Raw genomic sequence first — 72,089 nt, 5'->3', positions numbered from 1 at the left:
ACGAAGAAGTTATGAGAGATTAAAGATAATAAGTTTTTAAATGAATTTCTGAAAAAGAGTTAATAAAGGAATTTTGAGATGGAATTTGACTTGTCATCAACTTAATTAAGAGATATAAAGTGATAGAATTGGATGTGGAATATCTTGAAAATTTGGTATGATTATTGATTTCTATATAGATAATATGATTTTGAGGTTTAAGATGTGATAAATGAGTATAAATTGGTTTAAGTATATGTACTTTTAATAGCATAAAAGGGGAGGAAACATGAAGTATTGAAGTTAAAATGAGTGAATTTTCGTGCTTAAAATATGATTTCTGGGCAAGGTGTATTGGTACACATTCAATATGTACCGATACACTATTAAATGAAGAAACTTTGAATGCAATAAGTGTATCGATACATAGGCAGTGTACCGATACACCAGTGAAGAGATGTATCGATACCCTATACTGTGTATCGATATACTTCAAAGGGAAAATGGAAATAGATCTTCCTTTAGTTTAAGAAATGAAAACTAGAGTATGTTATTGGGAATACTGATATGTATAATGTATGGTTATGTAGACAGCGAACATGAGCAAGTTTCGGAACGATCACCGAATTAGGATTCGACTCAAAGAAAGAAATATTAGAGGTGGAATTGAGAATTAAGTGAGGCCAAGGTGAGTGCATACTATAGATATAGTGCAATGGAATAAGACTTATGATAAGTCTATTTCCTATGTTGGTTTTCAAAGTTCTATGATTATGAACATGCAAACATGATGATATTATAAATACATGCATAAATTATATATGTTTATATGATGTATGAGATTGATGATCATATGCACATGAGATATGTGACTGAAAAGAAGAAATATGTGATCATAAGAGAAATGAAATAAATATATGAATATATGAAGAATAATGACAGTGCCCATGTTATGTGATATGAGAGCTATAGGTATAGTTGGCATGCCAAGAGTCGAGGGTTACCTATGTTCTTCGGGACATATGGACTGATTACTTAGGTTTTATGGACCTATGGACTGGTCCTTCGGACATTGATTGAGTTGTGGTGACAGCATAATTGTGCATAACCTCAATGTACTAACATACCTTAAGTTCTCAGTAATGTACATGGGCTTATAACGGGTATCAAAAGTGTGTTATTATTATTCTTTACACTGAAGTACATGTGACATGATTGAATTAATAGATTGTATGTTCATATTTATAAGAAATGCATCATTATTATATTTTATACCTCACTAAGTTTACGACTTAGCGTGTAAGTGATTTACACGTAGATACTGAAAAGCAGGAGGATCAATGCTAAGTTTAACAGAACAACATATCTCCACTCGAAGATCGGATCAGAAGTATAAATATATAGTATGTATTTTGTTGTAATAAACAGGTTGGCATGTAAACAAAGTCATTAAGTATGTATGCTCTGATCAAGTTTTGTAATGTTTCAAATGTATTTATGTAAATGGTAACTTTATAGTGATGAAAGTTTAATAATTTTTATGAGTTTTATACATGTTGGGCGGAAATTACTGTAGCATGTATATGTACATTGTAGCAATGTATCTGTACACTGTAGCAGTATCGATACACATTTTATATTCGACGTTTTTGTGCATCGGTACTGCTCATCACTATTCACACAGTATCGGTTCTATTTACACAGTATCAGTATTATTCATACAATATAATACTATTCATAAAAATATTTCTTTGCCTTAAATTTATTATAATGAAACATAATTCAATAGTATATTATCATATTTTCTTATATAAGTCCAAATGTTTTGATATTTTGTAAGAATATTGTTTTAAAAGTCAATGTGACATCTCGGACTCGTATCCGGGTCGGGTACGGGCTGGGGGTGTTACACTGCTGGATTCATATACCTTATGTCTTCGTGTAAATTTATTCTCCGTACAGACATAAGAGAATATATCCTTTCGAGTTTAACTTGGTCCATATGAGCTTGTAATGGGCTTAGGACTGAGGGTCTGATAATCCCAAGGGGGCACTAGCAAGAAGAACTCAGGTACTTTTTTTAGAACCTAAACCGATATGTTGCAAGGAATTAGAGCCCACCCCAAAACTCCATTTCAAAACCTAGGATGCTTGAGTTATTTCATGCTTTATTTTCTGTTCAATGCATGTGAATTAGAAATATATGTGGTTAGGATTTGTTCATAAAATTAGCATGCAGATAGAAATCACGTACGTATAGGAACAAAACATGTGGGGTAAATGTATTCATGCACCTTCAAGATAAGGACATTGTATGGAAAACCCCTTAGCTAACTCATAGTGACCTCCTTTATCTATGTGGAGACTTAAGAATCATAATGTTACTTGGGCTCCGCTTTTAACACTTCGACAGTATGTGGCACGTCAGTTTGTCCCAGTTACACATGAGATATATTGATAAGAGTTTATACCATAAGGACAACTACAAGAAGAATGTCAAACATGTAGCTGAGTCATGAAAGAAGATATTTTGTACAGATGTCGTAGCTCTTAAAGACATTCTTACTCCAGATTATATAGAATTGAGGAAGCTAAGGAAGAATGACACCATCCCCATACCAGATCATGAAGATACTCGGACCATGGAAGATCATCTTAAACATGTTCCTTCTGAATTAAAGATAGCAAAGAAGGAATTTAAAACTAAAAAGGATAAGTTAAAACAAAGACTAAGGGAACTTGAAGCTGAAAAATTCCAATGGAAGTTGGATGTCGATACTCAAAAGGATCGAGCAAGCAGGTTAAAAAAGGAACAGAAGAAAGTATGCTTTGAGTTAGAAGATTTGAGAAAAGAGTATCAAGACCAAGTTCAGAGCAATTCTAGCTTAGAAAGGTCTTCCGAGTACTGAAAGGTGAAGCTAACAGCTTGAAAAGAAAGTTCGAGGAACAACATGAAAGAGAGATCCTGAAAAAGCAGTTAAAGACTTCCCAAATACGTTTGTTAGAAAGCCAACACCAGAACAAACGATTGAAAACCAAGGTAACTGATTTGGAAAGATCCCTTCAAAAGCAACAAGAACAGGATGGTAGAAATATAGCTGTGTTGGAGGTCATTATAGATAAATTCAAGAAGCAGACAAGTGAGCTCTAGATAGTTCCTTTTGATGGAGGACTTTAGTGGCATTTTCATCGGGAGCATGCTCAACAAAGGGTGAAAGATAAAGATGTAGTCATTCTAGACTTTTTAGAGCAGGTACAAAAAGTAACTCGTCACCTGTATGGCTTGCCAAGAGAAGCCGGAGTGATTCGACAATGTATTCAGCCAGTGACAGATGAAGCAAGAAGACTTGTCATCCTATTAGAAATTGTTCGGGTCTAGAGGACCTAGCTAGAATGTGTCTTTGAGTTGTTTTGGTCTCTTAGAGATAAAACTTTTGTCCCAATAAAGATTATTTATAATAACATATATGTTTTTGGATCATTGCCTCGAAAACTTCATGCATAATGCATTCCTGCATATTTTACATTTTGCATTTTGCATTTTTCTTTTCATTCTTTTACATTCACATTAACTAATAGAAAATGTCTCATAAAAAAAAGGAAAAAACGCTGGACGTACCACCTCAAGCATTAAACACACCTCATCCTCATAGTACTCATTCAAAGAAAAATAAGATGGAAGCTAAGATCACTCAACTTTAAGAAAACATGCTAAGGTTACAAAAAGAGCTTGAAGAAAAAATAAGTCAAAATCAACAAAATACCTTGGATTCCATCACTAGGAACCAAGAGTCATTAGTTGATTAGATTGTTGCAAGGCTGTCTGGCCTGAATCAAATGAATGCTCCAAGGGTAAGGGAATCTGAAGGGGTGACTGTACCACCTACCCCATAGCTGATTATCTCACATGAGATCTTACCGGGACTTCAAGGAGACTCATCTACTGCAAAAGCACAAGCTTCATCTGCTGCAAAAGCATAAGCTTCATCGACTGCAAAAGCACAAGCTTCATCGACTGCAAAAGCACAAGCTTCAATAACTAACCTCAAAATAATCCGGATGATTATTGTATTCTGATTTTGATGAAGAGGATAAAACAAAGAAGATGGAGGAGAAAATTAAGCTGTTGGAAGATCAAATAAAGACAATTAAGGGATAAGATAATTATTACGGAGTTGATGCTCTGGAATTAGGCTTAGTCCCAGATTTAATTCTTCCTCCTATGTTTAAAGTCCTAGATTTTGAGAAATACGATCAGAACAGTTGCCATTCAGCTCACATTACCATGTTCTATCAAAAGATGATAGGATTCGTGGAAAATGATCAACTCCTAATTCACTGCTTCCAGGAGAGTCTGTCAGGTTCAGCCATCCGGTGGTATAATCAGAAAATGGAAAGATCTCGTCAAGTCTTTCTTAGAACAATATAAGCATGTAAACGACATGAAACCAGATTGTGTCATGCTGCAAAGTATGGAGAATAAACATAATGAAAGCTTTAGACAGTATGCACATCGATGGAGGGATTTAGTTGTGCATGTCCATCCTCATTTGGATGAAAAAGAAACAAGGAAGCTCTTCATACATACTTTGAAGGCTCCTTTCTTCGGGCATCTGGTTGCAATTACATCTGGGAATTTCTCTGATCTGGTTACGGTCAGAGAGATGATCGAGACGACCATTAAAAAAGGAAATATAGATGGAGGTGAATCAAGCAGGAGATATCCCATGAAGAAGAAATGAGTGATCAATAATATCAACACCTTTAGTACCAACAAAAGTGTTACAATATCCATGTTAAAACCAACTGCAGCTATACCATCATGTACTTCTAGACAAGATACGAGGGAACCAAGGAGGGAAAATGAGTATTTCAAACCGATTCCCATAACATATAAGGAACTCTACCAGTAGCTTTTTAACACACATGTGGTGTCACCATACCTAGTAGAACTACTAAAGTCCCCATACCCCAAGTGGTATGATGAAAACGTACATTGTGAGTATCATGGTGGTATCCCGGGACATGCTATTGAACTGCCTCACCTTTAAGAGGATCGTTCAAAGGCTGCGCAACAAGAACTGGATTCATTTTAATAACTCATAATCACCTAACGTTGCACAAAACTCTCTTCCTAACCACCAAGAAAGTGGTGTTAATGCAATCATCGACGAGAGGGGCAAGAGAGTAAAAAAATGTTTTTGAAGTAAAGTCTCCTCTGGCCTGGGTATGGAGGCAGATGGTAAGGGTAGGATTTCTTTCACTACATTGTAGCACACCGGAATACGAAGGTGGTAACCATTGTTGTTATCACAATGAAGAAGGACATAAGGTGCAAAAATGTTCTGAATTTAAAGCCTTAATCCAGCTAATGATGGGCATGAAAGAGCTGTAATTTTATGAGGAAGATAAAGACACTCCAAAAGTTGATACTTGTGCTACTGGAGATTTATATGACAAAGGATTTGATGCGGTCGTCCTTTGATAATCACTCCAAAGAAAAGGTGGTAATAACGACACCAAGATCTTTTCCCTATAAAGACAGCAAACAAGTGCCTTGGAAATATGAATGCTAATTAAGCTCTTTGAAGGAAGATGTCAATGAAGTGGGGCATATTATTGGGAAATACCACTCCCAAAAGTCTAACTTACCCCATAGACCACTTGAACTGTTCAAAGAAGATGTACTAGTAATAAATGAGCCAATAAAAGAAGAAGAGGTTGTGGAGTTCTTAAAATTTCTAAAACACAGTGAGTACAACATCGTGAACAATTACATAGCCTGCCAGCACATATTTCAATGTTGGCACTGCAACTAAGTCCGAGGCACACAGAGATGCACTTATGAAGGTCCTAAATTAGACATTTGTGCTAAAATACATACCAATCAATAAGATGGATTGACTCGTTAACAACATCCAAGCTGATAATCTCATCTCATTTTCTGATGATGAGATTCCGTCCGGAGGAAGAGGTCGGTCTAAAACATTACACATCACCACTCATTGCAAAGGGCATGTTTTACCAAGCGTATTAATTGACAATGACTTAGCCCTTAACGTAATGCCTTTGGTTACTCTGAAAAGGCTACCAATGGATACCTCCCACATGAGAACGTGCCAGAGCGTTGTTCGAGCATTTGATGAGACAAATAGAGAAGTGCTCGGCAAAATAGAGGTACCATTGACCATTGGCCTCACCACTTATAACATAGAGTTCTTGGTGATGGACATTATGCCTTCTTACAACTTCCTTTTAGGAAGGCCATGGATCTATCAAGTTGGCGCAGTACCATCAATACTGCATCAAAAAGTCAAGTTTGATATCGATGGAACTCTCATAATCATTAATACTGAAGAGGATATAGTGGCGAGCGTGACCACTGATGTCTCTTACATAGATGTGAATGAGAAGGCTTTCGAGTGTTCGTTATGCTCTTTAGAGTTTGTTAATGCCACATTTGTGGCAGAAGGGGGTAAGATTTCTAAACCCATGCTCTCAGAATGCACCAAGATGGAAATCAAACAGACTTTGGGGAGAGGTGCAAAGATAGGGAAGGGGTTTGGGAAATCTCTACAAGGAAGAATTAGCCTCATTTTTCCTGTTACCAAGATAGATCAGTTTGGGCTTGGATTTCAGCCTAGTCATAAAAAAATGAAATTAAAAAATTGTTAGTATTTGAAGAGACTCAATTGAACAACCGAAAATATGCAAATGGGGTTAATTGAAAATAATTTAATTAGGGAGTAAAGAGGCAAAATATAGAAAAATTTGGCACAAGGATTTAAAGTGGTTCGACTTATCAACCAAGTCTACATCCACTACCTTAGCTCCTCACTAAGGATTTTCTAACCAATTCACTAATTTGTTCTTTCTTTTTCAAGGATAAAGAGATAATCTTTACAACTCTCTATCTTTTGAATTAACTAAGATATAAAAAAACCCCTTTACAAAAGGTGAAAAAAAGTAAACAAATAAACCTCTCAAAGGTAGGTGTTTATAATGAATTAAGCTCACTAAAACACAAATATTTACAAGAGGGATAAAATAAGATTGGAAAAATATTCTCTTGTGTTTGATTGCTTGGATAGGTGTTCTAACCCTTCTTCAAGTGTCCTCAACTTGTATTTATATGTTGGAATGTTGTTGTTGTTGTTGTCATTTCTAGCCGTTGGGAGTGTTTTGGAGCCGTTGGGGATCAATTTTCGTACAAAATAAAGCTGCCCAAATAGAGGGTATCGATACTCCTAAAGGGAGTATTGGTACTACCTTTGTTATATTTAAATCAACTAGCCATTACTAGCCGTTGGGGTCTGATTGTATCGATACTATGACTATGGTATCTATACTATTATACAGAGTAGTATCGGTACCCCTTTTGGGTATCGGTACCATTTTTGCATTCTGAATTTGAGCATTGCTTGTAGTATCAATACTACCTAGTGAGTATCGATAATTCCCTTACCTTTGGTATTGGTACCATATGAACAATATCGATACTATTCATTAGGTATCGATACTGTAAGAACAATATCAATACTACTTGTCCATAAAAACGTTTTGTGCTCAATTCCAAGTTTTTAAATGGACTTTGAATTATTTTTGAAAACTTTGAAAAACTTTGAATAAATTCAATTCAAGTCGAAAAATATTTTACCTTAATTGTTATATCAAAATATAATTCAACAGTCTCCCCCTTTTTGATATAACAAAACATTTGAAAAATTGTTTTTGGCAAAACTCCCCTCTTTTTGTTAGATAAAAAAGAATTCAACTTTAAAATTCTAAAATAACATTGGAGAGTAAATAATAAACTTGTCATTAAAAACATTTGAAAAATCAAAGCTCTCCCTCAAAAAGGGCATTCCAAACAAAAATTGACTTTAAAAGCTTGACACTTAAACAAAATTGAATTTCAACAAAGAATAACAAACATGTTAGTAGCACATGAAATTCAATATATCCAAGTATAAATATACTTTATGCAATACCAATTATTGAAATTAAGTACATGTGGATAAAGTTTTCAAAAATGTTATGCATTTAAAGAATTTGATATCAATTGTTAGAGAGATATCTTTAACATTTAAAACACATGCATAAACATTTAAATTTAGGTCAAAAATTAAAAAAAATTAATTTTTTTTGAAAATTTGATATCAGTTGTTAGAGAGATATCATTTGCATTTAAAACCAATTTTGACCAAAATTCATTATGATGAACTAAAAATTATGAAAAATCATTAAAAATTTAAAATGTTAATCATAAAACTTTTTCAACATACATGATATTAAAAAAACATAGCCATTTAAGATCAAAACACATGCATGCTTAAAACTAAATGAGCAACCAAATAATTAAAATCAAAAGCATTAAGCTTAGAGGTTACCCATTCATTTTCAAGTGTGGCTAGAGCATTTGAGTATCTTCATCTTCATCACCATTGCTCCCACACACATACAAGAGACATTTAAGTAGATTTCGGTATCCAAATTGCTTTAGATCCTTGAACATTAGTTCAATGCCCCTTGTTCCCTTGGAAAACCATACTTGTCTAATTTTAAAAGATTTTCTTTTCTTTATGGGACAAGTATGTTCCAAATGTCCATAAAAATGGCAATGTGAGCATTTTACAATTTTCAAACATAATGAGTTGTTTTTAGAAATTAATTCTTTTTCTTTTGTTAAGCTCTTAAGCTTAACTTTCATATCATTTTTTTTCTAAATCATTGATTTTAACTTTTGAAAGCTCTAAATAATTTTTCAAAATTTAATTTTGATTTTCAAAATCAAATCTTGCTTTCAAAACCAAATCGTTTTCAACTTTGAGTTTTGAAATTAATTTCTTATATTTGGAATTCATGATCTCAAATTCCAAATACAACTCATTATAAGCATCTTGTAACTTATCAAAAGAATATGAATTTAAATCATTTGAGTTAGAAGATACCATTGAATCTCCTTTGATGGCCATGAGGCATAGGTTGGCTACTTCATCTTCATCATCGGAGTCATCTTCAGCACTCCAAGTCGCCACAAATGCCTTTTTCTTGCTTGATCCCTTCTTATTTAGGAGAGGGCATTCATACTTGACATGCCCCGTTCTTTTACAATTGAAGCACACTGAGGAACCCTTCTTCTTGGTTGATTCATGCTTCACTTTTTGGACGACATGAATCTCTTGAACTTTTTGAAGATCTTGTCCATCTCTTCTTCATCATCATCATTTTCATCCACCTCTTCACTTGAATCTTCATAGCTCTCATTGGTGGACTTGAAGGCAATGTCTACCTCATTCTTCTTCTTGTTTTGATTCTCTTCATCTTCTTCCTCTTCCTTCACCATCAACTCATGAGTAGAAGAAAACCAATTAGCTCATCAAGAGTGAGAGACTTTCGGTCTCTAGCTTCGATAGTCGTTGTCTTCTTCGATTGCCAAGACTTTGGAAGAGAGTAGATCATTTTCCTCAAAAGCTTCTCATTGGAGATTACTTCTAGAAATCCCTTGAGACCATTGACAATCACTGAAAATCTATCCGTCATAGCTTTGATGTATTCATCGGGTTTCATCTTGAAATTCTCGTAACTATGGTTAAGAAGACTTATCTTGGTTTCCCTCACTTCATCGATTCCTTCATGAGTGACTTGGAGCTTATCCCATATCTCTTTGGCATTGGAACAAGAGAAGACTCTTCCATATTCATCCAAGCCTAATACACAAAAGAGAATGTACATAGCCTTAGCATTGAGTTGAAACTTCTTTTTCTCTCCATCACTCCAATCATCCATCTCGCCGGTTGGAATGGTGTAGCCTTTTATGATAGAGTTCCAAGCTTCTAGATCGTTGGCTTTAATGAAGAGCATCATATTCTTCAAATGGGCATAATTTTCTCCATTGAAATAAGGTGGCTTGTTGATCGGTTGTGAATATTCAATGTAGTAGGAACCAGAGGTTGAAGCCATTTCTTTTTCGGTTGTGTTAGGAATCGGTAAAGCTTCTTCGAGGATCGTCTCAAGGTGGTTAAACCTTCTAATGAGTCAAGCTCTAATACCAATTGTTAGGATTTGAAGAGGCTCAATTGAATAACTAAAATGTGCAAAGGGGGTTAATTGACAATAATTTAATTAGGGAGTAAAGAGAGCAAAAGATAGAAAATTTGACACAAGGATTTAAAGTAGTTCGACTTATCAACCAAGTCTACATCCACTACCTTAGCTCATCACTAAGGATTTTCTAACAAATTCACTAATTTGTTCTTTCTTTTTCAAGGATAAAGAGATAACCTTTACAACTCCCTATCTTTTGAATTGACTAATATAAAACCAAAACCCCTTTAAAAATGGTGGAAAGAATTAAACAAATAAACCTCTCAAAGGTAGGTGTTTACAACAAATTAAGCTCATTAAAGCATAAATATTTACAAGAGAAATAAAATAAGATTGGAAAACTCTTCTCTTGTGTTTGATTGCTTGGATAGGTGTTCTAGCCCTTATTCAAGTGTCCTCAACTTGTATTTATATGTTGGAATGTTGTTGTTGTTGTTGTTTCTAGCCGTTGTGAGTGTTTTGGAGCCGTTGGGGATCAATTTTCGTACAAAATAAAGTTGCCTAGAATAGAGGGTATTGGTACTCCTAAAGAGAGTATCGGTACTACCTTTGTTATATTTAAATCAACTAGCTGTTACTAGCCGTTGGGGCCTGATGGTATCGATACTATGCCTATGGTATCAATACTACTATACATAGTAGTATCAGTACCCCTTTTGGTATCGATAACATTTTTGCATTCTAGAATTTGAGCATTGCTGGTAGTATTGATACTACCTAGTGAGTATCGATACTTCCCTTTCCTTTGGTATTGATACTATATGAACAATATAGATACTATTCATTAGGTATCGATACTGTAAGAACAATATCGGTACTACTTGTCCAGAAAAACGTTTTGTGCTCAATTCCAAGTTTTTAAATGGACTTTGAATTATTTTTGAAAACATTGAAAATTTTGAATAAATTTAATTGAAGTCCAAAAACATTTTGCCTTAATTGTTATATCAAAATATAGTTCAACAGAAATGCCATGAAAGAAGAAGGGCAAGATTGGCTAGGGAAGAAATTCAATGGAAGCCGATGTCTTTTCCTCCTCTTCACAACACATTCAGGTTTGGTGGTTATGCTTTTGAGGGAAAAAAATGATGACCTTACCTGATTTAGAAGAAGCTCCGAAAGACTTGAACATCAATGCTATAACAACGGATGACACTGAGGTCGTTAATAGATCTGTAATTCGTCTATTACTCGGGGTTCGTGCTTAACAACTGGATGACTAAAGAACTACTTATGGTTTTCAAATCTCTTCCAGAGTAATACTCAAACTTTCCCTATTTTCCTATACCAGGGCAATATGTGATCTTTTGTAAGGGTTAATGAATTTTTTTTATTTATATTTCAATAAAAGATGCAATTTTCCTTTCCGACAAACATTTCTTTTTTCTTTATCTTATTTCCTTTGTTTTGTATATAATTTATTTCCTTTCTTCATTCTATGTGGGATATTTTTCTCTCGCATATACATATTTCTCTTCTCCTTGCCCTTTCAGGTTTTTGGATCTTCATGATGTGGATAATAAAAATTTTGAGCAGTTCAAGTGTCTTGGGGATTTTAATGAATATGACTACGAAGAAGAGTGTGACTTACCTTATGAGTTATTAAGAATGGTGGAGAGTTAAGACAAACAAATATTTCCCCATGAGGAGAAAATCGAAGATCTGAATTTGGGCACTAAAAAAGAAAGGAAAGAATTTAAAATTGGCACAACTCTTTTGTCTGAAGCAAGACAAAGCTTGATAGACTTACTTTAGGAGTAAAAAGATGTGTTATTATGGTCGTTCCAAGACATGCCTGGGTTGTACATAGATATGGTGGTTCACAAACTTCCAATCAAGCTAGAATGCAAACCCATACAATAGGAGCTAAGAGGATGAGACTAGAAATGCTCCTTAAAATAAAAGAAAAAGTCAAGAAGCAGTTTGATGTTGGTTTTCTTCAAGTGGGCAAATATCCGGAGTGGGTGGCTAACATAGTGCCGGTACCAAAGAATGATTGAAAGGTGTTCATGTGCGTCGACTACCGAGACCTCAATAAACCAAGTCCTAAAGATAACTTCCTTTTGCTGCACATAGACACTTTGGTGGATAAGACAGTCGTAAATTCTTTCTCTTCATTCATGGACGGGTTCTCAAGATACAACCAGATTAAGATGCATCCAGATGACATGGAGAAGACCACATTCATCACATATGTGGGATATTTTGTTACAAGGTAATGCCCTTAGATTAAAGAATGCAGGGGAAATATACCAAAGAGTTATGATGACCTTGTTTCACGACATGATGCATAAAGAAATCAAAGTTTATGTCGATGACATGATTGTCAAAGCATAAACTGAAGATGAACACATTGAGAATCTGAGGAAACTTTTCCAAAGACTTAGAAAATTCTAATTAAATCTGAGTCCAAACAAGTGCACATTCGGAGTAACATCTGGGAAGCTGTTGGGCTTCATTATTAGCAGAAATGACATTAAGGTTGATCCAGATAAAGTCAAAGCTATCCATAATCTAACTCCCCTACGAACATAGAAATAATTTCGAGGTTTTATGGGTAGATTAAATTACATTGTTCGCTTCATAGCCATGTTACAAACAAATGTGATCCAATTTTTTGCCATCTTCGAAAGAATAACTCTAGAACATGGGATGAGGATTACCATATCGTTTTTGAGAAAATAAAAGAGTATTTGTCTTGCACTCCTATTTTAATGTCTCCCATCCCAAGCAAACAGTTGTTCCTTTATCTCTCCATATTTGAGAATTCGATGGGATGTGTCCTGGGACAACATGATGAATCTGGGAGAAAAGAAATAACCATTTACTACTTAAGTAAGAAGTTCACCGATTGCGAAGCCAGATATCCACCCATTGAAAAAGTTTGTTGTGCTCTAGTTTGGGCCACACGAAGAATCAGACAATACATGCTATACCATACCACTTGGTTAATTTCCAAGTTGGATCTTCTTAAATTCGTTATGGGCATGTCTGCTCTTTAGAAGGTTAGCCCGATTGAAAATTCTATTATCTAAATTTGACATTGAATACGTGAGCCAAAAGGATAAAGGGAAGTGTCATATTTGACTTTTTAGCAAGTAGAACATCTAAAAACTATGAACCATTATACTTCAATTTTCCATATGAAGACTTGATGATCATATCTTTAGAAGAAGCAAGTATTTCCACATTGAGTAACTCTTGGAAAATGCATTTTGATGGTGCATCAAATACGTTGGGGCACAACATTAGGGCTATTTTGGTCTCACCCAAAGGAAATCACTATTCGTTCACTAGCAGATTTAACTTTGATTGCATTAACAACATGAAAAAGTATAAAGCTTGTGTTTTAGGGATTTGAGATGCTATTAGACAAAATATAAATATTTTGCGGGTGTATGGAGATTCTGCCTTAGTGATCTATTGCCTCCGAGGAGAATGAGAGACAAAAGATACCAAACTGGTGGAATACAGAAAGCTCATTATGGATCTACTTATAGAGTTTGAGGTCATTTTCCATTACGTGCCAATAGAAGATAATCAAATGGCAGACTTTTAGCTACCTTAGTAGCAACATTTAAGGCTATTGGGGAATCTGACATGATTCCAATCGATACGCAGTCATATAAGTACCCGACTCATTGCTATTAAATCGAATACGTAAAAGATAAAACACCATTGTACCATGATATTCTACAATACATCAAAAACCAAAGTTTTCCGAAGCAAGCCACTGAGATTGACAAAAGAACAATCAAAATAATGAAAGTCGAATACATTCTTGATGGAGACGTCTTATACAAGAAAGCCATGATCAAATCTTGTTAAGATGTGTAGATGTGGAAGAGACAAAGATGATCTTAGAATAGGTACATGACGGAGTGTGTGGAACTCATGCAAATGGGCATATGATGGCAAGACAATTCATGAGATGTGGATACTTTTGGTCCACATTGGAAAGCGATTGTATCAACTATGCGTGACGATGTCATAAGTGCCAAGTCTATGGGGATAAAATAAATGTACTGCCTCGTCCGCTTCATGTGATGATATCTCCGTGGCCTTTTTCTATTTGGGGCATGGACATCATTAGGCAAATCCATCCAAAAGCTTCAAACGATCATCGGTTCATTCTTGTGGAAATTGATTACTTTACCAAATGGGTGGAGGCTGCATCATATGCCAGTTTCATTCAGTCCGCTATTTGTAAATTCTTTAAAAATGAGATCATATGTCGGTATGGTTTACTAAAAATGATCATTACCGATAATGTAACCAATTTAAACAACAAAATTATGGATGTCATATGTGAATAATTCAACATAAAGCATCATAACCCTACTGTTATTGACCAAGATGAATGGAACGGTAGAGGCAATAAACAAAAATATCAAGAAATAATAAAGAAAATGGCTAAGACATACAAAGACTGGCACGAAAAGTGACCTTTCTCTTATTTTCCTACCGAACTCCGGTGCAGACTTCGACTGGGATAACCCCATTTTCATTAGTATATGGGATGGAGATGGTGTTACCCATTGAGGTGGAAATTCAATCACTCCATGTTTTGTCAGAAGTTAAACTGGATGATGCAGAATGGGCACAAACTCGATATGATCAACTGAACCTAATAGAAGAAAAAAAGGTTGAAAGCCATTCACCATGGTCAACTCTACCAAAAATGAATGATCTTAGTGCACAACAAGAAGGTTTGCCCAATAGTATTACATGAAGGATATCTCGTACTGATAAAGATACGGCCAATCCAAAAAGACTTTAGATGAAAATGGATTACGAATTGGGAAGGGCCTTATATCATAAAAAAGGCTTTCTCCGAGGAGCTCTAATCTTGACTGAAATAGACGGACCAGAATTGCCCTATCCCGTTAACTCTGATGCAGTCAAGAAATATTTCGCTTAAGGTGAAAACCGAAAGGGCGCTCTAAGTCGAAGTAAAAAAATGTTTAGAGTGAAAACCTGAAAGGGGTCTCTAAATTGAAAATTAAATTTGTTTTGAAAAATAAAAGGTGGGTCTAAGACGAAAACTTGCAAAGGGCGTCTTGAAACTGAAGGAGGATCCAAGTTGAAAACTCGAAAGGACGGCTTGGGTAATGATCTGAGATGCGTGCATGGGGAGGCAACAAAGCATAATGCCATCCAAGTCTTCGGAGACTTAATAATTTGGGAGGAACTTCGCACTCTTCCAAACATGGTCACAATCTTTGAAGTCCCCTAGACAAAGGTTGTACTCAAAAGTCATCTAACGACATGCCAGTTTAAAAGCGTCCATATTATCGAAATCTAGGGCACCTATTTGTATCTCTAAATAACTTCCATTTTTCATGATGTTTGCCATGTATTTTATTTTCCACATAAATAAATATGGCAAATTTTCGGAGAGAAATCAACTCCTTAACATCTTACATTAAATTTAAATAAAATGACTTATTTGCTTTGAATAAAATCATTGTATTACTGTAAAAAGATTTCATGAAAGGTACAAGTGTTTGGAAGCTAGTAAAGGTTCTTGAACCATGCTCGAAAGAATGGCACGAATACTAGTTCACTGAAAAATAAAAAGGCATTGATCAAAAAGAAAGATTAGAAGCAAAGCCTCTTTCTAAAATTTTCCCAAAGAGGACATCAGATCAAAACTCGTTGAGGATCAGAGAATCTGAAATCAAGAATCAGAAATTCAAGATTGGCAGGGACCAAGAGATGTCAGAAATCAAGACTGATAGCAAGAGATTGAGATTTATCTCTAAAAATCCTAAAATAACATACTTTACATATACATTTTAGGCATACTGCATTCGTAGCATCACACACATGCATAATTTTTGCAGATTTTTATCAGAGTCAATTTCAACTTCACAATGAAGGATATTGAACTCGAAGAACACTCAAGATTAAGGACAATACGGTCTATCCAAGTTGGATTTCAACTTCATGACGAAAGATATCTGGCTCATAAAATATATTTAATTTGGACTCAACTTCATGACGAAGGAGTCAACCACGATTTCAACTTCACGACAAAGGATATCGTGGCCAATAGATTGACTTAACTTAATAGCAAAGGAGTCATATGCAACAAAGAGGAACTATATATCAATTAAGTTCATATAGTCAAATTGCGACTTCACGAAGAAGGCTATTGGGCTAGAAGGAGATGGTGAGGACTTACCGCCTACTCCAGGTGTCGAGCTAGATTGCAACTTTGCAGCGAAGGATATCATGCTCGAATGAATCAACTTCATGACGAATGGGTCAACCATGATTTCAACTTCATGATGAAGGATATCGTGTTCAAAGACATCTCAATATTGAATCAACTTTACGACAAAGAATTCACCCGTAATACAACTCAACAACATGAATCCATCTTCTATTTTTAAGTTGAATTTCAACTCCACGATGGAGGATATTCGGTAAAAAGAGTCGACTACAATACTAAGATAGATTTTAAACTCAAGGATCAACAACCCTCACAAGAACAAGTTTGCTTTCAAGTCCATTAATAATGAACGAAAATTTATGTCTTTTTGTCTTTGACCTATTTTCGTTACACAATAATGAGCAAAGAGGGCAGCTGTTGACACTCATTCTTGTCCAGGACTTCAAAGGGCTTTAGTATATATGATAATATATATTTATATAGTATAGTTTTCGAAAATATTTTTAAAAATGGTTTTGGAAAACATATAATATATAGTTTTTTAAACGATTTTTGAAAATATATATAATATATATAATTTTTGAAAACATATTATATAGTTTTTGAAAATATAATATATGTTACATAATTTTTAAATAAATATATAGTACTTATTATATTATATATTATTTACAATGTTATTTATTACTATTACTTATTTACTTAATTATTATTTTTTTAGGTCCAAATCGAAATCAAGTCCAACAAGGGGGTAAGGAAGCCCAACTGGGTAGCTTGACCCAGTAAGCCCGATAAGGCCCAACCGAAGCAGGCCTGATCTAGCCTAGGACCCGAGCATTTGCCTAACCCAACAGAGGCCATATTTCCATGTTTTAGCACCAACACCGCATGACCAGGGTCGTTGGATCTGGCCCTTTGATCCAACGACCATGAAGCATTAGGTTAACGTCTCAAACGACGCATAAAGGACACGTTCCAAGCGTGGTTACCAATCGGCCAAAATCCTCGGTCGAAAAATCATAAAAAACGGAACAACAACCCACACAAACTAATTCGGCCAGATTTCTAGCAAAAATCTCGTCATTTTCGGGACCACAACGGTCGAATCATAGGCTATACAAACCTCCGGCGAAGCAGCGAACAATACAAGGAAAATCAAAAGAAAAATTGAGCAACCAAGCAAATATATCAACAAAAGCCATCAACAAAAAAACAACATTCGGTAAACATACGTAAACCCCCAAAGGCAAAAAAACTTTTGAAATCAAAAGTAAAGAAAAACAAAGTTTAAAGCTTTGTTTCGTGGGAGAACGCTGAGGATGCGGAGGAACTTCATCGGAAAGTAAAAGGTCATCGTGAAAGCGAAGAGTATAGCCGAAAAGGTAAAAACTTGAACGCCTTTTTGTAGATCTACGTCGATTTGGTACTTGTTTGTGTAATCGGGCTTTAGATTGGTGTTAGGGAGGTCGAGAGGAGCATTTCAGTATAGTTTGGTTTTTTCCAGCCACCGGGGGTAGTGGCCGAAGTGGCGGCCGGGCGGCGGATGGGTCACCAGAGGGTGATCGACTTATAGCCGGATTGGGGGAGGTTGAGAGCATTTAGAGAGGGGTTTTGAAATTTGAGTGAAATGAAAAATGATTTTTTTGGTTTAATCGGCTTTATATAGGGGGACCTTTGTGTAAATACCAAATTTTAAAATCATTTCCGCAGTCCATGGTATTCTGATGCGCAATTCATTTTGGTCACCTATTGTAAATTGGCTCGGGAATTTTAAAGTAATTCAATTTAGTCTCTGTTTTTATTTTTATATTTATGCAATTTAACCCTCTAGCCTTTTATTTTTCTTCTTGTAACTTTTAATTAATTTCAATTTAGCCCCTATTTTAATAATTTCTTATTTAATCTTTTTTTAAATTTTTATTTATTTAATTTTTATTTATTTGTTTTTACAATCTGACATTTGTTTGATTTTTTAGGATAATTTTAATTGATCAAAGGTAAGTAATTCGGGTCAAATTTTAAATTTTAATTTAACTTTTAATTTTAGCAATTAAGACAACCGAAAAATTAAATTGGTATCAAAAGGGCAGTACAAGGGTGCTAATCCTTCCTTGACTGTAATCGACTCCCGGATCAGATTAATTCTTGGTAAATCGTAGATTAGGTAAAGTGGTAAATTAAGGTATCCGATCAACCTAATTTTAAATGATCAGTGGAGGCTCTAACACATTAAATTTAAGTCGAAGACCGATTTCAGGACCACCCAAATGACGTTTACCACAAAATCAGACTCATTTTTGACATTTTAATGATCTAGGGTGTGAATATAGAAATTAGATTTTTAATAATAAGTATTGAAAAAATTGAATAGCAAGAATAAGAAAAAATAAATAATTTTGCCTGTAAATTGTTTTCTTTATTATGTTTAATAAACTATCTAATAAATACATCAAATTTTAAATAGAAAACATCCACGGGAATTTTATTAAACATTCATATTCGATTTTAACATTTTCCATCTTGTCAAAAAATAATAAAAGAATAATGAAGTTAAAAATAAAAAACAAACGAACACGAACACGAACATAACCTTGTTTTTTTTAAGGTGTTCGTGTTCGTTTATTAATTTTTAAAGGTGTTCATGTTCGTTTATTTATTGTGCGAACATGTTCATTTAGCATTCACGAATATGTTCATTTAGCGTTCGTTTAGTATTCGTTTAGCGTTCGTTTAGCATTCATTTAGTGTTTGTTTATTGTTCGTTTATCGTTCATTTATATATTCAATTTTTAGTTTTACAATTTCATTTTCAAGCTAAAGAAAAATGATAAAATTACAACACTAGTGCTTAAACTCCTTAAAATTCACAAATTAAATTTCAACTTTTATCATTTGTTCAATTTAGTCTCTACATTCACCAATATTTAAAATGTAAAAAGAATAAAAGGAAAAGGAGAATTGGGTAAACGATGTTGTTCATAAACATAAATGAACGAGTCGATAAACAAACTTATAAACGAACTTGTTCGTGAACATAAATAAACCGAACACATCTCTGTTCGTGTCGTTCGTTTATTAAATGAACATAAAAAAATTGTTCATACTAATTTATTTAGCTTAACGAACATTATACGAACGATTCATGAATAGTTCACCGAACGCTCTGTCAACTTACACCCTTATATATATATTATAGGGAGCGGTTTAAGTATAAAACTTATATATTATAGAAAAATCAAAATAACGTGCATATATCAAACTTGTGGTCCATTATATCGTTGATCAGTTGGTCCTATCATCTTTGCAATAATATAAAGACTTCCCTCAAATGTTTTTAAAATAAAAATACTTATACGTTCAAAAAATAATTATTTAAATAAAACAAAAAACATATACTGTTGTACACGTATGGAAGAACTAGCCAAGTCAACCGTTACATAGAGAAATCTTAATCAATTTTAGAGATAATCTCACTCATCAAATTCTGAATTGATGATTTTATTTCGGAATAAATTTATAAAGTTTTAGAAAATAAAAAAATTCTAAAATTTAAAATTTTAAAAATAAAAATAAATTATTGATAAAAGATATAAAAGTATCTAATAAAATATATAATAATTTGAAATATTAAAAAAAATTGACTGCTCTCACCTACTCTTCTCCATCTATTCACACGTCTCACTTACTCCACACGAATTAATGGCTATTTAATCACTATTTTCAAATTAATTGTGGTCTTCTCATTCTCTAAGCATGAATAATGGAAGTGAGTAAAGATTTTTCTAATCAAATATTTAGAATTTATAATTATTTTTATTGAATTTTATTATTTAACTATTCTTTTTTGAAAGATGGTACTTTGTATTAGAATTAACAAAGTAAACCACCTCAAGGACCTCATTAAAAAACCTCCATAATCCTAAATGGAGGAAAAAGAGTGTACCTTGTGGTGGTAAAGATAAAAACACACATAAAACACTTACATCATTGAGACGGTACCCCCGCCCTCTCACTAGTCCCATTCTTGCACATAATAAGACCACCACACACAAACCGACAAGGTGAATAAAGGACACACTGAGAAACAAACACATACATCAAGACCCGAGGAAATAACTTAAACAACATAACGAGACAACAAAAACCATAACTTGGCCAGAAGTAACGCACTAAGAAAAGCAAGCTCACTAAACGACCCTAATCCCAAAAACAATAGCCTTGAAGCTCGAAATAGAACTTGCAATCACCCGACAACCACCTTATTTTCCACAGAAGGAACAACACGCGAGGGACTACATATCAGAGCACCATATCCGATGAGGTACCACATTTATGCCCCACTTTGTCCACTTGATTTGTCTTCATTGATAAAGAACTTCACCCATGCATAATTGTTGCGGAAAAGTGTCTTGCCGCCATTGTTTACTCCAAAAAGGCCTAACTCTGTCATCGCGTCAAATAAAAAGAACATGCTGGTCTTGCTAAACATCCAAAGGAAAACACACCCAAAATGCAGAAAATGCCAAGAAACTCAGACTAGAACAACAACAAAAATCCAGGGAACGAAAGCTTCTCAAGGCTACCGGCTAACCCAACTGGACTGGTAAAGAAGAAAAAAAATTCCCATCAAGAACAGAACTTTCAGAATCTGAATTTCCACACGGAAAGATGGATCACCCGACAAAAAATGTCCACTAACATCGAACGCCGCTCATAGGCGGCCCATTGTACGACATTATGGGCACTTTTAATAAACAATACCAGACAACCACCACATTTCCACAACAGAACTGCATGCAGATTCCAGCTTTTCAGGACACCAACTTCACTTTTCTGTCAAAGTGGAACAATGAATCTTTCTTCAAAATAGTTACCTCGAAACCAGCATATGCAGCTGATCACTCCTTCAACCAGGGAACAACTTATCACCGACTACTGCTGTAATCGCCACTCCACCACCGACCGGATGCCATCAATGAACACACTAAGCGTTACACAAGCCCAGGAACGAACAGAGGACAACATCAAAAAGCTACACCAAGGAACATAACACTAGAAAAACAAACACGAAACAACTACAGTAACAACACACAATCGATCCGGCCGATCTCCAAGGCAGAAGAACAACACCACTCACCTACGTACGTGTCACTAAACAACCACACCCACCAAACAGTAAACGAAGAATGGAAGTAATCCACCAAAAGGCAGCTTGTCAACCAAAAAAATTGAGCCACAGCAAATCAGACTAACAAAAATAACCTACTAAAATCCTTACACTAAACTGCTATATAAAAACTACTCCAGCTCCTCTTAAAACCCCAACAAAACCTCAAGACCAAAACTTAACACCTCCACAACCCCTGACAGCCTCGCAACAAACTTCATACACTCAGGAGACGCTAAAATCTTAAGAACATAACTTTCAGAACCAACGTCAATAACGGAACCAAACCTAGATCTACTCGACACATCTTCTATGAAAAAACACACTCAGAACCTCGCCAAAGCGACCCACAAACTATCCTAAACTTTACCCAATAAAAGATTATAGATGGCATATCCACAAACAATAAACAGATTCCGACGAAAGACCAACAACACTTTCCACCTACTGTATTTCTCAAACGAGCAATAGACTGGTTCGATAAGGTTTATGCACAAACAACTTGAATGCAGAATTCACAATCTCAATCAGACTCCAAAAGCTGACTAGAAACCCATGCAACAAACCAAAACTTTGCAAAACTAAATCGTAATAAAACCAACACTCAAGCACGAACCAGCAATCACTTAGAACTGGAATAAAAAACAGAAGAGAAATCAACGATCTCACCGTGCTAGAAGAGAGACCCAATCAATCGAGTAGCAAAATAGGGGATGAAATCCAACGAACCCTAATCCCCAAAAAAGCCAGGGCAGAGCCGACCAATTCCTTTTTCAAAGAACAAAAAATTGTGTTGGGCTTTGGAGATCTTGAGAGAAGCAGTCGTAAGAGAACCCTATCATTCGTTTTTAACGTTCCTATCAAAACCTAAGACAAAACTTTTTCCTCTTTTTTTTGAATTAAAAGAAAGCCTAAGACAGTAGTCTAAGCATGTCTAGTGGCATCGTCTTTTTATGCATCGACTGCTTCTAATCGAAGAAGATCAACAAGCTCATCAGGGGGAGAGTCAAAACGAATCAAACTGAAGTGATTCCAGGAGGCAAGCTTTTCCATCTTATCTGTAATCTTGTTCTTATTCCTGCTTATCCATTGGACCTTTGTTATCCAGCATCCATACCTTCTTTGCTTTAGGATTACGCGCACTAAAGGAATGTGACTGTCAATGGCAGCACTATCTTCGACCAGCTTGACTGCTCTATTACAGTCTGATTGTATCAATAATCTGAGAACCCCAAGGCTCCTTATAATGAGTAAACCTTCATAGATGCTCCAGAGTTCTACGTGGAGGGCCGATGTTATCCCTATATTCTTTGTAAAACCTATAATCAAGTCACCAATGGAGTTGCGAAACACACCACCAATCGAACCTTGCCCATCAAGTGTCGCAACTGCACCATCAGTGTTTAAACACGTCCATCCTCGGGGTGGCGAAGACCATGTTGAAGTAGCCCCCTGTTGTCTCGGGCGTGCAGTAGGATTTCTGATATTGGTTTCATAGCATTTGGCCCAGCTATAACTACTATGAATGATCGAGTCAGTTTTATAAGTGACACCTTCAAAAACATAATCGTTCATTTATTTCCAAATTAGCCAAATGAGGGCAGTAAAAAGAGAGGACCAAGAGGGATCACCATCATATAAGGTACGATGCATGAGGATGTTTTGCGTAATCCATGAATGAAGGTTAGTCCCGAAAAAGCTTGAGCAGGCAGATTGGGGCACAACGCGCAACCACATGCGTCGGCTTGGTGGGCAGCCACGTAGCACATGAATTACAGTTTCAGTTGTTGCACCACAAGTCAGACAGGAATAGTTATTTGTGAGCAGTCGTCTTCCTCGCTCATAATTCGTCATGATTTTTTCTTTATAGGCGAGCCATATAAACATGCGAACTCGTTGAGGAGCAGTGATGGACCAAATTACCTTCCAAATAGAGCTTTTTTCATTCCAGTTATCTTCCATGAGAAAAGTATAAGCTGACTTAATTGTAAAGTTAAGTTCAGGAGTCCATCTCCAGATCAGTGCATCGGGTTTATCGTTTCTATCTGGGGGTCGGACATTGATGACGTGAGGTATGGTATCTGGAATAAGAACTTGAGATAGAGCTGCAATGTCCCAATGGCCATGAACATAAACGAAGTTGTGAATTTTCTGGGTTAAATCAGCATGTATATCATCTCGGGCATAGTCTCGTAAAGGCCCCAAGCTCGGCACCCAATTATCATTCCAGAAAGTTATAGAGTTCCCATTACCCACTGAACAAACCAAACATGAGAGTAATTGTCTCCATACTTTCGATATTCCTCTCCATAATGGGGAGCAGTTGTGTTTTTCAATTGATATAGGGTGAGCTTCCTAGATTTTATATTTTTGTCTGAGTAATTGGACCCAGTAAGAGTTTGTCTTCACCATAAGGGAATAGCCAAGCTTCATCATGAAAGCTTTGTTTTGCTCAAGAGGCCGAATAAACCCCAAACCTCCTCGATCAATTGGATTACAAACGGTAGTCCAGTTAACTAGAGAGATCTTCCTGCCAGATGGTTCCGACCCCCAAATAAAACATCTTGCCAAATTTTTTATCTCATTACAGACTCGTTTAGGGAATGGCATGACTTGCATAAAATAATTCAGAATGGCTGAAAGGACTGATTTTGTCAGAGTAATACGCCCTGCAAGCGATAGGGATCGAGCAGCCCATCCATTTAGTTTACTTCTGAACTTGTCAAAGATGAAATCAAAATCAGCAATTTTCATACGTCTGTGGAGGACCGGAACTCCAAGATACTTCCCCGTAGATTCAACTTCTTGGAAACCAAGACATGATAGAATAGAAGATTTCGTGGATATGGTGGTATTAGGCGAGAAGTATATATGCGTCTTTCGTTTACTAACTTTGTGACCCGAGAAATACCCAAATTCCTTGAGGGTTTTCTCAATGATTTCCTCATGGTGAAGGTCAGCCTTTGCATATAACATAAGATCATCAGCAAATAATAAATAACTGGTGGAGAGACCCTGCCGGGAAAAGGAATAACCCTTCCAATCACCTTCTTCAACACATTTACGGATGCTATGGCCAAGACGTTCTATTGCAAGAACAAAGAGGTATGGGGAAAGTGGGTCACCTTGTTGGATACCCCGTTCTGGTTGGAACGCAGAAGAGTTCTCACCATTCCATTAGATTTGCATAGAGGTCGAAGTGATACAATGCATTATGAGTCGGATAGTGCATGGTGGGAAGCCAGCTTCAGTGAGCGAGTCTTGAATGAACTCCCATCGGAGGCGATCGAAAGCTTTTTCAAGATCTACCTTAATTGCCATCCAACCTTGCTTTGTCTTGAGTTGGCGCATGGAATGGATTACCTCCTGATTTATAATGATGTTTTCGGTGATAGAGCGGCCAGCGACGAAGCTTGTTTGATTCAGCATGATCAGAATAGGCATCACTTGTTTTATGCGACGAACAATAATTTTTGTGATGAGTTTGTACATAAATGTGCATAAGTTGATAGGATGGAAGTCCGCAAAAGTTTTAGGTCCTTCTTTTTTTGGGATTAGAACAAGCACAGTTTTGTTTAGGTTCGCTTCAATGTCACCTCCTACAAAAACATTTTTCACCATGCTGCAGACAGATTGACCCACCACGTGCCACTGTTGTTGGAAAAATTCTGCATGGAGGCCATCATGCCCCGGTGCTTTTAGGGGAGCCATATCCTTAAGAGCTTCATAGATTTCCTTATCATCGGGTTCAATGGACATGGAATCCTTTAAATAAGACGGAATATCCGGGAAGTAACCTGAAATAGGAGAATTCCCTACCACGTCCTCATCGCATGCATAGATATTCTTGAAAAAAATTAACCGCTTCTTCATTAAGTTTATTTGTGTCAAAGCACCAATCATTTGGAGGAAGTTTAAGGGCCAAGATTCAGTTTTTCTGCTTTCACTGCAATACACTTCTATGGAAGTATTTTGTGTTTCGATCACCTTGGGTAGCCCAATTTATTCTTGAGCGTTGTTTCCATAGAATTTCCTCTTGGTCTAAGAGCTGCTCTAACTCGGTGAGGAGTTCGGTTTCAAGATTGATAAGGAAAGCCGAATGACGTCTATTGAGGCTTTTGTGTATTCCTCGAAGTCTTGCCATAACTATCTTCTTTTTTGTGCCAATATAACCAAACACCGTTTTATTCCATGTATCAGCTGCATTAGTAAAAAAGAAAATAGTGTCTGAAAGAGACTTAGAGTTTACCCAGTTATCCTTCACCATTCGGTTGAAATCATCATGTTGTAACCAGCCAGAGAAATATCTGAATTGAGGCTGGCGAAGGTTAGTTGTAGAGCTGCCAACACAGATGAGAATTGGTCTGTGGTCAGACCGCATGCAATAAAGATGATGTATGGCTGTTTCAGGATACAATTCGTCCCATTTGCTATTATATAAAGCTCTGTCAAGACGAGCGTAAGAGAGACCCTGGTTCCACGTGAATTCAGGACCTTGGAATCCCATGTCACGGATGCCGAAATCATAAACAAAATCCTGAAATGTTTACAAGGCCGAGTAGAAATTGCACTATTCATCTGATCCGAAGCAGTGAGTGTTGAATTAAAATCTCCAATCATGATCCAAGGGGAGATAGTATTTCCAGCGAGGGATCGAAGGTGAGGCCATAGTTGTTTTTGCTTTGTAGCATTCGGACTGGCATAAATAATGGTTGCCAAAGTCGAGAACTTACCACAGGTGGTAGCTATACGGCAGTGGATAAACTGCAGATGATTGGGGAGTATTTTGACATGGATGTTTCCGCGCCAGCATAACCATATGCCTCCTGAAAACCCTACAGCTTCAATGCGGTGAGAGTGATCAAAACCAGTGGCGGAGATGAAAGCATCAGCTCTACCTCCACTTATCCAAGGTTCAAGGATTGCTACTAAATTCGGTTTAAAGTCTCGTAAATATTGTCGAAAAGCCGTGAGAAAACGCGGGTGACCACATCCCTGTACATTCCAACATATTATTTTAACATCCATAAATAAAGATAAGTATAGAAACCAAATCATTCCAGCATGGGAACCGTTTGGCTGTCATTGCAATTATTCAGCATGGCATCATCTCGTTGAGTAGGACTAGTAGCATCGGCTTCTGTTCTTTTAGAAAATGCTTCACTCGATTGAATTTGGCTTATATCGGGTGGTTCTCCTGGTATGGATTTGTGTTGGGTGGTTCCGCGTAGGGCTTGCAAGTTCATGTCATCAATAATGTTTGGATTTGTGTTTTCTGCTAGAACGATGGCTGAATGTTTCGACCTGTCCAGTATTGTAACACGTGGTTCAACATTGATTTGGCGGGATAGGTTGCTAGATTGACCCTGACTTCCTTTCGAAGATCTAGCAGTGATCTTGGGGATCATTAGTGGTTTACGGGCAAGAGCGGTCAACTTGTTTTTAGTAATATGTTGTCTGTTGGAGTTGATTTTGCTGGATTATGCGTGATTAGCTGAAGAAAGAGCATTAGTCACATTGGAAACATGAGAGACATTCGGGCCATGAGAAGCATGATGAGCACGAGGAGTCTGAGCAACATTTGGCGTGTGAGTAACTTTGCTGGTATATGTAGCTTGGTTATCAAATGCAACAGCAGTAACATCATCGACTGATTCATAAAGAGGATTAAAACGCGAGCCATTATTCTTAGATGTTGTCCTTTATCCGCTGGAGGTTTTTTTTACTGTTTTTCCGTTGCCTTCGCTCAACAACCATCCATGGTCCAAATGGTTCAGAGTTTTGGTTGGTAATCGATAAATGTGGTTCGCTTATTTGCTCCTTTTGGTAATTTGAGTCCAGCTTGTCGACAATAATTTTATCTGGGCAGATATCCTTTACATGTCCATACCGACCACATGAGAAGCATATTGTAGGCAGTGATTCGTATTCAACAATCTGAACACGCCCATTGATTAAAAGCTTCGAGGTTAGCGGTTTTTTCAGGTCCACACTTACCGCCATTCTTGCGAATCGTCCTCGACGATCAGTTTCCGTTTTATAATCAATTTTAACAACCTTCCCAATGCATTCACCAATATTAGTAATAAGGCTGCGTTTATAGAGGGTTGCCGATAATCCCGGAAGACGAATCCATGCCACAATTCTGCTAGGAAACAATTGTGAGGAGGTGAAATCCGGCGACCATGGTTCAACGGTTAGGTAATGTCCAAAAATTGTCCATGGGCCATCGGAAAGGGCAGCCAATAAATCTGAGCGTGTTCGTAGCGAAACGAGGAAGTAGTCGTTTTCTATGTCCATGAGACGAAAAGGCTAAGACGGCTTCCATAGATCATAAAGTTTATTTCGAAGAGTTGTGTAGCCAATACGCCTCCCCAGTAGCTTTACCACAACGGTCTGATCAAAGCTTTTATTGGCAATGGCTTGGATCCGATCAGAGAAATCGATGGAGATTAAACCATTAACGACACCACGGACTACATCATCCTCAAAGACTTCGACATCTTCCTCGTGCAGGATTTCATCATCGATCAATGGTTCTTTAGGATTATCTTTAAGGAGAGTGTCGCGGTAAGAGATTGGAGCGGGTGGGATCACTGGATTCGTATCGCTGACCACTTCGACATCCATGTTGCTTGGAGCGCCGCCGCCTGTGTCTGGTGGTTCCTCATCAAGTCGGCGTGCTTTCTTTGTGGAACGGTTGTCTTGCGCTAGGTTTTCTTTCATTAGCCGTCGCCTTGGTTGTAAGCTAATATATTTTTCCTCTCTTTTAATAAAAAGAAAGAGGCTTGATAAAAAAATTCCAAACTGTACCTTTTTTCATGGGTATAATGCCAAAATTAGTTCCTAACATTTTTTAAAATGATCATTTTTTCTCTCTTTTAATAAAAAGAAAGAGGCTTGATAATTTTTTTCCCAAACTATACCTTTTTTTTTTGAAGCATTTTGGCCTCCAACTTTTCATTTTAGAGTAAAATTGTCCCTAACATTTGACAGAATAATCACTTTGTCAACGTTTGATTTTAGGTAAGACTCCTATTTTGGAGTGCTAATTAATTGTGTCTTAACTAATGATTTTCATCTATAAAGGGAGCTTTTTGTCCCAAAGTGAAACAAGGGGGCTAAAATGCTAAAAAAAAGCTAAAATGCTAAAAAAAGCTAAAATGACCATTTTGGTTAACATTGGGGCTGTTTTTGGCATTATGCATTTCCATTTAGATGCCTAAACTTTTTTTCGGTCAATCTAGGTGCCTAATGTTACCATTTTAAATGCCCCAATCATAACGACCATTAAAAAACTCTGTTAAATTACACGTGTTGTATTTATATAATTTTGAAAGTTTTATTTTAAATAAAAAGCTTAAAATTATTTTTTTTAAAACCTTAATTTTTTTAAACCTTAAAAACCCCAAAAACTTTAATTTCAATCATATATCCACGTCGACCGCTGCATTTTATTATTATCGTCGTTGACTAAACCTCCATCGACGATGCAGTCACCCAAAGAACCCCAACCAACTATTTAAATCCAATCCTTAAATCTATAAACACTAATTTTTTAAATCCCTCAATTATTATATTATATGCTTATTACTTACCAATTTTTGGTGAACGATGGTTTTAATGGCTTTTGAGGGGTTCAAGTATGTGGGGTTTCAGGGAGGGAGAGGGGCGAAGGGTAGGAGGTGAATGGACGAAGGGTTGGGGAGTTTTTTTTCTAAAAAATAAAATAATAATAATAATTTTATTTTTAATAATAAATTTTTTAAAATATAAATACGACACATGTTACTAATAATATTTATAACGTTAAACATTTATTTTGATAAAAAATAATTTATAATTTAATTTTTTTATGTTAAACCAAAGAAAAACCACTTAATATTAAAAAAAGAAAATGGAAAAAGAAAGACCACTTGCGACTTTTTCATTAAGAGGTCGACCTAATCATCTATGACTTTTCATTTTTTTTTTCTCTCAAAACATTGTAATTTTTTTATTTAAATTTTATTAAATAAAAACTTTATGTTAAATAAAATAATAATAATTAGGCATATTTGTTGGTCCACGCCGGGGACGGCAGACATGGACATTATATATTTGCTGTGTTGGATTGGTTTCAACGGAATTATTTAGGAATGACAGAACGATCCGAATTTGACGGGAAAACTTGAAATCCGACTAAGTTCGGGTTGGGTCGGGTTTGAATAATATCAGGTCGGGTATCGGGATAAAATTCGGAGAATTTTTTGGGTTCGGGGTAAGGTATCTCCGTCTCGCCCCGATTATATATATATAATGTTTTATATTAATTATATAATACAAATCCTAAACCCTAAACATTTAAACCCTAAACCCTAGTTTTTATAATTATTAAAGTAAAATTTAGTTGATTTATTGATAAATTTCTCAATGTAGGGAGCTACCAAAGAAAGTGACAAAAGTGGCACGATGATTTTGGATGATTTTATTTGACTTAATATTACGTATGCATCTTCGTTGTATGATTTGAATATTGGAACATGTTTGTATTTAATTATGTATGTGTTTTATTTTGGAGTTTAGACAATTATTTAGAATTGGGTTTGAATTTGTGTATGTAGTTTGAATTGTAAATCATATAGACTAATTTTCTAGTTTTTGCGATCATTTTTTCTATTTTTTATGAAAACTATCGATTTTTCTCGAGATCGGGTATAACATTTCGGGTCGGGTTCGGGGACGGGGAAAACAAATCCTCGACAGTACGCCTCGATAAAAAACCCGACGAAGAACGAGGCGGGGACGGAGACGGGGGAGCAAAACCCGCCCCGTTGCGATTCCTAGAATTATTGTTTTGTTATATAATTATATAATTTGAAACTTTTAAGTTTTATATATTTTTAGTTTGTTAGATTAATAGAATAACATTAATTTCGGATCATTATATCAATAGAATTTAATAGGTAAAATTAAAACATTTAAATGGAGGACAATCCATTTTTTCTTTTACTTTTAAAATTCTCATCATCTCTGTTAATTTCAATCATTGATTTCTATTAATCTAATAATCCTATATTAATGCAAAACAAAATAATTTTACAATGTGTCACTATATTCCATCTTTATATATAATTAAATAGTAGTACTAATTATTTACACACTCATAATTTAGCGTTAGAGGTTTACTTGGGCATTTGCCAATGTTGGATTTCTCTTTAATTTAATGGAAAGTTGACGTGGCCAGCTAAGAGTTGAAAACAATCATTGCATATTTGGTAATGGAATCAAAATTTGAGATATTAATAATTAAATGTCGACAAAGTATTCATTCCAGATGAGATATCAAATTGATTTAAGGGATTAAGTTGAACTAAAAATAAAATATTTTAAAAATTGGTTTAAAACCTATAACAAAAATATGTTAGAACCATGCATGCTTACATATGCAAAAGATTCACCCACCAATAAAACACCACATAAATTACAAAAGCAAAATAATTAATAATTGAGGCATGGGATATGGCCTATCAACCAAGATAATGTTCTTTTCCATGGACATTTCAATTTCAAAAGCACTTTTTCTACAACTTTCAGCAAATTTCCAACCAATACACTTCAAAAGTAAAATAACACCTTTTATTTTTTTTTATATAAAATACATAAATGTTATCTCGAGTCAATTAATTATTAAAAGTTACAAAATATTTGAATATATGTTATTGCTTTGTTGAGTCTTCTAACTATACAAAGTTACAAAATAATCACCTGACTATTAATATATTTCAAACTCGTCATTTTTCCGTTAAAAATTGACGGTCGTTTGAGTTGGATGTTAACATGATGATTGAGATATTATAAAAATTTAATCCCAGAATTTCAAACGACTATATAATTCAAACTGTTCTAAGATAAGATTGTATCATATCTCATTCAGTAGGTTAACGTCTAGTTTAAATGACCCTCTAATTTTCAACGAAAAAGGAAGAGTTTAGAATATATGAATAGTCGGGTGATCATTTTGTAACTTTTAATAGTCGAGGGACTTAACAGAACAACATAATATAGTCAGGATATTATTTTTTAACTTTTAATAGTTGAGTGACTCATAAAGTAACATCCTATAAACGAAGATCATTTGTATGTTTTTATAATTGAAATTCATAGTCAGTGTAAGAGATATTCATGTGACACCAAATGATGGGACCTCACCCAAGTAGCCAATAATAAGTTCAAATTTAACTTAACCCCTTCAAGAATCTCTAAAATTTTAATTTATAAAAAATAAATTTAAATATTTGCATTTCATTTTTCGTCTAACAGTTATGATCTAAAAATAATAGTCAACTATGACTATGTTATTACTACAGATCATAAATGAGTATTATTTGATATTTATCCAAAAAGTATTGTTTGGTACATTAATGATAAAGTTCTTTATAAATATTTTTAATATATTTTTATGTATCATGAGTATGATTTATTTAAAATAAATAATTCAGGATATATCGGTTTATCAAGATCGTTTGTGAAAAATACGTTGCTATCCATATATGAAGTAATTATACTATAAAAATGACAAATATATTTAATTTTCCAAGGAGAAGAAGATTCTCCGTGCTTAACTATGAAGATTGATTTAAGGGGTAATCAGTTTGGTATCGTTTAAATATGTTTTGAATTTGAAATCTTGTGTGCGTAGAAAATTCTCGGTGAGATACTCACTCACCAAAATCAAGTGTGTAACACGGGTCGATTCGGATTAGTAAGGGTAAAGCCCTAGGGAACTGAGAGGGCAACCAAAAAAATAATACAAGTGTCTAGGTTTAAAAATTATTTTTTTAGTAGTGTGAGACAATATAGTATTTGTTCAGAATTTTCTTAATCTATTAACAACACACATTCTACAAATATAATTACTCTAACCCAAAATTTCTAAAAATAACGACTATCCTTTTACCATCATCAAAACAGCCGATGTTGAACCCTTTGTTTGACATTACAAAAATCTTATTTCGTCCTTAACTCATTGTTTGAAGTAGGTATATCAATCAATGAAGGCATATAAAAAGGATCTTATATAAGTTAAAAAGTAATAAGAAAGGTTTTTTTTTAAAAAAATTAAGAGCTGAAATTCTTATTTTATCCCATTCAAAAAATATTCTATATTTTATTTTTCGTTCTTTCATTAAACACTAACTTGTTTTCCATTTTAATTTTAATATTATTAGATGAGTACAAGTTTATATTGTGCAAACAAATTACTTGTGAGAATTCCTCATTGTTTGCTAATTATATTTTATTTTTGTATAAAAAATATACTTAAAATTTGAGTATAAATCTTGAAAGATATTGTAAAATCAATAAACACATACGGTTGTTTGAAATCGGAAACTTTATGGAATTCTTTATTTTTGCCAACTGATCACAACCTAATGTGAGCTGTGAAGAATTAGTCCCAAAGTTATAATTTACACAAGGTATGGAACCCACAAGACAACTAAACACTCGGCCTTCAGACAAAAAGGAAACTGTTAAAAAGGTTTGTCAGAGAAACAAGAGTCTTTTAAATGATCTTTAATCAAACGACATGTTTTAGGAAATTTCTACAGTTCTGTGTATTAGCCATGTGAGTGACAAATCAGTAGGCCAATTACATGTATGGCCAACTCAGCATGATTATTAGCATATACCAACTGGTATTTGTCTGCTTATCTGCCTGCTTTGAGCAACATCTCTGGCATCTTTGATCAACATACACTTCCATCAAAAGCTGTGAAAGTTTTCAAAAGAATCATAGTTTGGTTTAGTACTCTCAGATTCGGGTTCCGATTCAGATTCGAGTACCTTTTTGTTCTCCATGAAAAGATGGCAACTGAAGCAGAAATCATCCCGGAGCCTATTTCTGTACTGGTGAAAAATTCTTTCCTTTATTTCATATTGTTTTGCTTTGTGTTTCTGTTTCTGCATGGTTAGCAAATACCATATGGTGTTTTTCTACAAGGATTCTGCAATTTCAGACCAGTAAAACCAGACAGGTGACTTTAGTTAGCACTTTGCAACAGTTTTGATGTCCTTGAAACACTTCAAACATGATGGTCTTTGAGTTTAAATTGACATAAAAGCCTAAAACAAAAGGTGATCTGGTCTTTACTCACTTTTTTTTTTTGATCCGTAAGGAATAATAAATAACCGGATTCGTGAGACTTGTCTATTGTGCTTGACTGAAACTTCTGTCACTTTAATGGATTCGAGATCTAGTTTTTAACTTTCCGAAACTAAACGTACGTTAATACTGATAACTTTAAGATTCTTAGACAAAATCAGTAGAAAATTCAGATTAATACTTTGATGATTACCTTGATCAGCATTACATAATTGTTAAGTTGATTGCATATTGAACTTGAATATGGTAGATTTGGATATTAAGAATCTGATTCTGATATGACTATCCGACAGCTGAATTACCTTAAACTCGTCATTCTTTGGTAAATTTTATTACAGGAAGTAAAACAGTGAGCTGCATAAGCACTTGATTTATGGCATAGATGTCTCTGTGTTGCAGAAATAAAGATTTGTTCATACTGGAAAGGAAAAAAAGTGTAGAAATGGAAACAAAAATACGAAATTTAATTTTGTTACCAAAGAAGCCTATTTTACCAGGAAATAAAATGATGGTTTTTCCAATGATATGAAATTGAAAACAAAAATTTATAAACTTTATTATCTATGCAGAAAACAGAAGAGGAGATTAGCAAACCAAGTTTGGATTTGAAGAAATCTGAAGCTGGCCTCGCCCTGCCTGCCGGAACCTATGAAAGTTTGGATAAATCCGAAAATATCGAGTTAGCCACTAATAATGTGGTTGAAACCTTGAATACTGTCTCTCAAGCAAATCCAGAGAAACCTGGGAATATTGAAGTAGAAATGAGCCAAAATGCTGAGATTGAGTCCAATAAACAAGAGGAAAACTTAGAGCTCAAGAAACAAGCTTTGATCCGTAATCCAGATCTGATAATGGACAGCTCGAACGAGGCTAATGAAATTGTTACCAAAGCTGATCCTTCCAACATTATTCAAGTGGAACTTGAAGAAAAAAGCATTGAAGAAAAGAAAGACACAGAACCAGAGAAGGTGCCTGCTGCCGTGGAAAAGGGAGAGGGCACTGAAGCAACTGATCCGGCTGAAACATCGGTAAGTGAAAAGGACCAAATCATTCCCGATAGCAACGGAGACACCTTAACCTCAAAAGTAGCAGAAACTACTGAGATCAGGGACCATGAAACAATCTCGGAAGTCAGTGAAGTTTCCGGGAAAGAGCTGCAAAATGACAATCCATACAAGGAGGCTGCTCAAGTGGGTGAGAAACCTGAAGAGGTAAGCCAAGCTACAATGGAATCAAGTGAAAGTTCCATTTTTGAAGATTATTCGAATTCGGAATCGGAAAACCTTACTGTGATCTATTCATGTTTATGCTTTATCCCGGTCAGTCAGGTTGAAAATTTGTTCTGTCATGCAGACGAGTAAAGAACCAGAAATTGAGGAACATCCTGAAGTTGACATCTCGAGCTCATCGGTTAGTGATGAAACCGTGAAGGAAAGCGTAAAGGAATATGAAAGCATCCCATTGAAGTCAACAGAAAAGGTCATCTAATAAAAGAACGCCGATTTGGATCGGAAAAATGTGTTCCTTTTTACCATTCTTTTTTCCTGACTTACAGGTTCAATGTTTTGCAGGCTGACTCTTCAACTGCGCTTGAGGACTCAACAAGGGATACCAAAGAGAAAACATTAGTAGAAGGAAGCATCAATACTGCTGAACCAGAATCTGCACCGGTTGTGCCAGAAACAGAAGAGAAAAAGAAGGAAACAGATAATGCTGTTCCCACTGAAGAAAACAATCTAGCAATGACCGGACATCAAGTGGCCGGCGTAGATGGTTTGGACATTGATGTGGAACCGGCAGATTCCCAAACTCGTCTCCCACATGCAACAGATGAGACACTAATGGAAAAGGAGGATAATCCAACTTTAGATGTTCCAAACATAGAGGCCAAAGAGACAGGACCGGAACACTTGCCCAAGGAATCATACCTGCATAGAGAACAAGAGAATGGAAAATGCAAACTTGTAGCAGAAACATTGAAAGATGAACAATCATCGGATTTAGGATTTCTGAAAGAGAAGATCGAAGACGGAAAACAATTGGATGAAGCCATGGGTTTGGAAGACACCTCGGGTATATGCGAAGATGTCGAAAAGGTTATCCAAGCAGAAGATGATTTAGCTAAGAACTTGGCAGAACAAGAAACTGAAGTGCCAAAAGGAGCTACTGAGCAGATTTCCGAGGTCAAAAACATGAATGTAAATGAAGAAAAAAGTAAGGAAACCATCCCTGAACTGAGAAAGAGCCAAGCTGATGAAACAATCCCCGATGTTCAAAACCAAGAAAGTGAACAGAATATAAATGAGGAACCGGAAGACAAACTGGAGGATGAACAAAAAGCAAACGAGGTGAGCAAGGATGTCATCTTGTCCAAAGAGGTAAATAACATGTTTTTATCCCAAAGATGTTGATAAATTTTGTTTCAAATTTTGTAACATTTTCTTTTTATTGATAGGTGGAAGATTACACTTCAGTCTCAAACGAATGTATGAAGGAAAGAGACTCTAAGGAACAGGTACAAGCGAAAAACTTGGAGGTTAAAGAACATTCAACCATGGAGCGAGAAGCATCACTCATCGTAGAATCGGCAGAAAGGAAACAGGTACAAGAGTCTGGAAACCATGAAAGTGTCCCCATTGAAGTTGGGGAATTGGAAGAAAAAGTTAAGGACATTGTCCATGAATCAAAGCAGCATTCTCAAGAAAAGAGTGATGAAACCGTGACAAAAGTTGGAGCTGAGACAAGTTTAGGCAACACTGAGATGAATGAGGAGCTTGTGAATTATAGCTTGGTCGAGATGAGCAAAGAAAGTATTGAAAGTGATGCTAATCAAGAGAATAAACAAGTTGAGAATCCACAACAAGAGTTGGAGAAAACAGAACAAGCATTGGAACCCAAAGTGAATGAAGCTGAACAAACCAAAGCTGTGCCTGAAACATCATCCGAATACCCATCTGAAAGCATTCCAACTTCTGCTGCAACTTTGCCTTCCAAGGATGAAGAAATCGAAACCGCACACTTGAATGAGAAGATGGGAGAAGAGATACATAAGGATGCTGAAATAGTTAAACATGAAAGAACAATAGAAGAAGTATGCTTGCAAAAGGAAGGAGAAAGCGAGCCTATGGCTATATCGGTAGAAAAAACCATTGTTGACGAGGGTCTTCAAAACAAGGAACCAGAAGATCAAATTCAGACAAGTTCGACATCACCTTCTAAGGATGACTTATCTGATGCCAAGCAAACAGCAGTGATATGCTTGGAAAAAGAAGAGGATGAAGATGATAAGAAAGATGAAACATGTGTTGGTCTGGCCATCGAAGTGGAGGAACCAAAGGATCAAGCTTCAGCTTCAGCATTAACTGAAGATATTGTGGATCAAGCTCAAGATTCATTAGCTGAGGAATCAAGGGAGATTGAAACCTCTGCATTGCCTTCTGAGAAAAATGAAACAATGGAATCTGAACCGCAAAAAGATGAGAGTCCACCAAAGATCCAAGAACAAACAACAGAGGTCGAAGAATCCTCAAATACTGAAGTTGAGACAAGTGAAAAGGCTTTTGACAATGAATCGATCAAAGAGAAACTTGTCAAAGCAAGTTCTGGAGAAAATAAGAGTGACAATAAAAATGAAACCATAGTGAATGAAGTTTCAAAGGAAGAGGTAAGCAATCAAATGCAGTTCTAGCTTGAAATCTTGATGGTTTGATGTATTTCCTTTTTCCTTTTTGATTTGGGTTTTCTGCAAAATGGCAGCTCTTGGAGGTCAAGGAAGTTACTGAAACATCTAATTTGATTTCCGAACTGGAAGAGCCGGCGAAAGATGGCTATGGAGAAAATGCTCCCAAGGATAAACTGACTGAGGACAAGGCATTGGAAACAACTCAAACAGAAGAGGTCAGAAACTCAACTTTGTTCATCTTATTCGTTTCTTGATTCTCTATATGTCTATATTGAAGCTTTTGATCTGTAATAGGACATTGTGGAAACTCAAAAGATCAATGAAAATGAGATAATCGAAAAGCAGATTGTTTGTGAAGATAAAACTGCTGAAAATCCAAGAGCAGCTTCATCGGTAATGGCAACAGAAGAGGTTAGATTACATATAATTCTCCTTCCAAATTTTTTCCTTAAATGATGTTTCCAATATCTAGCATTCACACTTGAGTCCGAGTAATTTAAACTGAAATATGTAATCAAACTCAGTAGCTCTATGTTTCATCTTTTATCAGGAATCAAGCTTAGAATTATCGCAGTCAGGTCCAGACGGCGCCAAGGGTTCAGATAATCAGATTTCCAGTGAATTAGAACCTATTGAAAACACAGAGATAACAATTTCAATAGTTAAAGAACATGCTCCAATAGATTTGCAGGACAAAGTTGCAGAATCCTCAGAGAAAGCTGAAGTTGAAGATGCCAAAGAGGTTTATCCAAAGGAAGCATATGTTGGCCATGATGTAGACAAACTAACAGACTCTTCCGGCGAAAAGATAACCGAGGAGTTAACGTCGGTGGAGGATTTGACTAAGGTATCTCATGCATATCTGGACATGGGTTTTGGGAGATGATCCTACACTCATACCCGAATCTGATTTACATAGACTAATTCAAAAGTTAATAGTTCACTTGCATTCTTTATTTTCTCTTATTTTGCTATAATCATGTATTTATGAACTCTGCAACTGTTAATGGTGGAAAATAAACATGACAGATTAAGGAGCTAAAAGATGAACATACAGCAGATAAGACGAATGAAACCTTGAAAATCCCAGCATCTGAAAATGAAAAGGTCAGTATGGAGGCACTCATCTTTGTTCCTCTTGTTCTTCTCTTGCTTCAATCTTAATGATATTCAATCTTAATCTTAAAAACAACTCACTGTGCAAACTCTGAAGGATGGTGCAAATAACAATGTTGAGAAAGAGACTGTAGCAGAAGATCACACTTTCAAGGATCAAAAACAAGCTCAAGTTAATGTGAAAGAAGCCACAACTGTAAGTGAAAAAATACATTAAAAACTTCAAAATGAATATATCAGTGTCAGGTACAAATACCTTTGTTTGATGCTCGTAACCAAATCCAAATAATGCGGGATATAAAAATAGTTTCAGGTCCAGTAATGGGGTTAAATATCATAAGCTAAAATGTAACAGCAAAAACGAATCAAAAAATTTTGAGTCAAGCTTAGACATATGAGAGACTAATGTAAATTTTAACAAACAGGTTCCAGAAGAATCCATGGAGAAACCTGAAGCAAGAGAGATGCAACCTGGAGAAGCTAAAGAGATTTCTCATGGAGAAGAGAAAACAGATACTTCAGTTGCAGAAATAAACGTGGAACATGCATCAGCTAGTTCGGGCAATTTATCATTGTCTGATCTACTCCAAAGATCTGCTGAAGAGAAAATAGAGGTGGCTGAAAGTGTGATTGAAGAGAGGGAACTAACAGTAAGAAAGGAAGAAGCACATGTGGAAGTTGCAGAAACCATTCCAGCTAAAGAACCAAAAATAGATGGAGTACCTGGAGGAGACGAACTTAACAAGAACGACTCAGGCTCAGATGGCCCGGTGATAGTAGAAGCTCCAAGAGATGCTGAAACTAAACCACATAAGAAATCTCAAAACATACTATCAGGTGTTGGATCCAAAGTCAAGAATTCAATTTCCAAGGTAAAGAAAGCAATTACTGGTAAATCTTCTCATTCAAAAGAACCAAAAGCAATATCACCAAAGGGAAACGACAAATGAAGATGTTCCTCATTCTATGTTGGTACAGAATATCATATTTTTAGATGTTTTTTAAAGGGATGTTTTTTTCCAATAAAATATTTCATGATTTGTTAAGCTTGGTATGTCTTTGTGCAGAATGGGACAGCGGTTTTTGATTTTTGTATAAACATACTTGAACAAATACATGATTGTGAACTGGATTTTACAATATTGCAATCTTCTGAGCTTTGCTATGGTCACATATATAAAGATTTGTTTGTTTGTCATTTAGGTTTTAACAAGATCATCTTTCAAGATTCTTGCTTGCACTTCCCATTGAAATTTGCATTGAAACAGAACCAAATTAGAATACAGCTGTGGAATTAAACCATACTTAAACCCTGATAAAGCAAAGATCTTTTTACTTTCTTGCTTATAATTTCCACTGAAATTTGCAGAAAACAAGAAATTGTGATCAAGAACATACCATCTTTAACCAAAAACGAGATTCAGTACTCAAATTTTCACGGCATAATTCAGAATTATAATTGAATACAACTTCCATTGGAGTGGCATGTGAGGGCTTTATTCATCTCAAGTTCACCATTTCAATCATTATCAATCAAACAGCTAAATATTAGCTCAGAAGTTAATAGGAAATTCAAAGAAAAGAATCAACGTAATAAGCCATTAAATTTTTTTTTACCCCATATCAGATTCATTCAAAAGAAAGTACACATTAAAATTTGATCAATTTCAGTTACACTTAAACATTAATTAATATTGTTCCGGCAAAGAACACAATTAAAAACTACCCCAAAAAAATCCACGAAAACCCACCACTTAAAACCTTCTCCCTGGTCCACCACTGCGACCGAACCCGACTTGAGGGACCGGAACAGAAACTGGGTCAACCTTAACAATCCCAGGTATATCAGCCATTCCAAGAACGGAAAGCATATCAAGGGTTTCTTTATCAACTTCGATTTGGTCGATCTTGATGGCCGATTCATCGGGGACGAAATCCATTCGACGCTCGCGCTCTTCCTCTTGAAGCTTCAGAGAAATCCCACGAACCGGACCCTTCTGGATACGTTTCATAAGATGGGTGGAAAAACCGGCGATCTTGTTGCGGAGCCTCTTGGATGGTATAATAGCTACTTCTTCGATGATCTTCTTGTTGGTATGAAAATCAAGGGTCATACGAGAATAGTACCGCTCGATTACCTGACGGGACGATTTCTTCACTGTCTTGGTGCGAACACGGCCCATTGCTTGGATCGACGGCGGCTGAGGAGTGATTGGCCGTAGATTCGCAAGATTGAAATATAAGAAATGATAGGGTTAGGGTTTTTTTAAGTGGCTTTCCTTTCTAATATGAATGGATTAAATTTTGGGTTGGGTAACATGTTTTGGGCCTATATGAAACTAATGAAAATTGTTTAGCCTGAGCTTGGAAATGTATAAAATAAAATTTTTATATCTTTATTATTTTTTGAGTTAATTGCATTATATGTCCCTAAACTATGATCTACATTTTTAATTAGTCCCTAAACTTTAATATTCAAATTTCATCCTCAAACTATTATACTCAATTCTAAATTAGTCCTTAAAATTGTGAACATTCTGATTTCATCCTTAAACTATGACCCTCATTCTAAATTGGTCCCAAAACATTTAAATCTTTTAATTTTATCCCTATATTCATCCAAATATGTAATTAGTTTTAATCATAGTTTAGCCTAAATGTTATTTTTTTTCAAAAAAATATAATATATAGTTTGGCCTAACAATTTTATTAAAATGGAATGTGATTAGTATATACATATAATTTGAGATGAAATTGAAATGTTGAAAAGGTTTGAGGATAAATTTAGAATGATAATCATAATTTAGGGATGAAATTAGAACATTTAAAAGTTAAAGGATCCATTTAGAAAGATGATCATAGTTTGAAGGCATATGATGCAATTAACTCTTAATTTTTATGATAAAAAATAAGATTTTATTGCATCATATGTCCCCAAACTATAATCCTTATTTTAAATTGATCCTTAAACTTTTGAATATTCCAATTTTATCCTTAAACAATGAATCTCATTCTAAATTAGCCCTTAAACTTTGAACATTCTAATTTCATCTATAATTTATGATCATCTTTCTAAATTGATCCCTAAGCTTTTGAATCTTTTAATTTCATCCCTAAATTCATCGTAATATACAATTAGTTTCAACCATAGTTTAACCTAGATTTGTTTTTCTTTTCAAACATATAATAATATAACTTGACCTAATGATTTTATTAACAATGGATGTGATTAATATATACATATAGTTTTAAAATTAGAATGATAAAAAAGTTTGGGGACTAATTGAGAATAGAGGTCATAGTTTAGGGATGAAACTAAAGTGTTAAAAAATTTGAGGATTATTTTAGAATTATAGTCGTAGTTTAGAAATGAAATTAAAATATTTAAAAGTTTAGAGACCAATTAAAATGATGATAGATGCAATTAATAATGTAAAGATGAGAAAGTATAAGGTATATCCTTTCCATTATATCACCTATGATCCCTAAATAAAAGCATAATATCATGTAGAAATATTTTTACAAACCATTAAAACTCTTGCCAACTCGTTCTTAATCTTCATTCTAATTCACTACCTCTTTTCCTTATATAAGGTTTTTCAACGGTTAATTCAGTCACTAATCAAATCAAATTAATCGGATTTTTTCTTTAATTATTAATTGAATTAATTTTTTTTGAAAACAATTAATTGAGTCAAACAAAGTAAGGTTAATTCACTCGGTGGTCGAATTAATCAAATTTGTTTGTAAGATATTTTTTAGATTAATTTAAGTTTAATAGAGGTAATTTTTTCATTTTATTAATATTTGATTGGGTATTGAAAGTTTAGGTCTAGTTTGATTAAAAAATAGTTGGACATAATTCTTAACATGTTTAAACTTAAAATATATGTGTAATATATATGGGTTAGGATCCACCTATACAATATAAAACTCTTTACATAGATTTAGGATCATTGATTGAATGAAAATAGATGATTGAGATCAACTCTTTGTTTTTTCCCATTGAATTTCTTCTCATTTCCCACTGTTAATCTCAATCATATATTTTCACGATCCTAAATCTGTGTAAAACTAAAAGAGTTTTACATTGTGTAATAAGATCATATCCCAACATATATAATGTATTAAATATTTAATATTTTCGGTTAATTCGATTTATTAATTGATTTTGAACCAAATTAACCCATAACTGAATTTTAAAAATTTTCTTAATCGTTAATGGATCTAACATCTAATTAACTGAGTTATATTTTGATTTGATCGATTAATTTAATCAAAAATGGACAATGAACACCTTTTCCGATTACAATCCTTTTTGTTGAAAGAATATCTTCAGCATCAACTAAAACTGAAAAAATTATTTAAAACTTTCAAAGCCAAAACTCTCACTACTAACAAATGAAAGAACAAGAAAATTCAATTTTAAAAATCAGACAATGTTAGAATTAGAAAAGAAAAAACTAAGGCGAACTTATCTTGTTTGTTTGAAATCACAATGCTAAAATTGTAAAAACTAATCTGATGCGAAAAAGATCCTGAAATTACAAAACCTCTAATCAAAATCAGGCACAAGCATTTACTATTTGTTTAGCGAGAAGAAAGCGTTTGGTGTTAACTCTTTGGTTTAAACCAAACTGATCAATTGAATTGAATTAGTTTGATTAAATAGTGAGCCACCGAAATTAATTCGATTGGAGAATGGTTAATTTTCTTTAATATTCAGCTAACAGTTAATTCGATTCAAAATCGGTTAATTAATCGAATTAACTGAAAATATTAATAATTAATATATTATATATATTAAATACATATTTTAAGCTCAAATCCATTGAGAATTAAGAGTTAACCACTATGTAACAACCCTAAAATTGGTCTAGTAATTGTTCGACTTCCGATGATCAGAATTTATTTTTTCGTATTCAAAATTTATCCTTTGGACCATTAAGTATAATCTATGGATAATCCTTAAAGTAATTAGGTTAATTTTGAATTTTCATGAAAAAGGACCAAAATGCTAGAATTGAGATATTTATAACTTGGAATGTAAGTAAAAGATAAAGACCCATTCATTTGCATCTTTTTGTTCAAGGACTAAGGCCTTAATTTACCCAGATCCAAAAGATGATGATTCATCTCCTTAAGTGTCATTTGATGCTATTTTTGACTGAATTTTTTATTTAGAAAAATAGAAAATTATACATTTTGGGTGTGTTTCACGTGTAAGACATGGAGGAGAGAGAAAATTCTTTTACTTCGTGTTCTTCCTCACAATTTCCACCATTAAAGAATCACTTTAAACTTTTATATCTTTCCAAGACAAATCCTCTCAATCTAGCAATTAGAATTTAATTCCAATCACATATTTGGTAAGTTCTTGCTCTTATCTTTCATTTGGTACCAATTTTGTTAAGTTTAGAGTTTGTGTTCTTGAGCCATAAACCTCCAAATGAGGGTTTATTTAATTTAAAGATTTTTTTTTATAATTTAAGTGAATCTAAGTTTCATGGTAATTTTTCCATGATTTTTGGGCTTTGGAATCAAAGCCTAATTCATTAAAGTTAAGTTTCCCATGTCATTTTTTTATAAGTTTGATACTTTTTATTCTTGTCATTTGAATTGGTAGATCATATGTTTGTTTTCATGTATCCAAGAATTGATTGAAGGAACCTCCAATCAAAAAGGAAATAAAGGTCCCAGGTAGTGGAATTGGAATTCGGGACACTCCGTGAATTCAAAGTAATCGGTGAGCCTAGTTGCATTATGGGTGACTCGGTATCACTCTAAGTTAATTTCGATAACCATTCTAACTTTTGAATCCATATGGTAAGTTTTGGGCTAATAGAGAGCAATGAATGGCAATAAAAACATTAAGGTAAAGTATGATAAGTATATGGGAGTATTTCGTGGTATGTTTTGTGATGATATATGATGATATTTTAGTTGTTCTTTGACATGGATAATAAGCAAGCCTTAAAAATTGAAAATTTAACTTCTATGTAATTTGTAAGTATGAAATAAAGGAAAAATATGATACGAAAGCATGTTTAAAAGCAAGTTATATGTGTATACGAGCTAAGGCTCACTTGGTAAGCCAAGTTAAGATATGATTATGATAACTTAAAAATAAATAGTGCCTTTGGATGATAAGTTTAGTTTGGGTACAATTAGCATGCCATAGAGTCTATTTGAGCTGATGTCAGGGTTTGGATTACGATCCATGGATTACGATCCATATTTGGCAATGTTGGAGGGATGTTATTGTTCATTGGTGATGTTAGAAGGAGACCATTCTCGGTTATTTGGCGATGTGTAGGGGATTCGTGTATCCATATCTACTTATAAATCCAATGGCCTAAATTATGGTTCTATGATATAAGTTCTTTCTATAAGTTGCATGTTATGATATGCCTATTACGTGTTAATTGTCATTCAAGTTTGTTATGAATATGTTTTTATGTCATGAAGATTTACTTTGCATTGATACTACCTCACTAAGTTAAATAAGCTTACACGTATTTGGTTTAACATTTTAAGAAAAAATCAAGCTCGATAATTCGTAATCGTATCCAGGGGTTAGAAGTCACTTATTTCCAAACAAATGTAAATGATGTTTGGTTTACTCTCCTAGATGGCGGCATATGCATTTTGATGAGTAAAAGTGTTGTAAATATATTCGTATGTCATCCTAGCTTAATTATGCATGTTTTGGCTATATATAAGTATGTTAAGGATGACATGTTAAATTGGAAATGCTTTGAATGAACATGATCATAATGGTATGTTTTGATTTGTTGAATTGGTTTGGATGATTACATATGATAAATAGGTTCATTTTGGTGGTGTTTAGGATATGATCATGTTTAATGATGATTTGGTATCTAAAATGTAAAGTAAGTTGCATAGATATGATTAGTAACAAGTTAGGAACATATAGAATCATGCATATGGTTGTGTGTTAGGTAACAAGTGCCTATTGAGTGTAATTTGATTTTTAATATTGATAATTTGAACTTCTATGTGAAGTGGTAATTGATTGAGGGGTGTTCTAATGTTTAAGAAAGTTGATTTTAAAGTTCCAGGGGTTTTAGTATCGATACCCTACCGTTAGCATCGATACCGGTGATTCATAATATGTTTTTAGTATTGATACAAGTGCTCGGTATCGATACTGGGACCTAAACTTTGAAACTTTGCATTTTAGTCCTTCATTCATAACTTTGTCATTTGATGTCCGATTCAGTCGCCATTTTTTTAACTTAATATTTTTGGATAAAAAATTGATTAATTCATAAATATATATGAAAAATGAATGTCTTAAATCATCCTTATAATTTTTATATTTACTCTTTAGTCCCTAAACTTTTAAAAAATTATAATTTGGTCGTTAATAAATAATCACCTCTAAAAATGTTCAATAATGATGGTTTTAGTATGTTTTGACATGAATATGAATGTGTGATATGTTAGATGTTTGAATGATTAAATTGATTTATATTTAAACTTTCGATTACAATTTCGATTCCGTTTACAACTAAACGTGTCGAGGGTGTTACATTTTGGTATCAAAGCCTAGGTTTGGTCGATTCTAGGACTAATATATGTTGCATGATTATGTTTTGCATATGCCACCTAATAGTTAAATTCTGTTTGATATACGTGACTTGCAACTAATATGATCCCTTATTTATCTATTTTAGTTATCAATATGTTTGATGATCTTTTAGGTTTTTAAGATCTCGAAATATTTATTGACTCCTCCAATGAAGAGGAACAAACCATGCCTAACCCCCATATTTCACAAAATAATCAGAACGTTCCTCCGATTCATCCTGCTCAGGCGACATATTTTGAAAGCATGATCGAAATGTTTCAACAATTCATGAACACCATGAAACAATCCTAATCTACTTCGATTCCATATTCTGCTCATGGTTTTATCTCCCAAGCTATAATTCTCTTTGTGAAGAATAAAGATGGATCGATGAGGCTTTGTATCGATTATCGTGAACTTAATAAGCTCACGATCAAGAATAAGTATCCCTGGCAAGAATGGATGATCTATTTGACCAACTTAAAGGTGATTCAGTATTTTCAAAGATCGATCTACGATCAAGTTACTATCAGATGAAAGTAAAAGACTCTGATGTTCCAAACACAACCTTTCGAACTCGGTATGACCATTATGAATTCCTAGTGATGCCTTTCGGGCTTACAAGTGCTCCAACAACCATTATAGATCTAATGAATCGAGTATTTCAACCCTACCTCGATAAGCTTGTCATTTTTTTCATTGACGATATTCTAATATATTCAAAAACTAAAGTTGATCATGATCAGTACCTCTGAGTTGTACTTCTGAAACTTCGAGACAAGCAATTGTTTACTAAGTTTAGTAAATGTGAATTATGGCTTTCAGAAGTTTCATTTCTTGGTCATATTGTATCTTCAGCTATAATCCAAGTTGATCTGACAAAGATTCAAGCAATCACCAAATGGAATCCTCCAAAGAATGTTAATGAAGTTAGAAGTTTTCTAGGGTTAGAAGGCTATTATAGGAGATTCGTTAAGGGATTCTCAATGATAGCTTCTACCTTAACCAAGCTACTCATTCGAGTGGTCAGAGCATCAATAACAGAGCTTCGACCAACTCAAGTATATTATCGCTAATGCCCCAGTTTTAAACTAACCTGAATTAGGTAAGGATTTCACCGTATTCAATGATGCTTCTCATCAAGGTTTGGGATGTGTTTTGATATGAGAAGGTAAATTTGTAGCCTACGCTTCTCTTCAGCTTAAACCACATGAACTTAACTATCCGACGCATGATCTTGAGCTTGCAACTACTGTGTTTACATTAAAGATATTGAGACATTATCTTTATGGAGAGAAACGTTATCTCTTTACCAATCATAAAAGCCTGAAGTACTTGTTAACTCAAAAAGATCTAATCTTTGTCAAAGATGTTGGATGGAACTCTTGAAATATTACGATCTTGTTATTGATTACCTCATCAATAAGGTAAATGTTATAGCTGATGCGCTCAGTCACAAATTTTCAAATGGTAATATGCAATTCTAAGTCTTTAAATCCATATACTTATTTCTAATTTAACTATAAATTTTTGTGTTATAGCCTCAAATGCTATTAATGCTCATTTCAGGCTTCAAATGAATATATGTCTTTTGGATAAAGTTTGAGTTCACTCCACCATTATTTCAAGAATCTGTCAATTGCAACAATCAGATTGATCTATTCTTGAAAGGATTCAAAGTAATCCCTACTCCGATTATTCACTTAACACTGATGGACTACTTTGTTTTTGAAATAAAATTTGTGTGCCTTATAATGATAGACTTAAGTCAGACATTCTCCAAGAAGCTCATAGTAGCTTATTTTCACTTCATCCTGGATCTGTTAAAATGTGTAAAGATCTCTGAAAACTCTATTGGTGGCCAGGTATGAAAAAGGCTATTGTATAATTCATTTCTAAGTGCTTGACTTGTCATAAAGTTAAAGCCTAGCATCAAGTTAAAGCCTAGCATCAAGTTCCATTAGGACTTCTTCAGCCAATTGAATTACCTCAATGGAAATAGAACCGAATCACCCTAGATTTTGTGAGTGGTCTTCCCTTATCCTTGAGAAAGAATGATATAATCTGGGTGATCGTTGATAGATTTACCAAATCAACTCATTTTCTCCCAGTTCGTGTAGATTTCAGTCCCTCTAAGTTAGTTAACTTGTACATTCATGGTGTACTTAAGTCCATTATTTCTGATCGAGGTCCACGATTTGCATCCCATTTTTTGAAGTCTTTGCAAGAAGCGGCACTCAAGTACAACTTAGTACACCTTTCAATCCACAAACCGATGGTCAGTCAGAAAGAGTTATTCAAACTTTGGAGGATATGCTTAGAGCTTGTGTGATCGATTTTGAAGGCAGATGGGAAAAATATTTACCTTTGGTCGAGTTTGCATACAATAATAGTTATCAAGCTTGGATTCAGATGACTTCATTTGAAGCCTTATATGGGCAGAAGTATTGTACACCTATATGTTTGTCTGAATTGGGAGAGAACAAGTCCTTAGGCCTCGATTTACTTTGAAAAATCGAAGAGAAAGTTGCTTTGATCCATTAAAAGCTTAAAGCTTATTTTGATAGGCAAAAGTCTTATGCTAATTTGAAACAAAAAAGTTATACAATATTTTGTGGAAAAAAAACATTTTTAAACATATCTCCATGGAAGAAAATCTTCCGATTTGGACGAAATGGAAAGCTCAGTACCAGCTTTATTGAGAATTTGAAGTAGTTGAAAAGGTAGGCCTTGTGGCTTATCGATTGACTCTTCCTGAAGAACTCAGTAGAATACATAATTTATTTCACATATCAGTGCTTCGAAAGTACCACTTAGATCTATCTCATGTGATTCAACCCGAGAAACCAAGGAACTTCATAATAAAAAGATTCCTTTAATCAAAGTTCTATGGAGAATTATAACACCCTTAAAACCGGTCTAGTAATTGTCCGACTTCTGATTATCAAAATTTATACAAATCTTAGCCGAGAAACCAAGGAACTTCGGAAGATAAGATATGGGAACAATATCATCAGCTCTTCACTTCTGATAAATTTGAGGACGAACCTTTTTTGGGGAGAATTATAACACCCTTAAAATCGGTCTACTAATTGTTCGACTTCCGATTATCAGAATTTATTTTTTTTGATATTCAAAATTTATCCTTTATACCATTAAATATAATCTATGGATAATCCTTAAAGTAATTAGGTTAATTTTGAATTTTCATGAAAAAGGACAAAAATGCTAGAATTGAGATATTTGTATCTTGGAATGTAAGTAAAAGATAAAGACCCATTCATTTGCATGTTTTTGTTCAAGGACTAAGGCCTTAATTTACCCAAATCCAAAAGATGATGATTTATCTTCTTAGGTGTCATTAGATACTATTTTTGAGTGAATTTTTTATTTAGAAAAAAATAGAAAATTGGTACATTTTGGGTGTGTTTCACGTCTAAGGCAAGGAGGAGAGAGAAAATTATTTTACTTCATCTTCTTCCTTACTATTTCCACAATTAAAGAAGCACCTTAAGCCTTCATATCTTTCCAAGACAAATCCTCTCAATCTAGCTATTAGAATTTAATTCCAATCACATATTTAGTAAGCTATTGCTCTTATCTTTCATTTGGTACCATTTTTTTTTAAGTTTAGAGCCTATGTGCTATTGAGCCATGAACCTTATTTAATTTAGAGGTCCTACTTTATAATCTAAGTGAATCTAAGTTTAATGGTAATTTTCCATTATTTTTGGGGCTTTGGAACATCAAAGACTAATTCATTAAAGTTAAGGTTCCTATGCCATTTTTTTATAAGTTTGATCATTTGTATTCTTGTTATTTGAATTGATAAAACATATGTTTGTTTTCATGTCTCCAAGAATTGATTGAAGGAACCTCCAGTAAAAAAGGAAAACCAAAGGTCTCAGGTAGTGCAATTGTAATTTGAGACACTCCGTGAATTCGAAGTAATCGGTGAGTGTAGTTGCATTTATAGGTGACTTGATGTCACTCTAAGTTAATTTCGATAACCATTCTAACTTGTGAATTCATATGGTAAGTTTTGGGATAATATAGAGCAATGAATGGTAATGAAAACATTAAGGTAAAGTATGGTAAGTATATGTGAATATTCCATGGTTTATTTTGTGATGATATATTATGGTATGTTAATTTATCTTTGACTTGCATATGAAAAATTGAAAATTTAACTTCTATGTAATTTTTAAGTATGAAATATAAGAAAAATATGATTTGAAAGCATGTTTAAAAACAATTTATGTGTGTAAATGAGCTAAGGCTCACTTGGCAAGCCAAGTTAAGATATAATTATGATAAGTTAAAAATACATATTGCCCTTGGATGATAAGTTTAGTTTTGGTACAATTGGCATGCCATTGAGTCCATTTGAGCTCATGTCGGGGTTTGGATTACGATCCATATTTGGCAATGTTGGAGAGATGTTATTGGTCATTAACGATGTTAGAGGGAGACCATTCTCGGTTATTTGGCGATGTGTAGGGGATTCATGTATCCATATCTACTTATAAATTCAATGGGCTAAATTATGATTCTATGATATAAGTTCTTGCTAGAAGTTGAATGTTATGATATGCTTATTATGTGTTAATTGTCATTAAGTTTGTTATGAATATGTTTTTATGTCATGAAGATTTACTTTGCTTTGATACTACGTCATTAAGCTAAATAAGCTTACACATCTTTGGTTTAACATTTTAGGAAAAAAATTAAGCTCGGTAGTTCGTGATTTTATCTAGGGGTTGCAATTCATTTATTTCCAAACCAATGTAAATGATGTTTTGTTTACACTCCTAGATGGTGGCATATGCATTTTGATGTATAAAAGTGTTGTAAATATATTCATATGTCACCCTAGTTTAATTATGCATGTTTTCGGTATATATAAGTATGTTAAGGTTGACATGTTAAATTGGAAATTCTTTGAATGAACACAATCATGATGATATGACGATCATATGTTTTTTGATGTGTTGATTTGGTTTGGATGATTACATATGATAAAAAGGTTCATTTTGATGGTGTTTAGGATATGATCATGTTTAATGATGATTTGATATTTAAAATGCAATGTAAGTTGCATAAATATGATTAGCAACAAGTTAAGAACATATAAAATCATGCATATGGATGTGTGATTGGTTAACAAGTGCATGTTGAGTATAATTTAATGTTTAATATTGATAATTTGAACTTCTAGGTGAAGTGGTAAGTTATTTTGGGTGTCCTAGTGCTTAAGAAAGTTGATTTCAAGGTTCTAGGGGTTTTAGTATCGATATCCAACCTTTAGTATCGATAATGGTGATCCATAATGTGTTTTTAGTATCGATACACTTGATCAGTATCGATACCAATAATCTGGTACCGATATTAGGACCTAAACTTTGAAACTATGCATTTTAATACTTCATTCATAACTTTGTCGTTTGATGTCTGATTCAGTCGCCTTTTTTTAATTCATATTTTTTGATGGAAAATTGATTAATGTATAAATATATATGAAAAATGAATGTCTTAAATCACACTTATAATTTTTATATTAACTCTTTAATCCTTAAACTTTTAAAAAATTACAATTTGATCTTTAATAAATAATCAAGTCTAAAAATGTTCAATAATGATGGTCTTAGTATGTTATGACATGTATATGAATGTGTGATATGTTAGATGTTTGAATGATTGAATTGGTTTCTATTTAGACTTTCGATTACATCTCCGATTCAGTTTACAACTAGATCAGGTCGAGGGTGTTACACTTTATACTTATTAAATTTCGAAGTCCTAATTAAATTTAAACCAAAATAAAAAATTTCTATTAAACTCAAATTAATCTAACTATTTTTTTAAAATTTCGATTAATTCAGTCACTGATCGAATTAATCGAATATTGTTTGGTTCGATTAACGATTAAAAATAAAAAAAAGTGTAATTACTTTAGTTTTGACAAATTTGGTTTAATCGGTGACCTAATCAACCATTTGAACATCCCAAAAAGTGTAAGAAACAATGGTTAATAGTAATGGGATAGCCAAGTCACTACAGCAAAACTAGCTTTTAGCGGCGTTTTTTACCTATCGCGGCGTTTTAAAGCGCCGCTAAAAACACATGCGGTGTTATGACAAACGCCGCAAAAAGCGTCGCTGAAAATAGCGCTGCTAAAGTTTGCGGCGTTTGTGAAAAAAAAATGCCGTAATAGGTTACGATATATAGCGGCGTTTATATTACAAACGCCGTAATAGATGTTGATATTTAGCGGCGTTTGTAATAAAAACACCGCAATAGGTGGTGATGTTTAGCGGCGTTTTTCCCACAAACGCCGTAATAGTTGTTGAGATTTAGCGGCATTTTTATTGCAAACGCCGTAATAAGTTTTGAGATTTAGCTGCATTTTTCTCACAAACGCCGCAATAGGTGTTTGAGCTTTCGCTGCGTTTTTCGGTATATAACAGCGTTTTTAGGTTACAAATACCGCTAAATGTTTGATATATTACGGCGTTTTTTGTTACAAACACCGCTAAATAACTCAGAATTTAACCAATTTAAAAATTATATTCGATTATCCCAAATCTGTTATTTCAACCTGTTTCATTATCCAACAAACAAAATAACAATAACATTAAACTATATATCCATAACAAGCAACATCAAATCCAATATAATAAAAAAAGTTTTCATTAACGTAATATAAGTTCAGTTAAACACGGTTTAGTAATATTAACAGAATGCTCATAACATAAATGAGACTACGAAGGTGGATTCTGAGGTTGCGTTTTCTGTATCATTAGGATCATATCATTGAGTCGTTTTTCAAATTCTTCACATCTCTGCTGATATGTTTCTTCTCTCTATGCTGTCGCTGCTTCTCTCTGTGCTACCGCTGCTTCTCTCTGTGATGCCGCTGTTTCTCTCTATGATGCCGCTGCTTCTCTCTGTGCTTTCGCTGCTGGTCTCTGCTTCCCTTACTTTATTTCCGCTTTCAAGTTAGCCATTTGTTGATCCATCTCAGCCAACTTTTCTTTTAAACGACTAACTTCTAATTGGGAAGATCGAGACTGTGATGACGTGTACTGTGATGAACTGAATCCAAAATATTTGGTGGGAGTAACGAATGATCCTTGACAATGCACCCAACCATATCTTTCAGGACCCAAAACGTTATTAATAGCTTGGTTTTCAATGTCATCATCATTAACAATACCTTGACTAGAAGCAGTAGCATGATGCTCCGCCTTTTTCTCCCTCAATTTTTCCTAATAATAAAGTGAATAATTAATTAAAATAAAAAATATCATGGTACAAATATAAATAAAGTCAGGTAAATTTAAAACATTTACCCAATAAACGTACCATAATTTCTGCAGCGTCAGCAGTCATAGGAGTGCCATCATTCTTCGTATGTGTCATGTTGAGGAGTTGGATTCAACCAACTTTAGAACTGGATGTATTTTCCTACAATGTACCATAATATAATTACATATGAGTTAGTATGTACATGAAATACAAAAAACTATTTCAATAATCTATAATACCTCCTCATTAGCTATACAAGCAAAGCTCTTCGATCCAGCCGTGTGCGTAAACTTTTGTTGTTGCCTGCTAGCAACACCAACATGATCTCGGTCCTACAACCTGAGCATTCCTGGTGGGACTGTGTGCAACTTCTCTTCAAGGCTGAGATCATTCTTGAAGTATTTCTTCTTTAAGGAGCTCTTGTTGTCCCTCAATCTCTTCCCTAACGCTTACTTCATATAATCATCAGAGACCTCTAAAGAAAATTTCTCCTATATAACAAATAAGTGTGCACCGTAAGTATAAATTAGTATTGAATTTCTATAGAGTATCTATTATAATGACATTATTACCTTAACAAAATCCAATGCTTGATTTTTGTTACTGTTAGGCATTTGGCGCCATGACTCATAATTTATCGGTAACAGATTCGCATTACGTCCAACTATGCCTAAGTAACCTGCTAGAAGATGTGCTTCTGGGCCAATAGGTTGACCGACATCGTTTCTTGAAACTTTTACACTATGCCCAGGAGGAAGTTAGTATAATTCCTTCAAAGTTGTATGTCCTCGAGTCTTGCGCGTTCCAGTATTTTTAACTATATAAGAAATTATTAAATGCCAGTTTCGAAAATGAACAAAGTAGTAAATAAAGTTTCAAAGATTACTTTGAATTTCTACTTCTTCTTCAACAGTTTCAGGAACTTCGGAAGACTTAGGTGCATTCGATTCCTCGTTATTTCTTTCTTCATGGTCTTCAGAAGTTCGAACAACCCGCAAATCAGTTATTTTTCTCCTCGGCATGATATCTGTAATAAACAAACACGAGTAATAAAAAATGAATTAATTAATGAATATATTGAAATACAACATGTTAAAGGTTATAACATTATAAATAAATAAATGAAGATATAAAATCATACAACATTTTTATATAATGTCAGTTGTCATAAATATCTTCATTAACGTCATCCCGAACCCATTGAAATTGTGTTGTATTAGTGATAGTTTCATCTAAGTTTTGTGGTAGTAGAGGTAAACATTCTGATCTTGTTTCAATGTCATCTCTACTTCTATCCCCGATGTCTATCAAGTCTCTAGGAGTATTTTGAAGCACAACATACCAACCGTCATCCATTGGATCATGACAATAAAATACTTGTTTCACTCTAGAGGAAAATACATATGGTTTATCCATCAAACGTTGACCCGTGTGAATTAATCGAGAGAAATTCAGCATTAAAAACCCGAATTTATCTCTTTTTATACATCTGTTTACATCAACCCAGTCACATCGAAACAACATAACCTTTCATTTTCCATACTAATCTAACTCAATAATGTCTGTAAGATTTCCATAAAAATCGACCTCTCTATCCTGCGGATTATTGTCCCTTACAGTAGCATAACTTGTAGTTGATAAAGTAACTACGACTCCACAATTTTGTGTCATCTTTAATCTTTCACAAGATTTCGTATGGAACCTGAACCCATTAATGAGGAAGTCATTATATCTTTTAACTATTCTATTCAGACCTTGAGAAAGCCATTTAGTTTCTTTACTAACTTCTCTCCCACTCCAAACCTATTACACATGAATGGTGAATTAATTTGCATTGATGTCGATATAAAAAGCAAGACATATATTATTTATAAGTGTTCCATAAGATTTAGTTGCTTACCGTCTGACCTAACCATTCATGAAAAGTTTATGTGAATAACTTATGTAGCTCTCGCTGATTTAATCTTCGGGAGCGTGCTCGAGATCTCAATACTTCTTTAAACTCACTATAAAGAATATTATGTCGTTAAAAATTGATAAATATAAAAGATAAAGAGATTTTATTAGGATTGAGTCTGAAACACTTACGTGTGAAAGTGATATATTGAATCGTGATGGAAAAGAACATATCGATGTGCTTGTACCCAAGACGTGTCATCTAAGTGTGCAATTTTAACTTTCCCTAATGGTTGACCATAACTTCCAAACAAATAATGTTGAGGTAAGTCATCAGTACTTAACACATCATTTCGATTTGGTCTATTCCATCTTGTTTCAACATCTTCCATATATCTAGAGAAAAATGTCATACATTCATTTGCCAAATACCCTTTAGCAATTGATCCTTCCGGATAACGCTTATTACGACAATAAGACTTCAACTTGCCCAAGAACCTATACAGAAAACAACATACTTCGTAAATACATTTTATTCAAAGGTCTAATTAGTAGTAATTTGAAACGTGTAATTCAATTAACAACTCTCTATAAGGTATATCCATGATAGAAAACAGGACCACCAACTCTTGCTTCGTGAGGAAGATGAATTAGCAGATGCACCATAATTGTGAAGAATGAAGGCGAAAATATCTTCTCCAAGTTGTATAAAGTCAAGAAGACTCAATCTAGTAGTTTATCAAGTTCTTCAACCATTAGAACTTTCCCACAAATGACTTTCATTATATTAGAAAGTTCAATGATACAAGACGTCACCTTACTCGACATGCAACCGCGAACAACTACAGGTAGTAAATCTTGCATTAATATGTGATAATCATGAGACTTTAAACCATAAAGTCTTCAATCTTTAACACTGACACATCGAGAAATGTTTGATGCATACCCATATGAGACTTTTATATCCTTCAACACCGTGCAAAACACTTCTTTTTCTTTCTTCGAAAGAGAAAAAATAGAAGGCAGCAAGAAATTTCTTCCATTCGGACGTAATTGCGGATGAAGATCATGCCGAATTCCCATGTCCACTAAGTCAAGTCGACTCTTAAGATTATCTTTAGATTTTCTGCCATCATTTAGAATGGTCCAGATAATATTCTCACAAACATTCTTTTCAATATGCATTACATCAAGATTATGTCTCAAAATCTTCTTTTTCCAATAAGGCAACTCGAAGAATATACTCCTCTTTTTCCACAACTCTACCTCATTTGGATCATCCCATTCATCAGACTCATCATCAATTTGTTTGTCAACTTCAACCTCTTCATTGACCTATTTTGCCTTTTTCTTTGGATCGTTTACTACTTGGTTAATTCATCTTTCCATAAGTAAAATTAATATTTTCAACATTCTGAATATTTCAGAGCCGATTGTTTGGTCAGGAGCATTTCAAAACTCTTCATCACCATCAAACATATTCTTTTGACATCTAAATCTATGATTATCATGTAACCACCGACGATTTCCCATATAAGAGAACTTCTTTCCATTAACCAACCACTTCGAACATGTTTCTTCTACACAACAAGGACAAGCATAACGCCTTTTGGTACTCCAACCAGATAAATTTGCATACGCAGGAAAATCATTAATTGTCCATAATAAAGTAGCGCGCAAATTAAAGTTCGCCTTCGTCAACACATCGTACATTTCGACCCCTTCCCATAACTGTTTCAACTCTACAATTAGTGGCTGCATGTAAATATCAATATCATTTTTGGGGCCTTTCTCGCCGGGGATTATCATGGATAAGATGAAAGATGATTGTTTCATGCTAATCCAGGGAGAAATTGTATGGAACAAGTACAACAGACCAAGTACTATACGAAGTACTCATGAGTTTGAATGGATTAAACCCATCAGTTGCAAGACCGAGCCTAACATTTCGAGGATCTCTCACAAAACTTGGATACTTGTTGTCAAATGACTTCCAAGCTAAAGAATCCGCAGGATGCCGTAATAATCCATCATCGGTTCTGCCATTATGATGCCACCTCATAGACTCAGCAATCTTAGAGGACATAAACAATCTTTGTAGCCTAGGTATGAGAAGAAAATATCGCAGAATCTTGACCGGTTTCTTTCTTGATCATGCTTGAGCTTCATCCTCAGTAACATTTTCTGCCTCCCTAGTCAACCATCGAGATTTTTCGCATACATGACAAGACTCCTGATTTTTTTGATCACCCCAATATAACATACAATCATTCGGACAACTATGAATTTTGTCATATCCAAGACCCAAATCTTTGATCATTTTCTTCATATCTTTGCACGATTGAGGGATTTTTACAAAAGGAAACACTTCTCCTAGTAACTCCAACAATTGCGTAAAGGAGTTACCAGTCCACTCTCCCATGCATTTTAAGTGGAAAAGACGAATACAGAAAGAAAGCTTTGAAAACTTTGACCCCTCATAAAGTTGTTCATTCATTTCATTCAACAACTTGTAAAACTTTTCCGCTTCTCCATTTGGCTCTTCATCACATCCACTTCTTCCAATCTCAATGAAATCATTAACATCATCCTGACAATAATTTTTTGTAACATACGACTGATGATTGTGCTTATTAAATGCATCTCGTAACATCCTTTCCATGTCATCTTCTCTAAAAGTTGGATGGGGAGAAGGAGCATGAGAAGTCGAGTAACTCGTGGAAGTAGATCTATCTGATACAAACTCTCCATGAAATATCCATTTTCTATACCCCCGAACAAATCCAAAAACAACTAGATGCTCGTACACAACTTCATAAATGTGCCAATTAATGTTCACACAATTCTTACAAGGGAAAAGAATCATATTTTCTTGGCTTGCATTCAGAAAAGCTAAATTTAGAAAGTTTTCGACTCCATTTCGATATTCGACGCTTACCCTTGAGAAATCCATCCAACTCTTATCCATTTCGTATTTCTGGAGTTTCAATTTCAAATGTTAATTGCTAATAATATAGATAAAATTAGAACATAAACAAAAGCATTAAATTATCATATTTACTGCATAATAATTTTGCATAGTATAAAACTAATCACTCCTAAATTATACAACTTTTAAATTGATAAATTTTTTATGGGAGAAAGTGTATCTCAGTTAATTTATAAAAATTATAACGAGAATTATATACAACTGCATACTATAGAACTAAATACTTACCCATATGTTTCATCGAAATGTAGCATTTACATCTAAACAGAGTCATGTTTCATTGTTAGCGAGAGAGGCATTAAGAACTTAGAACGAAATATACACCCAATTAACTCATTAGCGAAAGGTTGAAGAAATAAAGAAAAAGAATAACATAAAAGGACAACCGACTTATGTCGTAGTCAACAATTTCTCAGTGAAATGCATATTATATCTCAGTGATTAATTATGATTGTTAGAAGTTAGAATTCCAAGGACAACCCACTTAAGTCCTAGTCAACTATGCGACAACAAGAATAATTTAATTCACTTGACTTGACAATCTTAAGGCAACGTAAAAATACTTTACTTAATGAGTATCATGGACAAACCTGGAAAATGTTTATTATGATGCTATTTCGATGAACCAGAACCAGAACTAGAACAAAAAATGTTTGGTGATCCACAACTAACCTTACAGAGGCTTTCCTGAGAGCATAAATAGTTACATTTAAGCTTAATTCTAAAGTAAAGGCCAGAATTAAACATTGAATGCCACTTCGTATTTATCTATCATGAACTTGAGAATTCGAATCAGAACCACTTAATATAGTAATCTGAATCATAATAATATATGCATGTCACTAATACCTGTGCAACTCGATCAAACTCTAACAACAACAGTTATTTTCGAGGTTCAGGAACTTTCAGGAACAAGATTTGCTTCAATTCTTAGACTAGAAAATAAAAGAGACAAACTAAAGGGACCTACAGAAGATACATATTTCATTTAGACAAAGTAAAAAAGGGAAATATGTAAACAAGATACAAAATAAAAGAAATACTAAGGTTTTTAGAAGGTCAAAGGAAAGGTCAAAGTAAAAAATGGCACTACGTAATGAACAAATAATACAAAAAGCGAAGCAAATCTGAAGCCATCTAGTAAGAAAACATATAGGAAATCATGATAAGTAGCTTTCAGTATAAATGCAAACATTCACAAAAAATATAACATAATTTCAGAAACAAATAGAATGAAGATTCCTTCCAATGAAAGAAATACATCCGGTAAGAAAACATAAAGGAAAGCATGAAAAGTAGTTTTCAGTGTGACTAAAGACTATAAATGCAAACATTCATGTATTTTTTTTTGCAAATTCTGACAACCATGCGGGCAAAGCAAGTATACTGTAGCAAATAAACGACGATTACATATCATCATAAGGGAAAAGGGGGCTAATACGTTAAATGATTTAAAGAACCTAAACCAAAGAGGTGAGCACGAATACACGTCTTCACTAGTGAAGTGAACTGAATTAAGAGCCATTTATTGTGTACAACACACAAGACATGTCTTTGAAATAAGCAAGAACCATTTAGGGATCGTTAAGGACATAAAAGGAAATCAAACTAAAAAATATAAACAGAATTTTGACTATAAAAATGTAAAAACAATTTTACTAAAGAAAATTCATGGAAAACATTTTTGTTTTTGAAGCATATTACAAACTTCCTTGGGTGAGAACTTGAACATGACCTAAGATTTGAATACACAAGTCGACATCAATTTAAGGGAACTGAAGTATGAACTAACAAGATGAACCAACCATCCTTTCACAGTTCCAACATAGTAGAGTTTATGTAAATTTTAGAAGACCCTCGTCTTGTGTCACTAACCATGTCGTTAAAAGGTGATATTTTCCAGCTTCGAATGGAAGCATCCAACTCATTCGTAACAAAAAAGATCCAAATATTTACCAAGTATGCTACTCATACTTTAGTAAAGCACACAGTATAAAAGCAGATGCTCAAACAATGTCACCGATGCAATTCATTAAGCTACACAAAATATAAAAATAATAAATCCCATACAATATTAATAGAAATCATTGGCAACACATTAGAAATTACTTACGTATTCAGGTCCAGAGATGAGATTTCTTCCATCGATGTCAACTTTTTCTCTGAGGATCCTGCAATCAGGTCATTATATCAGCTAAATATACAACACCACTCCCCAATCACACACAGAATTTATGAGGATCCAATATGAATAATATGAGTCGAATCTATTATAATCCAATGACCAAATTAACTGAATTGACAAAGTATCTTCCGAGAAATAAGCAATAGATTTGGTACGGACACGTACTTAACCCAATGAAGAAAACATATACTTAACCAGTTTTATCCTTGTAGTTGATTTGGCTAAAACTAACAATATTGAGGGGCAAAGAGAGTGCAGATGAAGAAAACATATATCAGCAGACAGATAAGATCCTGAAACTGGCTTAATCAAATGAAGAAAGAAATTATCTCCTCTTCATTAATGAGGAAAAGACGATATATACATCTATCAAGTCTCACTAACCAATTCATCCATACATTCACTTAGACTTTCGACCCAATTTGTTCTACCCAAATTCAAGTTTAGACTTTCGACCACACTATTGCTCATTAGTGATAGTGTATCAACAAACAAGGATTAGAGCTTAATGGACATTTTTGCAGGAAGCTGTTAATGAAGAATCAATTAAATTGACAAGTTGAGCTCAATCTCCTATACAACAAAGTAAACACAAAATGACACTGACATGTAAAACAAGGATTCAACGATAAAAGCTGAAAACTGATTAATCAAATTGATTGGGTTTCCTGGTTTCTCATGTCACTCAATAGTCTAAATTTCGTACAGATTTCATTAGCTTAGAGTATTCAACAACTAGATTTTAAAAAATTCAAGGACATCGATGCTTTAATTTACAATTTCTTAGAAAACACAGGAACATCAAATCAGTAACAGATCCATAATATACGAGAAATACCGAATTAACATGAAAAATGGGTAGAATTCGAAGGAACCGTACCGAATTAGCATACGATCAATCATACAAGCTCAGTTAAAGACCGATGGTTTCCCGATTTCTTCTCATTTGAAATCCTTAGCAGAATAGGCTCAAAACTCTAAGCTGACGACCAACAAGTTATAACCCAACCACTGAAGGAGCAATCTTGACAAAAAAAATTAAGAATAAGAAAAGAAATGCACTGAGGTAATGCAAGATACGAGGTTGAAGGAGCAAGAAAATGGAAGGAAAAATCTAGGAAAATGAGAGAATTGTAGTCTACGAATGAAGAGAAACAAAGCCTAACTTGGGTATGGCAAAATGCGACGACGCCAGAGACGAAGAAGGCACGACGCAGTGAAGGAGATGGCTGCTGGTGTTTTCTGGGTAAATTGTAATCGGCAAATCGTAGACAAATCAATAAGGAAAAATGGCTAGGGCTTCAGGAGTTTTAAAACTGACTTTGCGACGTTTAACAATACAAACGCCGCTGATGTGTAACTAATTGCAACGCTTTTAAATAAAAAATGCCACATTTATTAAAATCAATTGCGACGTTTACAAAAAAATACCACTAATGTATGACCCATTTGCGGCGTTTCTTGTAAAACGCCACTAAAGACCGACCTATTTGTGCCATTTTTTACCAAAGCCCTGCTAAATTTATAAATTTTTGGCGGCGTTTATCAAACAACGCCACTATATGTTAACCCTATTACAACATTTGAACTATAAACGCCGCTATATTACTACTCTATTACGGCGTTTGAGCTATAAACGCCGCTATATTACTATTATATTGCGGCATTTGAGCTATAAACGCCGCTATATTACGACTCTATTGCAGAGTTTGAGCTATAAACGCCACTATATTACTACTCTATTGCGGCATTTGAGCTATAAACGCTGCTATATTACTACTCTATTGCGGCGTTTGAGATATAAATGCCGCTATATTACGACTCTATTACGGCGTTTGAGCTATAAACGCCGTTATATTACTACTCTATTGCGACGTTTTTGTTATAAACACTGCTATATTACTACTCTATTGCGGCATTTTTTACAACAAACGTCGCTATATGCTTAAAGTTCTATAAAAATGCCTCCATTGCTCTACTACATATTGGCATTTTAATAAAACTTAACAACAATCATACATTTTAATTAAGCCAGAAGTTATCATGTAGTTTTATCTAATTACCAACAACCATACATTTTAATTAAGACATAAGTTATACATAAAAATACTTAACAACAAAATACATTAAAATTTAAAAACATTAAAGTGCTGTATAAAAAGTCTTCACCATATTGTTAACTAGAATTTAATTGTTCTCCTTCGTGGGGAAAGGACGTAGGAAAGTTGTTTTCTTTGTTTGACGACGCATCGTTAAGTTTTTCCTTTGTGTAAACTCTAGATGGAAAAACTCTTCATCCATTTCACCAAATAAATCCCCTACATCCGGTTCACCAAGAAGACTTCGTGCGCATTGCACTGCTTCACTTGAAACAGATAACAAACTTACACCTACAATATGAAACTTGATTGGAGGCGGAGGCGGATTTGGAACTGAATCAAACATTAAAACAATTAAATAGAAGATAGAAACTTTTACTTGGAGTATCAGTAGAGGCAATGTCATCTTCATTTAGGATATATATATTTTTTGCAATTGAAGATTCTTTCAACGACACAGAGTTACCAATTTCGGTTCTAAACATCTGGTATTTATCCACTCTTCTATCATCATTGTTCTCAATAAGCTTTGAACATCCTACATGTGAGCGATCTATGAAATTTTAGAGTACAAAATAAAAATATAACGGCATAAACTTTAAGTGATTAATTATTACCTTCAATTAGGAGATCGACCATGGAAGGGTATTTTGCAATAGGAGGGCCTTTCGGGTCATCATCGAGTTTCGATGGCAAGTTCGGACTGATAGCCTCCCAACGATAATTTGATTCATCGTCATAGCAAAGACGCCACGTGGACATTCCGACGAGAATTTCTCTTACTGAATGCAACACCTGCAATATGTATCACAACCATTTGTTCACGTTTTCAAAAGCTATTATTTTTCCTATTCGAAAGCTATTATTTTTCTCCACGAAAGTAGAAAAACACTGCTCCCAAGCAGTAAACCAGTAAAACAATATGTATAGATATTTGAAAGTTATTATTTTGCCTATTCGAAAGCTATTATTTTTCTCCATTACGTTAGCTTTCTGGGTTTTCCCCATTTTCAAAATACCAACAAAGAATAAATGAAAAAGTTCAGTAGTGAGAAAATGGATCAAACCGTGCAATCGTGAGATAACTGTTCGCTGGTGAGAGGGCCGATTTGGTCGCTGGGACAGACAGAAGAAGACGTCCCCTGGAAATAGGTGAGGGCTGTTGTAGTACCAGAGAAATCCCTTTTAGGGAAGAAGCGTAGAAATGATTTTAGGGATTGGGCAGAAGAAAAGGATGGAGCATATATTGACCCTTTGGCGGCATTTTTTAAAAAAACACCACAATTTTACATGTTTTTGCAGCGTTTTTCTAAAAGCGCCACTGTAGACAAACATATTGCGGCGTTTTTAGCACAAACGCCACTATAAACAACTCTATTGCGGTGTTTGTATAAAAATGCAGCTAAATTACTAATCTATTACGGCATTTTTTTTTGTAAAAACGCCACTATAAACAACTATATTCCGGCGTTTGAGCTATAAACGCCGCTAAATTACAACTCTATTACGGCGTTTGTTGAAAAAATGCCACTAAAATATCATTTTCTGGCGTTTCGATTGTAAACGCTGCTACATCCTTAAACTTTGTGACGTTTTCCCTAAAAATGCCGCTACAGAACACTTTTGCTGTAGTGAGTCTTTGTCCAGGGCTCCCTAACAAAAATCAATTCTCTGTAAGTTATCCATGCAAATGTCATGAGAACTCCACCCCAGCCGAATTTATCACGAGAAATAGTTGGAGGTGGACGTACATAAAGAGCTTCAAAGGGGATTATTTGCGTCAGCATTTAGAATGACATATTGTACCCAAACTTAATCCAAAGATTATAGTGAGCAAGTTCTAGGACAGTCAAACACATAGCAACAAAGGTACATTTCCAAACAATGGTTTAGAGCTTAAATTTAGCCATCGATTTGCGGATATGTTGTACTCATGATGAATGTCGTACCTTGCAAAAGATGAAACTCACGTAAAAAATCAGTCATAAAGTGGCTGTAATGGTCAGAGACAATCTCCGTTGGGATTCGATGAAGTCGAACTACTTCCAACACAAAAGCACTTGCCATGGTTGGACTAGTAAAGTGAGAGTAAAACCAATAAATTGGTTATATTTGGACAAGCTATCAATTACCACCATAATAATTGATTTACCTTGCAAGGGTGGTAAATCTATTAAAATCCCCATTGAGATACCTTCAAAAACCAAATAATGTAAAAAAAATTGGCTGAAGTAATCCATATGGAGGTGATGACAAAAATTTCATTTGCTGACAAGTATGACACTCAGCTACGAAGTGATGTACATCATGACATATGTATGACCAACAAAAATTGGAAGCAAGTCAGTGAAAGTACGATGAACGCTAGAATGACCACCAATAGAAGACGAGTGGAACTCATACAGAAGTTGTCCGAGAGGAGAATCGATCAAAACCATCTATCCCAAAAAAAACTTGAAACCATACTCCAAAAATGTAGAAGGATCACAAGAAAATTGTTGTTGGACTTTAAACACTTGGGTTGTTTCTTATTAGCAAGTCGAAGATTATCAATAGTACCAAAATCTTGTCGAGAATAAGCCATGAATTGAGAAAAAGAAATGCGAGATAAAGCATTCATAGAAACATTGTCCTTGTCGGAATGATACACAATACCGAAGTTGCAACCAAGAAGTTTACCAAGCCACTTTTGTTAATATGGAGTTTCAATTATTTGGGGTTGTAAATTCTTCAAGGCTTGTTGATCCATGTAGATGGTAAATTTTGACTCAACGAGTATTGAAACCAATTTGCCATTGCTTAAGTAGTGACGTAAAACTCTTGTTGGTAAGTAGACGCACATTGTAGCAAAGGACTCAAATTTTGGCTAAAGAATACCAACGGATGACCACCTTGAAAAACAACACCAATAGCAATTCCATAAGCATTTGTTTCAACAATAAATGATTGTATAAAGTCTGTGGTAAGCGAAAAAAGGGAGTATTATTCAAAACATACTTCAAAAAATCTCAAAAGAATGAGATGTGGACATTGTTCAAATAAAAGCATCTTTGCGAAGAAGATCAAAGAGCAATCTGACAATTGTGGTATAATTACGTATGAACCAGCGCTAGTAACCGTCTGAGTCGAGAAAACTATAAACAACTCTAACTGTTTGTAAAGGGGCCATTGTCGTATGACTTATATTTTGCCAAAATATCACTTTAAAATTTTGGTGACAAGATGATGAGCACGCAACAACTAAAAAACAAGGAGGATATGCTGCAAGTGCTTGTCCTAGGTTGAGTTATAAGCTAAAATATTATTAAGGAAAACCAAGACAAATTTCCAAATATAAGGATAGAAAATGTCATTCACAAAGCGTTGGAATGTTGATGGCACATTATAACCCAAAAGGCATGACAAAAAATTTATACTGATCATCACGAGTTTGAAAAGTCATTTTCTCAACATATTCAATTTGAATTCGAATTTGATGATACCCGACCAATAAATGAAATTTTGAAAAGAATATTATCCAATATAATTCATCAAACAGGTCATTATTAGCAGTATGAAGCAAGTCCTGCTTGCCATGATGAACGTGCCATGCTGGCAGTAGCCGTTTAGAAGAAGTTAGGCAGTTAGGAAGCTGTTAAGAGTGGTTATTCTGTTGAGTTACTTGTGTTGTATATAAACATAGTTCTTGTACTGGAATCGATGAATCAATAAACACTTTTTGCTTTCTTTACTTACTTCCTATTATGGTATCATTCGCCATTGATCTTGGGGTTTCAAGATCGACTTCCGTTACCTGAGCAGTTCCTGGTGGAGTTCACCGTGGGATCGAAAACATTTACCAACAAGAAGGTAAATGTGGTGCTAGATGAGATGAATTTCCTTCTTTGGAAGCAACAGATCATTCTCACCATTCGAAGTCATCATTTAGAATGACTGCTTACAGGAGCAGCAGTGACTCCGCCGGAGACGGTGGTTGATAATGATGGCACTGTTCATGTCAATGATAAATATAAAGATTTTGTGGCTCAAGACAGTGCCCTAGCCTCGTGGTTACTGTCCACAATCAGCCTACACCTCCTTCCCCAATTTGTAGGCACTGAAAAGCAGTAGCCGTTTGAAATATTATCCTTCACTTCTTTGCCAATCGCTCAACAACAACAGTTATGAGCCTCCACTACAAACTTCAATCCTTAAAGAAAGAGGGTGACAGCATACGAGCTTACCTTACTCGTGTCAAGGAGGTATGCGATGCTCTAGCCTTTTATGGCAGTACCATTCCTCAAGTTGAACAAATAGCCAGCATTTTGAAAGGACTTCTCAAGAATATCAACCTTTCATGGCGATCATCACATCCATGAGGGAAACTCTGTCTTTAGAAAATATCTCCACTATGTTAATTGACGCAGAAACACAACTAGCCAGCTTTGATGACCAGCTTGAAACCTTGTCTATGAGTGTGAATGTTGCACAAGGTGAAGTAAGAAATACTTCTAATAGTTTTAATCAACGATCTGGTTACTCTTACAATTCATGAACCAATGGTAGAGGTCGAGGCAGATCCAGAGTTCAGTGTCAACTCTGGGGAAAAGTTGGCCATCTTGTTGATCGATGTTAGCACAGATTTGACAAAGACTTCTCCTGTGTCACTTCTTCTCATCAAGGTCAATACCAATCTGATTACAAAGTTGTTCCTCATTCTAGCAGCTTTATGAGTTCATCCACTGATAATGGTTGTGAATGTTGTGCCAAGAAAAGAAATGGATCAATTACAGGTTATCAACCACAAGCTCATGCAGCTTCTATGCAATTTGAGCGTTGGGTGGTTGACACAGGAGCCACACATCATATTACTGCAGATGCCAACACGTTTTTGAATTCTTCTGAATATCGTGGTCCAGGTAAGCTTTTAATTGGGAATGGTATGCCTCTTGATGTTGCTTTGGTTGGCCATGCCCACGTAAATACCTCCTCATGTGTACTTTTCTTAAATGATTTGTTGCATGTGCCACAAATAACCAAGAATTTGCTTTTGGTTTCGAAGCTTGCTACGGACAATGATGTCTTCATTGAGTTTCACGTAAATCGATACTGTGTTCGGGATGAAGTGACTAGAATGTTGCTACTTCAAGGAGAAGAAACTGATGGCATGTATTCATTTTCCATGGATAAACTCCTAGAAGTTCATGTTGCACAAGCAAATACCAATCATGATTCAACTCGATTAGATTAACTATGACATCGATGGCTTGGTCATCCAGCTGCTGACATTCTATCAAAAATAGCTTATGAACTAGGTGTTAAAATTCATCCTCATGTAAGTAGAGAATGTGTTGCATGTCATGTAGGAAAAAGCCATAAAATGCCTTTAAATGAATCAAGTACAATGGTAGCTTCCTCGTTTGAACTTACATGTGTCCTCCAATGGATTTAAGTTTTACATCTCCTTTGTGGATGCATTCACTCGCCACACCTGGATTTACCTATTGAAACATAAAGATGAAGCATACTTAACATTCCAAATATTTCAGAAACTTGTAGCTAACCAGTTTGGGAGTACTATCAAAGCACTACAGACGGAATGGGGTGGTAAATTTCGTAGCATTTCACCATTGTTGGCTCAAGAGGGCATTATGCACAGGCTCACGTGTCCACACACCTCTGAGCAAAACGGTGTAGTAGAGAGAAAACACCGTCATATTGTTGAGCTGACATTAGTAATGTTAGACTAGGTATATTTACCAATCAAGTATTGGTCATATGTAGTCACTTCTGCAGTACATTTAATTAATCGTCTGCCAACTAAAGTATTACAAGATATGTCACCATTTGAAAAACTGTATGGAAAGAAACCTGAGTATTCTATGATGAAGGTCTTTGGCTGCTAATGCTTCCCTCACCTGATAATGTTTCAAAAACACAAATTATCCTTCAGATCACAAGAGTGCACTTATTTAGGAGTTAGCCCTCAGCACAAAGGCTTTCAATGTTTGGCACCCGATGGACGAGTATATGTTTCTCATCATGTTGTGTTCAACGAATCTCTCTTTTCATTTGAAGGGAAAGGAAGCTGTGTTCCCCTAGATTATACAGTCAATCCAAATGCTCAGTCACTTCGAATTATTACAACATTCAGAAACTCATGATGTCAATCTCCACAGCACTTGCTTATTATAACTACTGTACAGGAAGAGGATAATAGTGCAGTGGGTCTCAATGTACTAGAGACAGAAAATGATGGACCTCAGCATATTCCAGATTACATCGTGCAGCATGCATCTGATGCTACTGACTTAGCAGAGGCTGCACCGGATGCAAAAGTTGATATGGGTGCAGATGCTGGCAGTATGCCAGATAATGATACACAAAGTAATATTCCTAAGCCATATGTTCCAACCGTATCTGAACCTGCTGATGCTTCTCAGACTCGGGTTCATCATATGATGACTCACAGTCGACGTGGAATTTTCAAGCCTAAGGTATTCTCAAGTATTATGAATGATGATGATGTTCCTAATACAATTGATGCTGCTCTTCGATCCTCTCACTGGGCTGCAGCAGTATATGAAGAGTACAAAGCCTTGATTAACAATGGTACATGGACGTTAGTTAGACTTCCTAAAGACAGAATGGTTATGGGATGTAAATGATTTTTTCGTGTTAAGTACAACACTAATGGATCAATGAATAGGTATAAAGAACTCTTGGTGGCAAAAAGGTTCTCACAGGTTCCAGGCCAAGACTTCAAGGACACCTTTAGTCCTGTAGTTCAATTTTCAATGTTCAATACAATATTAGTTGTAGTGGTCTCTAATTGATGGGAACTTCAACATATTGACATCAATAATGCCTTCCTCAATTGATATCTGTTCGAGGAAGTGTACATGCAACAACCCCCTGGGTTCAAGCAATAAGATGATTGCAGTCAACCCCTGGTGTGTAAACTCGTCCTTGTTTATTCAGCAAGCTGATGGTAACTACACCTATGCGCTAGTTTACGTAGATGATATAGTCATTACAGGACAAAATACCAATGCTATAGAGCATGTTGTTTTGATGTTACAAAGTCAATTTTCACTAAAGGACCTAGGGAAGTTAAGCTTCTTCCTAGGAATTAAGGTCAAACATCGCAATAATTCTGTTGTGCCGAGTCAAAGAAAATACATCCTAGAACTACTGGAGAAAACTAGAATCTTGAATGCAGCAAGTTGTGCTACACCTATGGTCTTATCTCCTAAACTCTCTCATGAAGAAGGTGAATTAATTCAAAATGCTAGCAAATATAGAAGTATAGTTGGTTCACTACTATATATTTACCATAAAAGACCTGATATTTCATTCAGTGTGGGACAAGTTTCTCAATATATGCATGCACCAAGAGAGACTCACTTTATTGCAGTGAAAAGAATAATGCACTACCTATCAGCAACACTTAATTTTGGGCTTCTATTCTCACAAGCTGGTCATGGGTTAGATATAACTGCCTTTGCTGATGTAGATTGGGGTGCTAGCATTGATGACAGGCGGTCTATCACTAGATATGGGGTATTCCTTGGCAAGTGTCTTGTCACTTGGTACTAAAAAAAACAAAGAACAGTCTCTCAGTCCACAATGGAGGTTGAATACAAGAGTGTAGAAGACACAACTGCTGATATAACATGGGTTCAAGCATTACTATCTGATCTTGGCATTCATCAGAGTCACAAGCCAGTAGTCTGGTGTGACAACACCAGTGTTGTGGCCATGAGCGTGAATCCGGTATATCATGCTCAGTCTATGCATGTTGACCTCGATGTCTACTTTGTACGTGAGAAAGTAGCAGCAGACTAGCTAAGCGTCAGTTATATTCCAGCCATGCATCAAATAACAGATGGATTCACTAAGCCACTGGCCAGAACTACATTTGAAGAATTTCGATCCAAAATATGTGTTCATCAAGTCTAATTCAGAAGACGAGAAGGAGCAAGGAGAATATTAGCAGTATGAAGCAAGTCCTGCTTGCCATGATGAATGTGTCATGTTGACAGTAGCTGTTTAGAAGAAGTTAGGCAGTTAAGAAGCTGTTGAACTTGCTGTTAAGAGTGGTTATTCAGTTGAGTTACTTGTGTTGTATATAAACACAGTTCTTGTACTGGAATCAATGAATCAATAAACACTTTCTACTTTCTTTACTTACTTTCTATTAGTCATAAAAAAAGGAATTCGAAAACAACCATGAAGATTAGAATAAGGATATTGATAAGTTCATAGATACACCGAAGAAGAATGCAAAAACAACATAATAGATCAACAAGGCGATAAGGTGGTAAACCATGTGGTTTTTAACAAAAACGTCCAAAAATTCATCTAATATTTGTTTCATGGTCAGCACACTAAGAAAATGTGCAAAATAACATGAAAAAAAGCAATTCCAAACGGAAAACGTTGCAAACTATTAAATTGCATCGGATGTGCTACCAGTGTAGTATTGCCTTGCTAAACAATTGAAGCTCCATTATGTTGAAACTCTAAATGGGAGATAGAATAATCAGTCACAACCAGACCCAACATAGCCAAACAAAACACTCTAGAATAAGATCTCAGCCTTGCAAAGGTAAGACGTAAAAGTCGACAGTAAGAGCATGGCCTTATATGATCAAAGGAAGGTGTCAGACTAAATCGGTAGAAGATAATTGTTCACCATTACCCACAACAACCAAAAATGGATAAGAATCCTGAAGAGGTAATTGTAGAAACTTTGCCACACGAGTTTGAATAAAACAATGAGGATTATATCCGTCAAGTAGAATTTGCATTGATTTATCATGTACAGTACATGTGAAACTTAAGGTAGAAACAAAATAATCACCAAAAAGAACATTATAGGAGATAATGGAGTGTGTCTAAATTTCATGAATTTGAAGCTTGTCGTTGAGAGCGTCACTTGATTTGACGATATTAGCTCTACGTAGATCTTCAAATGAGTATGTAAAAAACTATTAGATTAAAATTCATAATTATGGACATATGTGTAGATGGTGTCGACATTCATTTTCGTCCGAGTGACGATTATCATATATATACGTTATTATATATAATGATATTATATTGTAAATATTATTATTTGTAAAGTCCGAAGGTCAGGTTACAAAGTGAGGCACACATGCCCGATTACAAGGCACATGAGCCCGATTCAGATGCAAGAGAGGCTCATCCAGGCCCAACAATGTTAGCAGGCCCGTGCGAGATACCCACCAGCAGCTAGGATTTCAACTCTACTCTAGCGCCATAACTCATCCTAATTCGTCCGATTAAAGGAGATCTGATGGCCCAAATCCACTAGTAACTAAGGTTTCCATCAACTGTCCCAGCCGCCAGTTCATTTCCACTGTCCGATCCAAGGATAGATCCAAGGGCCATGAACCATCTAGCAAAACCCTAGGGTATCATTACAACATTAGGGTTTATTCCGGCTACCGCCTTCAGCCGATCCAACCAGTGCATGCCACAATCTCACCGCCTCTCCAGAGCACTCCAGAACTCTCCAGAAGATGAACATCAGCCGTATAACGCATCACTCTAGGAGAGTCACCGTTATAGCCTTGGCGACTCACCGGAAGTCACCTTTATAACCGGTCCAAAGAATATACTGTGGTGGCCTATAAAAG

At 34.9% G+C, this 72,089-nt stretch overlaps 3 protein-coding genes and 1 long non-coding RNA gene across 5 annotated transcripts; 1 reads left to right on the top strand and 3 right to left on the bottom strand.

The window, feature by feature from the left end:
- Positions 1-21,577: 21,577 nt before the first annotated feature.
- On the bottom strand, positions 21,578-40,638 carry LOC120138460 (40S ribosomal protein S17-4-like). Its single transcript, XM_039153917.1, has 2 exons — positions 40,122-40,638; positions 21,578-21,595 (listed from the first exon to the last, which is right to left on the bottom strand). The coding sequence occupies exon 1, from the start codon at positions 40,555-40,557 to the stop codon at positions 40,129-40,131; it is 429 nt and encodes a 142-aa protein (XP_039009848.1). The 5' UTR covers positions 40,558-40,638; the 3' UTR covers positions 21,578-21,595; positions 40,122-40,128.
- On the bottom strand, positions 26,912-27,731 carry LOC120138570. Its single transcript, XM_039154026.1, has 2 exons — positions 27,158-27,731; positions 26,912-27,081 (listed from the first exon to the last, which is right to left on the bottom strand). The coding sequence occupies exons 1-2, from the start codon at positions 27,729-27,731 to the stop codon at positions 26,912-26,914; spliced, it is 744 nt and encodes a 247-aa protein (XP_039009957.1).
- Positions 33,204-39,514, top strand: LOC120138459 (restin homolog). 2 transcript variants are annotated; one of them, XM_039153915.1, is made up of 11 exons: positions 33,207-33,323; positions 34,146-34,787; positions 34,930-35,055; positions 35,148-35,954; positions 36,032-37,240; positions 37,333-37,473; positions 37,553-37,669; positions 37,809-38,105; positions 38,288-38,365; positions 38,472-38,570; positions 38,800-39,514. In XM_039153915.1, exons 1-11 carry the CDS (start codon positions 33,279-33,281, stop codon positions 39,322-39,324), a joined length of 4,086 nt encoding a protein of 1,361 aa, XP_039009846.1. In that variant the 5' UTR covers positions 33,207-33,278; the 3' UTR covers positions 39,325-39,514. The 2 variants fall into 2 exon arrangements, with proteins under 2 accessions (XP_039009847.1, XP_039009846.1); XM_039153916.1 differs by lacking the exon at positions 37,553-37,669 and having other exon boundaries at positions 33,204-33,323.
- Positions 40,639-53,220: 12,582 nt separating the features above from the next.
- LOC120138545 lies at positions 53,221-53,553 on the bottom strand. The gene is made up of 3 exons (XR_005517550.1): positions 53,516-53,553; positions 53,334-53,435; positions 53,221-53,236 (listed from the first exon to the last, which is right to left on the bottom strand). It is a non-coding gene; the product is annotated as an uncharacterized LOC120138545 (long non-coding RNA).
- Positions 53,554-72,089: the final 18,536 nt, after the last annotated feature.

The sequence above is a fragment of the Hibiscus syriacus genome, unplaced genomic scaffold (genome assembly GCF_006381635.1).
Source record: "Hibiscus syriacus cultivar Baekdansim isolate YM2019G1 unplaced genomic scaffold, ASM638163v2 tig00110694_pilon, whole genome shotgun sequence".
Classification (NCBI taxonomy): domain Eukaryota; kingdom Viridiplantae; phylum Streptophyta; class Magnoliopsida; order Malvales; family Malvaceae; genus Hibiscus; species Hibiscus syriacus.
Note: the sequence above shows the minus strand (reverse complement) of the source record. Positions and strands in the feature narration are given on the sequence as shown.

Bases quoted from the DNA above. Each gene is read 5' to 3' on its own strand.
- LOC120138570 (XM_039154026.1), bottom strand. From the start codon at position 27,731: ATGGACATAGAAAACGACTACTTCCTCGTTTCGCTACGAACACGCTCA. The intron at 27,082-27,157 runs GTAAAAAAAACC...TTTATGAATCAG, and splicing joins GCGAAGGCAACGGAAAAACA to TCGATGATGTTACTGCTGTT.
- LOC120138459 (XM_039153915.1), top strand. From the start codon at position 33,279: ATGGCAACTGAAGCAGAAATCATCCCGGAGCCTATTTCTGTACTG. The intron at 33,324-34,145 runs GTGAAAAATTCT...TTATCTATGCAG, and splicing joins CGGAGCCTATTTCTGTACTG to AAAACAGAAGAGGAGATTAG. The intron at 37,670-37,808 runs GTTAGATTACAT...ATCTTTTATCAG, and splicing joins CGGTAATGGCAACAGAAGAG to GAATCAAGCTTAGAATTATC.
- LOC120138460 (XM_039153917.1), bottom strand. From the start codon at position 40,557: ATGGGCCGTGTTCGCACCAAGACAGTGAAGAAATCGTCCCGTCAGGTA.